Source organism: Tursiops truncatus, chromosome 8, assembly GCF_011762595.2.
Source record: "Tursiops truncatus isolate mTurTru1 chromosome 8, mTurTru1.mat.Y, whole genome shotgun sequence".
In the NCBI taxonomy this organism is placed as follows: domain Eukaryota; kingdom Metazoa; phylum Chordata; class Mammalia; order Artiodactyla; family Delphinidae; genus Tursiops; species Tursiops truncatus.
In genome coordinates, this window is record NC_047041.1 from 80710878 (window position 1) to 80769356 (window position 58479).

General features: G+C 41.3%; 1 long non-coding RNA gene across 4 annotated transcripts; it reads left to right on the forward strand.

Annotated features, from left to right (window-relative positions):
• The first annotated feature begins 13970 nt into the window (after window positions 1-13970).
• Window positions 13971-53190, forward strand: LOC109552263 (uncharacterized). Of its 4 annotated transcripts, XR_012333492.1 has the most exons (5): window positions 13971-39333; window positions 42855-42907; window positions 46012-46119; window positions 47215-47430; window positions 47721-53190. It is a non-coding gene; the product is annotated as an uncharacterized lncRNA (long non-coding RNA). The 4 variants fall into 4 exon arrangements; XR_002179073.3 differs by lacking the exon at window positions 46012-46119 and having other exon boundaries at window positions 13975-39333; XR_012333489.1 differs by lacking the exons at window positions 13971-39333; window positions 46012-46119 and adding an exon at window positions 39354-40387.
• Window positions 53191-58479: the final 5289 nt, after the last annotated feature.

The following is a 58479-nucleotide window of genomic DNA, read 5'->3' on the forward strand; positions in this document are numbered from 1 at the left end:
GAGGGGTAAATTTGCAGTATGGGATTAACAGATACACAGCACTATGTATAAAATAGGCAAACAAGAATAACACTGGGAGCTATATTCAATATCTTGTAATAACCTATAATGGAAAAGAATCTGAAAGAATATATATGTATAAATGAATCACTTTGCTGTACACCTGAAACTAATACAATATTGTAAGTCAACTAGTTCAATTAAAAAGTCACCCCAGACCATGCAAGGGAATTTTAAATTTTTATAATTCATAGTAATTCAATCACAAATTGTTTGTTGTTTTAAATGTCTTTTTTCCTATTGCCCACAATTCAGAATTCCCTTGCACAAAAAAAATAGATTGGCATAGAGGGCCACTCTGAAGTGATCTGGAGAAAACTATCACATGAGCTTTTTTTTTTTTCTTTTTGTTACATGAGATTTTTTAAAAATACCGATAAGCTTCTAATCACTTATGGCTTAGGAAATGAGACTATGGAAAGAGAATTTCTGCATAAGATACAGACCCTACAATCTGGTGCATGCAAATAAGATTCATTTTTTCCAAAATATTATGGCTCATGGCATTCCTAAATTAGGCCTCAAGAAGACTCCTATAGGAAATATTGAAAGGGAAACATTTCCAAAGTTTTTCAGTTAAAGTTTCCAACTCATCCTCAAAATGTATAGCTGAACAAATGTTTAATTTCTCTTTGATATCTTTTTGTGTCAAAGAACTACACATAGATTTTAGGGTCAGAGACCAACTAAACAGCCCTAACAGACCAAGCCTCCCACTGTGTGACATACCCACAACCCATGTTAGGGGGCTCAGACCTTTTAAGGGAAATGGCCTTAGGAGATTCTTAACATCCTGCGTTTTGTTTTCCCCTGCTCCCAACTATTGGGCTTGGAGAGAGACCTGACCCAAGGAAAGCCAGTCTTCATATTGGACAGCAGAGCTTTTAAATTGGGCAAATGTTAAGGAAACGCTGCCGAAATGGTGAAAGTGATTAACTGAGCCAATCATTCTCTCAGGAGTTTAAACAGAAGATAAAGTAGAAAAATTCGGTTTGTATAAGGAGAGGTGAAATGACAGAATAGCTAAGACACTATAATGGAACACAAGGGTTCTGTACCTACATACTATACCTTCAACAACTGGTGAAGCTGTCACTGAGTTACCAGAGCTGCTGTCAGATTAGTACATCTGTTGTATCTCGAAAATACCCAATCTCAGTGCAGCTTGGCCACACACAGTCAAGACCCCTCTTATTTTCATATGTATCCTTGCAACAAACACCACTACTTAAGAAATCCTTAATGAGGAGATAGCTCTTTCACCCAAAGAGTCTTACTAATTACGTCTGCCCTTCTAGTTAAGAGAGAGTAGAGGTATAATGTTATGCTCCTGCCTGTGTTAGCTTTGTATCGTTGGAGAACTCTAGACCAGTGGTGCTCAAATTTGAACATGCCTCAGAATCACTTGGAGGGCTTGTTAAACCACAGACTACAGGGCCAGGGTTAAACTCAGGGTTAATGATTGAGTAGGTCTGGAGTAGGGGCAGAGAATGCATTTCTAGCAAGTTTGCAGGTGAAGTTGAAGTCGCTAGTCTGGAAACCATGCTTGAAGAATGACTGCTCTATCAAAAAATACTTTTACCTCGGCCTCACCTGCAGATATTTGATTTAACTGGTCTGAGTTTGGCCTGAGCATTGGGAGTCCAACCCTTCTGGCTCAGTGTGAGAATCACTCAGAATTCAAGTAGGCTGATGTTATGTGTCAACTTGGCTAGGCGATGGTATCCACTTTTTGGTCAAATATTATATACTCTAGCTGTTGTTGTGCAGGTATTTCACAGTAGTTGAGGCACGCAGTCTCTAGAGCGCAGGCTCAGTAGTTGTGGCACACAGGCTTAGTTGCTCTGCAGCATGTGGGATCTTCCCAGACCAGGGATCGAACCCATGTCGCCTGCATTGGCAGGTGGATTCTTAACCACTGTGCCACCAGGGAAGTCCCGAGCCAGTTCCTTAAAATACATCTTTCTCTCTGTGTATGTATATGCACGTCCTCTTGCTTTCGTGTCTCTGGAGAAGCCTGGCCCCTGACTAATACAATAGCCTAATTAGTCTCCATTCCAAATTGGTACCCAGAAAGGTCCTGGCTCTAAATCAAAGAGTATAAACCTTTCACTAATTTTTTTTTTCTCTATCTCTCCTTAGAGGAGTCAACGAATATATAGCTCAGTCATTTTTGACTCCTTTCTTCTGTTCATATTATTAAATCCATTTGGTTCCCCCTCAGAACATTCTTGAATCTGCTTTGGGTTTTTTCTTTATTTTTATTTTGTCTCTACCACTCCCGTTAAAGCTCAAGTGTTTTGCATGCCCAATATCAATTCCCCCTTTCGGTGTTAGACTGAAATTTGCCTTTGAGGCATCACCCTTATACTCAGCCCATGTAGTTCAGGTGGAATAGACCTCACCTTCTGTTTCCAGGAGTGGGTACATCACCAGCTCCAGCCTTTGAGAGTGCAGCATCTCTGTAGACTTAGTATTTTAAGGGTGGATATGTGTTTAGCAAGGCCAGTCAAAGCCAATAAACACCAGCTTTGCTGGGACTAGAAAAAAAGAGGTTTTTCTATGAGGGCTGCTCAGCTTGTAGATTTAAGGCTGGACCTGTTGGTGGTTAATTGGGATACCACCTAAGAAGAATCTGCCTTAGAATGAAAACAACATGGGTAAAAGCAGAAACCAAAGATCAAAACACACAGACAGGATTTGAGTCCCTGGATCCAGTTAATGTCGGAAGTCAACGCAGGAATTTTCGATTACACGGGGCAATCATTTTGTCTTTTTTCCTATGACTGGACATTAAGTGAATACAAGGTGGTGACCAGATGGAGAGTTAGCTCTTTTCATCTGAGGATAAAGACCACCAGAGCTCAAGGGTAAAATGGCCTGTTTAAAATTCATGCCCTTGGAACATGTGTATATTTTTCTTTCTTTTTCTTTTTTTTTTTTTTTTTTTTGCGGTACGCAGGCCTCTCACTGTTGTGGCTCTCCCGTTGCAGAGCACAGGCTCCAGACACGCAGGCTCAGCAGCCATGGCTCAGGGGCCCAACCGCTCCGCGGCATGTGGGATCCTCCCGGACCGGGGCACGAACCCGCGTCCCCTGCATCGGCAGGCGGACTCTCAACCACTGCGCCACCAGGGAAGCCCAATGTGTATATATTTCAAGGAAGGAGAGCAAGCAGCTGTGACCTGCAGCCACATCTTTATTTCTACTCCAAGTTCTTGCAGAATCTTCTCACTCTATAGTTCTTATGGACTCAACCTCCTTTAAAAGACAAATGTAGCATAGACTGTGGTAATTTGCCACTAGGGTCTGAAATTCTATAATAAAAATAAGAGACCTATAACTAAGATATCAGTGTTTGGTATTCTTGTTGGTATTACTTGCTTTTAAGGCACTTAGAGTGTTTGAAAATTACACTGAAGCATTCTCTCTGTAATCCTGTGTTCCATAGTTGGAACTCAGTCCTAAGTTAAATGATCAAAAATTTTTAATAGCTGGGTCTGAATTAATTAACTTTTCAGGAAATTAAAGGTAGATCATTGCCTCAAATTTGTGATTTATAGTACACTGCTAGCAAAGTGAGATTTAAGTATTAACAGCTCCAGTTCTTCTTCCCTTCTGCCCTTAACAGGCCATTTAATTCTCCGTGGTTGAAGGCAGAATGTGAGGCAGTGGTTCCACCAGACAAAAGAGAACTAACTCGGGCTTCCCTGGTGGCGCAGTGGTTGAGAGTCCGCCTGCTGATGCAGAGGACGCGGGTTCGTGCCCCGGTCCGGGAAGATCCCACGTGCTGCGAAGCGGCTGGGCCCGTGAGCCATGGCCGCTGAGCCTGTGCGTCCGGAGCCTGTGTTCCGCAAAGGGAGAGGCCACAACAGTGAGAGGCCCGCGTACCGCAAAAAAAAAAAAAAAAAAAAAGAGAGAACTAACTCAGTATAGTTTAACATCATCTATATGTCACTTCCAATGATAATAGTGCCAGAAAATTAACTGTATAGTGACTTTCTGATATTTGATAGTATTTTAGATAGCTGGATATTCATGGTAGGAATATTTAGATGCTTTCCTCTTTTTTTACATTCTACTATTTTGATGTATTTTTTACTTTCTTTTTAGTTTTGAAATTAGGTAAAACAAAGTATAGATTATCTTTACCATGAATTTCATAGGTTCACATATTTCTGAGGTTTCTGTTCCAAAACATCTTTGTATGGATATCCTTGATTTCCTTGAAAAAGTATACAGCTCAGCTCTAAAATTCGGATAATTTAGAGAAATATTTGGTTTGTTAAATCTTTGCTGTTAGCCAAAGCTTTGGTAAAAATAAAGATACTTCAAAAGAAGAAACTGGTTTTATACTTCCACATTGTTGGCTTTTGTGCTTCAAAACTTAAAATAGCTGATTCTATACAATTAATAACTGGGGCAGACCTAATCATAAAATATGAGTTTATACGTAAGAGTCTAATTCTTAGCACTGAGCTACCTCTGTTAGGTATTATTTCATCTTTCCACCAGGCCTACTTAACTGCTTTTTTTTTCAACTATACAATACAGTGTTATTAACAATAGTCACCATGTTTTACATTAGATCCTCAGACCTTATTCATCTTATAGCTGAAAGTTTGTACCCTTTTACCAACCTCTCCCTATTTCCTTCCCCCCTGCCCCTCAGCCCCTGGCAACCACTTTTCCACTTTGTTTGATTTTTTTTTTTTTTAATTCCACATTTAAGTGATACCATGCAGTATTTGTTTTTCTCTATCTGGCTTATTTTAGTTAAGCTGCTACTTTTATGATTGTGATTTAACAGATGAAGAAACAGGCTTAAAGAATTTAATAACTTGCCTAAAGTCACATAGCTTATAAATGGAAGAGAGGGAATCAAATGCAGTCTATTTGACACCAAAGTGCAAATGCCAACCTATATTCACTATATTCTTTCTCCTTTCATCTTATGTATGTGAAGTTCTTCCTATTCAGGATGCGTTGGAGCTATTTGATTCTGATAGTTTAAGTATTATTATAGTTAGGTATTATTATAGGTTATTTAAAGTGTATACTGAAATTAAAGATTTTACCTACTTCTATCCCCAGCACTCAGCCACCTCCATAAAAAATGGATAGAAAATTATTGCCTGGTCAGTCCCAAAATGTCTTTCTGCTTCAATTCTGAGGAGTCACTTTGAAGAGTAAGATATACACCTGATAAGTGATAACAACAGCTTTTCATTGTGTAGTTGGGCACATAACTGAATTGTACTTTTGTTCCAACTTTTAAAAACCCTTTGTATCCATCTCCGTTATATGATGCCCGTATGTCCAGAAGAGGGCGATGTTTTACTACAAACTTACAGTGAAACGTCCACTTGCTTTGGATAAGGTCTACATTTAGAAACAATTTCTTAAAGTAGAGTTGAAGTGCCATTTGCTTAAGTGGTTTGGGAGAAAAAATGTTTCTTCTAAATATTACGTGGAGAGGAGAAAAATTTCCACCTCATCTTTATATAAATTGTTCTTTCAACTGGAAATCAAACATTCTATTGAAATACAGATTGCAGTGGAACATTCCAGACCTAGACAATATTTAACCTATAAGTATTTATAATCCAGAGAAAAGAACATGGGCTCTGGCGTCAGACAAACTTGTTTGAATGCTGTCTCTACTACTTCCTGGCTTTGTGACTTCAGACAGATTATTTGGTTTCTAGAGGCCTCAATTTCCTTGCATGTGAAATGTGAATAGTGGTAAGTACCTGATAGAGATGTTGTGAGGATTAAATGCTCCAGGTTAATACAGATGCATAATAAATGGCAATTTCTTATACAATAGAAGTGCCTGATAAAATGCAAGAGGCCCCAGTAATTTGAATTTTAGATAAGCAACAAATAATTTTTTTGTGTTATGCCTCATGCAATATTTGGAACATACTTACAGCTACTGCATAAAATATGCTAAAGGTATCTGTTTATCTGAAATTCAAATTTAACTGAGTGTCCTATGTTCTTATTTGTTAAATTTGGGAATCCGAAACAGGAGACTCTGGCACAAAGGGAAAAACGTAAAATAAAAATGGCTAGAGACTTTGGTCCAAGACTTTTAGAACTCTATTAGTAAGTCACTTGACATTTCTAGTATCTAGGAAAATTAATATAGGCAATATTCTAAATTTTTGAAGAAGTAGCCAATCTGAGCAAAGTTACATGAATTTTTTTAAGATGAGCCTTGGTCATTTCTCTTCTCCATTGCATTAAATATAGGCACGTACTACACATTCAATAAATCTTGTTGAGTAAAATAATTTAAAATATAAAAAAGTTAGACTTTAGGGAAGAAATCACAAAGCCAGAGGTAAAACTGGTAATGTAGTCTAAGAGCTGTGTTTCTACCTTCTTCCCTTCCTTTTCTTCTCCCTGCCCCCAGTGAAAGAAGTCAGCTCCCTCCTTTCTTCTCTGACTGAGGAAGTGAGTTTGGCCACTTAAGAATAGGTTTGGGGAATGAAGGAAGGGAAAAAGAAATAAAAGGAAGTGTTTTGTTCACTGTCCTCTGTTTTCTCTTTAATGGGTAGGAAGTCTGCTGCAGAAGAAGGAAGGCAAAGGCCTAGGGGTTGCAGGAAGTGCAGTGTCCAGAGCCTGGACCCCACCGGGTGATGTCCATGGGTGCCAAGGCAGGGCCAAGGTGAGCTGGCTCTGTGGCAGCCTGTAGTGAGCTCTCAGAGGGACAGGACAGCAACCCCAGGTGTGCTCTCCCTGCTCTTTCCACTCCGCTCCTCCCTGCTTCCCCTGGGAAATCCACACCAGGCTGAGACAAGAGCAGCACCAAAGGGGAGTAGTTGTAGGTCCAGCCACCTTGCCTGTTCTTGGCCTTTGGTCTGGGCCCTCACACCCCAGCACCCAGGAGGTACGATGTATCAGCTCCATTGACCTACGGAGGGCATCATGACTAAACAACCAGAAAATGTAAATGATGACACTTGTCAGAGGGAAATCACCTCTAAATGACAAACATGGCTGCCACTGGGGCCTAAAAATAGAGATTTTGTGCAAGGATCCTTGGCACATAACAGCAGAATTTGTGAACTAATTTTCCAATAAGGAGGAAACAGTTGAACAACTGATGGTATAATATTTATGTATCAATATAATGCAACCAAATAAGTTTTTTGCAGAATTTTTAATGATTTGGGGCAATACTCATAACATAGTGTTAATTATTTTTTTTTAAGGCAGGATACAAAACAAAATAAACAGTACAATTTCATATTTGTTAAAAAGCAGAAAAACAGAATGAAAGAGACTCCAAAATGTTAATAGAACTTATCTTTGATTTATGTCATTTTTAAATTTTTTCTATCATATGTTGTACAATTTTCAGATTTCCTATATTAAACACTATTACTCTTATAATAATGATAATGTAGCATTACAAAAAGGTAGTGGAAGTCGTTGAGGCTAATGATTTGTAACCCATCCTTGTTACACAGAAGATATAGCATCTAGCTCATGGCATTTATGGTCAAAGTTGAAGGACTTTGGGCAAGTCTCTTGACAACTCCGACCCTCAGTTTTGGCATCCTTAAAATGGAAATAATTGAATGGGGTAGGGGTGACTTTGTGCAGTTCCTGTGATGATTGAGTGAGATGATGTATGTAAAACTTTGCTTAGCTTAGCCCAGTCCTTGGTAAAGAGGAAGTTCCATCAACTATAATAATTATTATTAGGAAGTAGAATAGATGAGTAGTTACCTAATTCTAGCCCTAGCTTCTTTAAGCTTTCCTTCCTTCTTTCCTCCCTCCCTCCCTTCCTTCCTTCCTTGCTTCCTTCCTCCCTCCCTCCTTCACTCCCTCCCTTCTTTCCTTCCTTCTTTCTTTTCTTCTCCCTTCCTCTCCTCTTTTCTTGCTGCCTTCCTTTAGGCAAAAAAATAGTTGATATTGACTCTCTCATAAGATTTGACTTTGCTTCTTGTTTCACCCCATCTCAAAAATTTGGAGCAAGGAAATGGACCTCAGACCCTACTGGCAAATGGATTCCCAATGATAAAAAGACAAAGGAAGGAAAGTGTGATTCTTTGGTATTGGGAGAAAAGAACAGCCCACTTGACTGTCAGGGACAGAGTGATTCTGAGCCTGTGTCTGTGCACCAAGGAGGGATGGGCCAGCACATGGTCTTTTGGGTTCTGGTACATCACAGAGAGGCCCAAAGAAGAGCACAGGTACCAGATCTGGGCAGGAGTGAGGATCTCTTGGTTGGGCTGTCCAACTCAACCCTTGCCACTGAGACGTGCAGGGCAAGAGGAAAGGAAATGGAGCCACAGTGTCAGGGATTTAGGTAAATGTTTCATTTGAAACTTTTAAATTGTGTTCTAGGCAGACAGAAACTCCAGAGGCAAAATAACATTAGGAGAATCCCTTCAGAATAAAACTGGAAATGAAGAGCCCCTGTGAATATCTATGCAACGGCCACCTGAGCAAGTTCTGACCATGGCTGGGTTTACCAAGTGTACTTAACCCTCATGTTGCCCTCACAGTTTCCAACCATATGGCCCAAAGCTCTAACTTTTTTTTTTGGCTGCACCCTTCAGCTTGTGGGATCTTAGTTCCCTGACCAGGGAACGAACCCTGGGCCCTGGACAGTGAAAGTGCAGAGTCCTAACCACTGGACTGCCAGGGAATTCCTGGCCCAAAGCTCTAGAAATTATTTCTCTACGTTCCCCATTAAGGGAAATCCCTCAAGAATTTTCTGAAATGCAGGGTTTGGAGTGCTCAAAATAAAAACAAACAACCCCGAATGTTTTAAATATCTAAGATCAAGGTTAAAAATGTTTTATTATTTTTTTTATAGTGTAAGCCTGAGCCAGTCCCATGCTGAGTTGTCATCCTTAAACAACCTTGTGAGCTAGGTGCTTCAGTTGTTTCCATTTTGCAGACAAAGGGAAACTCCAACTCCATGAGACAGTTTTGTTCACTCCTTTGTCTCAGTACCTAGAACACTGGCTGGCATTTAATAAGTGCTCAGCAAGTATTTGTTGACTCAATGAATGAAGTTAATAAATTTGCATAAGCCACCCAGCTGGTAAGGGGCAGAGCTGGGGTCACACCCCGGCTGGCCTCACTGCAGAGACTGAGTTCTCAATTTCTGCCTTTGCTTATCTCTTTTTCATTGACTGCTTAAGTCTGGGGAAGAAGACAAGGGCCTGCTGGTGGAGGTACTTCCCTGTATGGCATTTAGAGCTGGCACGTCCTTGGGAATGGAGGTAGAGTGATTCCTCCAGGGTCAGTGTTTAGACGTTGCTAATGATCCAGGGCTCCTCTAGTCTGAGAGTATGTTTACATATCAGCTGTGAAAGCTGAAGGCTTCTATATAATATAGAAGGTTTTCTCCAGGCCTTCTGTAATGCAGAGAGATAAAATATAGGCTACTTACCAAAAATCTCTAGATACAAGCAAATGTATTTCTAGTATCACTTAGCAATTGCTTGAGAGCTTTGCAAGTCTCTTGAAGACAGGCAGTCGAAGGAGTTTCCCTGAAGAAATTATCAAGATTAGGGCTTGGAAGGTAAATGCAATTCCTATACCTTTTAGACTCTGTCTATTCTAAGGTGAATAGATTGAATTTGCTTTTCTCTGTGATTAACATCAAGCACCCTGTGTTGGTTGAAAAGGTTCATTATCTGGAGAAGAATTTAAAAGGCAGGATGGACAACTTCAATTTAGATAATTGCATGTGATGGAGTGCTTTTCAAATGGGTCTGCATGGGCAGACCGTGGGGAGGAGCCTCACCGCTAAGCACTGGAAAGGCTCTCAGAGCCCACAGGCAGCAAAGGCCTAAATGAAGGAAGCATGACAGATGGGATCAGAAGACTTGAGCTTCAGCTCTGGCTCCATCACTTACTAGCTGGGTGGCCTTAGGCAAAACCACTTTGTGTCTCTGAGGTCAGTTTTGTCATCTGTAAAAGTGGCACTGGCCATGCCTAGATTTTAGGCTGTTACAACTATCCAGCGAGATGGCTGAAAATGCCTTGTAAATGCTCTTTCTAAGACTTGGACCCATCATCACTATGATTATATGATGATCATCGTTACTAAACAAGATTTAAGAGAATTCAAAGATGAATAACACATTGTATTTCCATCCAGTTTTATAGAACCTGCAGTTAATACAATCTTCAGGGCCTCTTTAAGGAAAAGAATACCAAATTATAAATATAAATTAAGTACATTGCCTTGGAAAGGGATATGCTGGCTTCACGGTAAATGTGCCTCTGCCTCCAGAGAAGTGGTGTAACTGTCGTCAGGAGCATGGACTCAGGGAGGCACACTACCTGGGTTTGAATCCTGGCTTAGCTGTGTGACCTTGGGCAAGTTGCTAAACCTCTCTGTAAGAAGGGTTATTATGAGGCTTAAATAACATAAAATACATAGCGGTATCCACACGTAGTAAACAAATATATGTGTTTACCACCATTTTTTTTTTTATACCTCCTTTGAAGGATCTTTTCACCTGGGAAAATGGAACAAAACAAGGGCAAATATTACTTGAGACAGAGTGTGGTGAGTGCTGTAAGGAGGTACAATCCATGAGTTGTGGAGAAGAGAAGTCATATCTACTTGGGGTTACTGGGAAAGGCTTCATAAAGGACAAACAGGGAAGGTTTCAAAAGGCAGTGCATTCCAGGCAGAGGAAACAGCCCACACCTGGGCTTGGAGGTGAGACTCGGTTGGAGCAACCAAGGTCTATGTTTACAGACTGGAGTGGAAGTAGGAGATGAACCTGAAAGGGGGTTGGGGCCATAGCGTGGGGAGTCTTGGGTGCCCAGGTGCGGAGTGGCAGGCAGTGGAGGGGATTAGAGCAGGCGGGTTTGAGGAAGGTTACCCCGGCAGCGTTGGGCAGGAGGGATGGAGTGGGTTCAGTGCCTGCTACACATCCAGGCAATAGGTCATGGAGGGAACTGGAGTCCTTCTACACTTACACTCCAGTTTGAAATATGCCACCAACAACATTGGAAAGGACGATATTTTCTTTAAAGTCTGAAGAAAGAACTCCTAGGTTGTATTTTTTGCATTTTTCCCATTCACATGAGTTGCCGAGTTGAGTTTCTCATTCCATTCCATCAAAAAGAAAGGAGGAATGGGCTTCCCTGGTGGCGCAGTGGTTGGGAGTCCGCCTGCCGATGCAGGGGACGCGAGGTCGTGCCCCGGTCCGGGAAGATCCCACATGCCGCGGAGCGGCTAGGCCCGTGAGCCACGGCCTCTGAGCCTGCGCGTCCGGAGCCTGTGCTTCGCAACGGGAGAGGACACAATAGTGAGAGGCCCGCGTACCGCAAAAAAAAAAAAAGAAAGGAGGAGGGGTTTTTACCTTTGAGAGAATAGAATCGTCACGCATCCCAGTCCAGGGCCTTGCCCTCCTAAGCTCTGATCAAAGGGCTGAGAAGGGCTTCTCTGGCACAGGCAGAGCCTTTCTCCCAGTAAAAACTTTTCCCATCCCCTCTCATTAGGACTAATGTTTTGCAAGACTTCTTCTGCTGTCACATTTTGGGGTACACTTCCTTCAGAAATGAAGCGCTCTCATGCAGCTGCCTGGCATTTGGTTTTCTCCCCAGGCGCTGGGGCTACGACACAGGCTAAACTGCTCTGTGTGGCAGCCTAGCCACCTGGTCAGGGCCTTACTGCAGAGGACATTTGGAGAGCTACTCCCAGGTGTTTCCACCCGTCTGGGAAAGGAAGTTGCGATGTGTCCTCTGGGGATTTTGCCTCCCTGGCATCAGTTGGTCCAGGAATGGGCATCTGACGTCAGCCAAGACAGGCAGCATCCTTCCCTGGAGTGTTTAGAACTGAAACGAAGGAAAGGATCAGCCTCCTCTGGTGGGAGCGACAGGATTTGAATACTGGGAGCACCGACCCGTCAGGTTCCCAGGATACGGAAGAAGAGTCTACATAGTAGAGAAGGATTCTCTCCCAGGAAAAAATGAAGTCCTGGTTGAATTTGAGTCCATTTTCAAATTTTCCCTGAGGATCAGCTCCACCCTTCTTCTACTCTAGGTTAAGTGTGATGTCCTCTCAGAAAGTTCCTTTGTCTTTTCCCTAAACAATTTTGAGTTAGATTTCTTTCACTTTTGATCAAAGAGTCCTGATTCATATATCCATGCTCTCACCCTGTGCTCATCAATGCAAGCCTGCTCAACCTGTTTCTCTTCTTTTCGGTGTCCTGAGGGTTGGACAGACAACATCATTACTGCCAAGAGAACTATGTATTAACCCTTTTTTTAAAATTGGGGTATAATTGTTTTACAATGTTGTGTTAGTTTCTACTGTGTATTAACCCTTAATAATCACAGTCAGCACTGACGTACTGCTTTTCAGATTTCAACATGATTTTTCAATCAGTATTTCCCTTGATCCACATAACACATGCAGAAAGACAAGGCTTATATTTTCTTCCTCATTTTACAGAAGAGAAAACTTAGGCCCAGATCAATTCATTGACTTTCCCTAGTTCCCTCAGTTATTTTCTGCCAAAACCTAAATTTCAACATGTATTTTTTTCTTCCAAATGCTTTGTACTTTTCCCAATACCTTCTTGCCTTAGAAAGTGATCCAATGCTTAGACTTTGGGATATTGATGAAGGCCAGTGAGGAAGATGCTGAGGTCCAGGGGACCTCATAATATTCTTCTAACGCTTTGGTGAGGCAGCTTTCTGTTCTGCCTACAAGGAAGACGGTGGTGCTGTTGATTCTCTTTGATGGGACCAAAGGAAATGACACAGGGTCAGGACTAGGGTGAGGCAAGTCAGGTGCCAAGGAGGAACAATTTAAGGAGATACCTACTCTCAGGGTCATGCCAGGGCTTGCCCTCCTGTAACATCATTAAGGTCATAGCTGCAAAATTCAGACTCCAGGGGTATGTGAGACACCTCCTGAAATAAAAACACCTCTTCTAGGCTAAGTGATAGGAGGTAGGTTGGGTGGAAGAATCAGATGACCAGGGACTTCCCTGGTGATCCAGTGGCTAAGACTCCATGCTCCCAGTGAGAGGGCCTAGGTTCAATCCCTAGTCAGGGAATTAGATCCCACACGCCAGAACTAAGAGTTCGCATGCCGCAACGAAAGACCCCACATGCCGCAATGTGCAACTAAGACCCGGTGCAGCCAAATACATTAAATAAATATTAAAAAAAAAAGAATCAGATGACCAGGAACAGGAACTGGTAGTTGATTCTATCATGCCTGGCATCTAGACATCCTTGCCCTCATACTTTTTCTCAGTGCTTGTATGTATACTTGATTCACTTGGCTAAATGCTCTCAAGAAAGATTTTTTTTTCCACTCACCCTGATGTACAAATGTCCTTAAAAGTAGACTCTTAGGTGAAGGAAAATTACAATCATTTTCTGTTGGAAACCTAGTAAAAGCCAAACAAATACTAAAAATCAATCTCTTTAAGCCTAAATTAGATCTTAGAGATAATCCATTTCAAGTTGGATTTCTGTCACTTTTGACCAAAGAGTCTCAATACTATATCCATAGTCTTCGTCTGCTCTCATTGATCAAAACTTACTTATCTTGTGGAGCTTAAGTGGCTTTCTCAAAGTCTACAGCCAGTTAGTGAAAAAGCCTGGACTGGAATCCAGGTCTACTGACACACAGTGTTCAATCCACTACACCATGAATCCTACCCTGAGACACTGGACTGAGAGAGTTATTGTCCAAGCTACAAGAAACTTTTTTTTTCAACATCTTTATTGGAGTATAATTGCTTTACAATGGTGTGTTAGTTTCTGCTTTATAACAAAGTGAATCAGCTATACGTATACATAAGCCCCATATCTCCTCCCTCCTGCATCTCCCTCCCACCCTCCCTATCCCACCCCTCTAGGTGGTCACAAAACACCGAGCTGATCTCCCTGTGCTACGTGGCTGCTTCCCACTAGCTATCTATTTTACATTCGGTAGTGTCTAGTCATTTCATATATGTACACTTAGAACTTTTCTGAGTACTCCTGTATCCATTATTTCATTTCCAACTCACACAAATTTTGTGAATAATTTATACCTATGATAAAGATTTAAAAATCGCATTTAACAAACTATGTGGGAAGCCATACATATCTAAAATTATTTGTTTAATAACCATTCTCTCCTGCCCTGTATTACTTATCTATTGATACATAACAAATTACCCTGAAACTTAGCAGCTTAAAATAGCAAACATTTATTATCTCACAGCTTCTGTGGGTCGGGAATCCAATTACCACCCACCCAACTGGGTGCCTCTGACTTAAGGTCTCCCTGAGGTTGCAGTCAAGTTCCAGCTGGGGCTGCAGGCTCATCTGAAAGTTCAAGTGAGGGATGATTCACTTCCAAACTGTCGGCAGGATTTGGTTCTTCATGGGCTGTGGGTGAAGGCCTCAGTTCCTTGCTGGCTGTTGGCCAGAGACCACCTTCAGTTACCACATGGCCTCTCCATAGGGCAGGTCACAACATGGCAGCTGGCTTCCCTCAAAGTGAGCCCAGGAGCGAGCAAGACAGAGAAGCTCAAGGCATAAGCCACACTACTTTGTATAACCTAACCTTGGAATTGACATCCCATGACTTCTGCCATGTTTTATTCATTAGAAAAAAGTCAAGAGGTCCAGCCCACACTCGAAGGGGAGTGATTACAAAAGGGTGCGACTATCAGGAGACTGAAATCATCGGAGCCATTGTAGAGGCTGCCTAACAAATATCACATGCCCCAAATTAAAGTTACACCTTCAAGACACCCAAGGCAAAAGAACTCTAGAGTTGAGTTTATTATCCTTCTGTTTTTAAGAAAAAACATTTTTTCATTGTAAAGCAAAAGGGATTATTCATCCAAAAATTACAGCTGGCAGCTTGTTTGGTATTTTGAAGCCATTGTGCAAAGTGGACACATATCCCAGAGGGATAGCTCTGTCTCTCCCTGTCCTCAGAGCATGCTAATTTCATAGTTTGATTTTTATTTTTTTATTTTTTTTTGCATCTGAACCAAAAGTCTTGCCTTCCAGACACACAAGTGAATGACACTGCCTGCCTGTCAGAAATTGCTACTGACATTTCAATTTTGCTTAATTTTTTTTCTTTCTTTGATAGTATTATGGAGAAAATTTACATTTGAATAAAAAGCAAATAGTGCATGTCAGAGTAAGCATCAGGGAATGTCAAATTGTTTTTTTCCAATTACAACTCTATTTCAAATAGGGTAATGCAATTAAAGGATAATTACTAGAAGCACAAAGCCAAGGTTACGATCAGAAATGGTTACCCTTTCACTTTAAGTTGTGTCTTGCTAAATAGAATATTCCTGAGGGGCAAGTTACTGTTTGAAAATAGAATACACGCATCCAGGAACAACTAAACACTTGGCAGTGTTGACCAAAACATGTATTTGTGCATAAATACAAGTGTTGAAAAGAGATGAAAAGACACTAAAGGTGAGCCACATTTTCCTTGGCTTTATCACTCTGATTAATAATGTGACAAATTAGCTGTAGGATGCAATATTAATTAACAGTATATTAGTTGCATTTTATTGCCAATAACATAACAAGCTCTGAAATAGTAGTCAGACTAAACTGCTGACACGGGCTTTTCTGCAAACTGAGCTGTAGCTTGATTTCTCATTTGTCCAAGTGAAGCATCAGCAACCGAGTAAAACCAATTACCTCAAAACCCACCAAGCCCTCGGCAGCAACTTAGTGCATCTGAGCTTTGCCCAAATGTTATTACTTTCAAATTAAAGCCTGGCCTGAGATGGGGCACTGAAGAATTTCTACTGCTGAAAGTAATTCAATATGGCAGTCGAGTTGTGTAACACTTTGCAGAGCCAAATAGAAAGCAAAGGCTCCCTTCAACGTCTAGACATCTTGAATCCATAGCTGTCCACTTCCAGGAGGCAAGCTGGAGGTACAGAAGTCAGATACAAAAAGAGAGGCGTTCTCCTGACTCCCTCAAGTGAAGAGGTTGTAGGAACATTTTCAAAGTTTCATTTCTGAAAATGAAATTCAAAAGTGTTCATTTTTGAGGTGAAGTCCTGGTTTTGGGTGGGGGGCACTTGAGGTAAAAAGATGCAAAGCATAAGGAGGTAAGGGAGTTATTATTTAGTTTATTTAGTTACATATTGGGAGTTCCCTCACTATATAGTAAGAAACTCTAGCACAAGCTGCATAGCACAGGGAGATCAGCTCGGTGCTTTGTGACTACCTAGAGGGGTGGGATAGGGAGGGTGGGAGAGAGACGCAAGAGGGAGTAGATACGGGGATGTGTGTATATGGAGAGCTGATTCACTTTGTTATAAAGTAGAAGCTACTTTACTTGTAAAGTAAATATACCCCAATAAAGATGTTAAAAAAACAAAAATGAAAAAAAAAGACAACAAGGATGTGTTCTAATAAATTATGTTAATACACAATGCAAAAAAAAAAAAGAAAAGAAAAGAAACTCTAGCACAAAAATTTACCAGGTCAAGAGAGAAGTTACTGAGTTAACACAGGGTCAGAGGAATTAAAACAATCTGGGCAAGCTGCATGAGAGACACCTGAAGAAATCTCTGTCCATTTATTTAGTCACTTGTCTCCCCCAACATCCCTTCGCTGCTCTGTCTCTCTCTTTCACATACACTCTCACTCCCATACATGACAGTCATTTTCTATTCCCATATCTTGCTTAATTTCTTTCATAGCACTATCCTAAATTACATTTCAGATAACTTACTCATTCACTCATTCATTTACTTGTTTACTGCCCACATCCCTAGCAAACTGTAAACTCTATGAGGTCAGGGGGTGTGTCTGTTTGTGCACACATCACGTAGTAGACACAGAAATAGTTGGAGAATGAACCCATTCACTGAACTTACATTTACCAAATACCCAATGTCTAAGTGCAAAGGATTCAAAGGTGATGATAATCAAAACGACCATTCATTGACATTTACTATGTGCCCTCAATGAGCTAAAGACTTTATATACAATATCTCATTTAATCTCACAACAACCGTGCAAAGTATGTGTTTCTATTATCCTCTTTTTTTTTTTTTTCCCAGACAGGAATAGACAGCTCAAGGAGCTTGGCCTACTTAATGCCACTCATGTAGAAAGAGGTAAAGTCATGAATTAAATGGAGTTTGCCCCTCTGACTCCAGGCATTGTCAGATTCAAAGATGAGTAAGATACAAACATCCTCTCTGAGAATCTCACAGTCTCATGACTGGATGTCATTGATGACCCTTTGTCTTCAAAGGTCATCATTGCCTTGCATGGCCAGAGGAAGAATCTAGGAATGAGTCCTAGAGAATTGGAGATGGGACATTTGCCATCCTGGGAACTTCAGGAATGTCCTCTCTCCTGGCAGGATCTGGTATTCCATGCTGTTTTGCCTTTGGGTGAGGTCAGATTCTACTACATGTTCATGAGAGCAGCATGTATTCTCAAAGCCCTAGTTCCAGGTTATGTGAGCCCAGCAGCTGTCAGGGATCTTATTTACTTTTAATAAATCTAACAAATGAACAATAAATAAGTGATGAGTCTTCTGCCTCAGAGAATCCAGAGAGGGCAGGACCCAGCCAGGTGCATGAGGAAGCCAAACTGTTTCCTAGCATTCATAACTGAATTCTAAACAGCCAACACCAAACTCTGCAGTCAGTTCAGAACACAGAGTTTCTATGTATTTTACAGGTCACAAAACTATTCCTCTCTCTCGTCCTCTGGAATCAAAGAAAGTTCTTCGGCCTATTCATTCCATGAATTTAAAAAAAAAAAAAAAAAGATTAAAAAAGGTCTCCGTCAGTAACAATGCTGTTCATGTCCTTTGACCAGAAAGAGTTAGAGAAAAACTTCAGGATTGATCTGAGGGACCAGGTTCCATTAAAGTGTATTAATGCCAAGGTCTGTGCAATTAGTGAAAAGTCAATTCCCATTACTAGTTAACAGTATTGAATATCTGCTTTCTTTAATAAAAAGCCATGTCCAGTACAAAGAGAATAAATCAATAGGTTGGCTGCATTTAGATCTATTCTGCCTTCGTCTAAAATGCACAGAGAAACTCCCTGTCAAAGCTCCACTGTCTGTCTGCCAAGCTCAGCCTGTGAGCTGGCAGCTGGCCCCAATGTCTTTGCCTGGAATCTTTCATTAGCGCTCTCTCGCCTTAACTCTCATTTCTCTAATCAGAAAATTTGAATTTCACCCCGTGCCTAAAAATCCTCTCTTTGAGCTTGATCTTGATCTGTCTCTAAATTGGACCTGTTCAGAAAACAAGCCATGAAGCAGCCATGGACATACCTCTAAACACCAGCATTTTCTATAGCATCAGCCTGCCCTCTGGCTAGGAGAGTGTGGGATGGACACAGCCTCTTACAAGGGGCTGCAGAATCCCTAGGGCATGAAAGAGTTTGGCCCTTCAGATACCCCCTTTCTGTTATTCTACAGCTGGTTAATCTTTTTGCTGCCAATTTTGGAGGCAGCTGGAATGTTTCAGATTCGCAATTGTGAGGAGCAGAAAAGGATACATCTGTCAAAGTTTACAAGCCTTCTTGGTCCCTAGCACCTTCCCAGAGGAAGGACACTTTCACCTCCCTGCCTCTCTGTAGCTGAGCTGGGCTATTCATCTTCTCTCATGTGGCCCACAAGAAGGAGAAAGCTGTTTAGACACTACTCTCATTATAAAGCTTGGTTTATTCCAGATGAAAAGAATGCTTTGAAACCCTCTGTCTCTCAGGTACTTGCTGATTATAATTAAGTTACTCTTAAGTTGAAATACTGTACTTCTAGTAAAGTGAATTATGTTCCCCATATCATTTCATTTGATTCATCAGAATGCTTAGTCTTTGATTGAAAAAGGAGGATTGATATCATTTTGCTTTGGTTCACGTTCACTGTGCAGAATTATTTGATGTTCTTTTTTATCCTTTGGCCCTTATTTTTATCCATTGGTCCTTATTCACGGTTCAGTATTTCTGTACCGTCTCTCCCTTCCCAAGAGTGTACGTTTGGCAGACGGGTAGGTTTGGTGGTGATATCGGTTTGGGTCATGGTGTCAGTAGGAGAAGATATTTGAATTCCACTCTTTTCAGGATTCAGCAAATTAGTATAGATTGATCTGGGGTTTTCAGTTAGTTCGAGTCTAATATTCTCCACCCAAGAAGGTAGACATATCTGATGAAGCGGGAGCTGGCCAAAGGCATATATGTTTATTCCTGTTGGAGGGGTGCTTTCATGCCACTTGCCATGACCCTATTCCTGGTGCTAAGGTCTGGTCTGTCATTGCAGATGATTGCAAACCAGGCCCTACACCGTGAAGCCCAAGAATGATCCCACTACTCTTGTGGATGCTTCCTGAAGCCACTGAAATCATCCACGGTGGTCGGAGAACTCAGGGAGGAGATTTGCTGTGCCACTTCACAGAGCAGCTTGTGAAGTGATAACAGCTGAAGCAAACAGTGGGAATTTATACCATCCTAAAACAAGGGTGGGAAGTGTTCGATGGTGAGGAGGCATTTATGGCTACACAGACAGCCAGCTTTTCTTCACATTCAAGGCTATAGATTTTGAAAAGGCAGGTTCATTAGGTGACAAGGGAAGACTTAAAAGTCATCAGACAGGCTGGCCGAGTGCTCCAAACAGCTCAGATGCCTCTGCTGAAGGGACAGTAAGGAATAAGAGACTTAGTCAAGGGACCACACATCTTCATCACCCCAAGTGGATGAAGGATGCCCACTAGGCCAGAGGCATTGACTGAGTTCCCGTTTGGGGATGGAGATCACAAAGTGATGAGCTGGCATTGTCAAGAAATTAATCCAAGATGAAGTATGATAATGAGTGTTGGGAAATGAATAAGTGCAGTCCTAAGCAATCTGCCTGTGTGACGTTTATACAGGAAAACTGCCTTTTAAGGATCTGGCAGTTGTCTTGGGTCCTTTAGCAAATCCTGCTAAGTCTGAGATGAATAGCAGTAGGCAGAACTGGATTAAACAGTTTTAGTTTTACAAAACAGAGAGAGATGTTTTAGAAGTTTGAAATCCACAGAATTGCCTCAAATGCTGAAAACTTTACGAAATACCAAGCAGCCAACGCTTCCTGCCTTCGGGGGCAGGGGGTGGTCAGAGATACTCCCCATTCTGTAGGTAATCCTAACAACCAGCTTTTACAGGTGAGTCCAGTTGCCAAGGCAGCGCTGTCAGGACAGTTGCTCCATGAAATGAGAACAGAATGGAATGCACTCTCACCTTTGAGTTCAAGTGCGTGTTGAGATTTTTATCTGAAATGAATTCTTATTAACATCAACTTGGACTAAGGGAGAAAAAAAAACCATTCAAGCATGTGTTTATACTTGTTGACATGCTTAAAAGGAACACCTTACATTTGAGTCACAATACTGGAAGAGAAGACTGTTGAAAAATGCATGCCACTGGTACAGTCTTACCAAGAATCCAAGAGACAAGAATTCCAAATCCCCCACGAGACAGGGAAATTTGTTTCAATGATTTGTCCCGTCACTCTGCAGCCATAAGAACAAGTTATGGTTGAGTGCCTTCAACCCCCATCACACCACTTTGTTCTTTTAGTTATTGTCTCCTTTTCTCACTCTAATACTTCATTTTCCAATCATTTTAAGGAGAACGAGGAATGGACATACCTTCCATGAATGCTTTAAAATCCTCGTTGCTGGTACGGAGAGAGCAGAGAGAGTTGAGCTCCATGTTCTAAGGAGAGCATTGCATCCATGACAGTGCATGTCACACACACAAACAAGAGGATAAAATGAGCCCATCTCTTTGGAGGATGATGCCAAATTCCTGCAGTCAGCTCTCTTTATTAAGCCTGAACCTCTGCCTTCAGCCAAGTTAGGTCTTTCAGTGGAAATAAGATGGAATTCCCAAATTGGCAAGATTTGGAGCTTGGCTGTATAAGCCCTGTCAACAAGAAGAAGCCAGTTTTTCCCTTTCTCCATCCCCTGGATAGACATGCTTACATTACCTATTCCTTCTTCCATGGTTTCTTTTTTTTGTCTTCCATTGTTTCTTAGCAGAAATTATTTTAAAGAGTACAAAGCAACTATATCTGATGGCTTCCGATCTCCCTAAGAGTAAAAGCAAAACCTCTACAAGGCTCTCATCATCAAGCCACCACCCAACCACTCACCCACCATCTTCATTCCTTCTCCAACCTCCTCCAGGCACACTAGCCTATGTGTTCATCCTTGAACACACCAGGCATGTTCCTGCTTCAGTGCCTTCACACTTGCTGTTCACTCTGTCCAGATCGTGCTAACTACAGTGTACATATGGTGAAATCTAGTCTTAACTCCAATGTTGCCTTCTCAATAGAGAATTCCTGAGAAACCTTACCTAAAATTTTAACTTCCCCCACTTCCCAAACAATTCTTATCCCCTTCCTAACATATCATATAAATCACTTGTTCATTCTTATTTAATGTGTCTCCCCACTTGAATGTAAGCTCCAAGAGTACAGTTTTCTATTCACTGTTGAGTCCTCAGTGCCTAGAACAATGCCTGGTAGGTAGTAAGGGCTCAATAAATACCTGCTGAATGAATAAATGATGAATGAATGCATGAATGAATGTCAACGATTTATCAAAAGAGATAGCCACCTCTTCTACATTCACATATAAAGGCCAGGTCCTTTCATTGGGCACTAGAAGCATTAACACCATGATCTTCATTGTAAGTGGCTACTAGCTCTTACCATGTACAAAGCATTATGTGAAATGCCATACACGCATCAACCAACCCTCGTGCTGAGCGTGGTCATCCCGGGTTTACAATGAATAATAGATGATGAGCTAAGGAGATCTGCCCATGTTGGCATATTAGTGTGAGGTGGAGCTCAAATACAAGCTGAAGTGTGTCTAACACAGTAGGTCTCAACCAGAGAGTGATTTGGCCCCTCTGTCCCAGGGGAAATTTTACAACGTCCGCAAACACTTTTCACTCTCACAACTGGGGGTTGCCACTGGCATCTAGTGGGTAGATATCAGAGATGCTGCTAAACAGCCCACGGTGCACAGGATAGCAAGCCTCCCCCGTAAAGAATTATCCAGCCCGAAAGGTCAATTGTGCTGAGGTTGAGAAACTCTGATCTCACTCCATAAACAGTTTTTAAGTCACTTTGCAGTTTCTCTGGACTAGTTGCTAGCAGCAGTAAAAATACAGCATCAACACTTTTATAAAACATACATGATGATATTTCTCAAGAGTGCTGAATGTTTTCATACCGTTTGACCCTGCAATCCTATTTCCATAAATCTGGCCTCAGGAAATAATCTGAAATGTGGAAAATGTCCTCAAATATTTATCATGACATTATTTGTAATAGCAAAAAATTGGAAACCATCTAATGTCTGGTAATAAAGGAATCATTAAGTAAACTCTGGAACAGCCACTTGTTGGGACATTAAGCGGCCATGAACATGATATTTATTAAATATTTATAAAGGGATGGGAAAATGTTTACATAGAAATGATAACTTTTAAAAATTAGGTTTCAAAATTATGTGTATGACTCTTTAAAAACTGACCAAAATTACACATACAAAAGAGGTGAGGCAGGGCTTCCCTGGTGGTGCAGTGGTTGAGAGTCTGCCTGCCGATGCAGGGGACACGGGTTCGTGCCCTGGTCCAGGAAGATCCCACATGCCGCTTAGCGGCTGGGCCCGTGAGCCATGGCCGCTGAGCCTGCTCATCCGGAGCCTGTGCTCTGCAATGGGAGAGGCCACAACAGTGAGAGGCCTGCGTACTGCAAGAAAAAAAAAAAAAGAAAAGAAAAGAAAAAAAAAGAGGTGAAGCAGAAATACACTAAAATATTAATAGTGTTGTAGGACTTTGGCTGGTTAATTTTATCTTTCAGTACATCCAGAATGTGCTATAATAACAGTGTATTCATTTTATTATAATCAGGAAAAAATATTTTAAAAATAAGGCTTTTTTTCCTCTTGTGAAAAAAAAGAAAGGTAAATAAAGCAACTGTCCCTAAAGTGAACTTCAGACCCGTTGTGGTGGTTTTGTCTCTAACATGGATTTATTAACTGTGTTTAATTAGTGTTTATAATTATTCCTTTTAGGTAACTATCTTCGTTGTAGGAAGAAAGGCTTGGTTAGTTATGTAGTGGTAGCTGGAACTAGCTCCATTTTTGCCAGTTTATATCTACCAAACACATTTTACTCACTCATCTTAAATTTGTTTTCTGATGTTTTAAAAACATTTAGTTCCATCAGATCAAAGAATTCCTACTCTTAGAACCAGAACTACTGTCAAGGGAGTTGCTGTCTGGGGACACAGAGTGGGGATGTGCACAGTTGGGGTCAGAGACTAAGAGGGTAAGCTCTGAACTTCAACAGGTCTTGATTCAAATCCCAGCTCCACACTCACCAGTGTGTTCTTGAGTGAGATCTTAACCCCTCTGTGCCCTCTCTGTATCCCAAGCCTGTATTTAAAACCACTACAAAAATTCTGTTAGTGCCTGACAGACTCCATGCTCTTTGAATGCTATGACGTGGGACCATGCACTTGAGAAAATTTGACCCACAACCAGCCTAGTTCTTCATCCTCATCCGTCACACCACTTTCCAGATGTCTTTAATCTCAAGAAAACTTAAAGCTTAGCCTGTAAAAGTTATGACACAACCTCTGAAAGCCTCATCCAAGATGCCGTATCTTTAGACTTTGTCTTAAATTAAACCTGCCTTCATTCTATGGACTGATAGGGGTAAGGCTTGGCTTTCTGGTCAACCTTGGGCTGCAGCCTAGAATGAGTAAGGAGCAGATAAAGCAGATGCAGAGATAGCATCCTCACTCAGATGGTATTTGGCAAATGAAAGAACAGAGAAGTTGGTTATTTAATGAACCCTCAGAGTCTCTGAAATGTAAACATTTTCTTTGTAAAGCCCTGAGACCTCTCTTGTTTCCAACCAGAAGACCTTTATTTCTGCCTCTCCTTCTGTTCTCTCTGCTCTCGACCCCCCGTTAGATGTTAGATGACTTGTTTGCACAGAGGGACGGATTTTGTTTTTCCAAATTCTTGAGGCGTTAGAAATTTTCTCCCTTATCAATTTTCCACGGACTGGCCCTCTATTCCCCAATGGCACTGGATTGGTACACACTGCAAACACTGGCTCAGAAACAAAAGGAAAAGCAAGAAGATAGAGATACACACAGACAGCCTCCCTGGCTATTCCCTGTGTGTCCCACTGACAATGCTGTGTAGAAGGGAAATTGTTCTATCAGCGACTGTGTTAGATTCATGACCCCAGCACAACCTTGAATTGGCCTTTAGTTGTCGCTGATGGGAACTGAAGAACAGCGCCTGTCGACATGATTGCTACTCTCCAATGAATCAGAACGTACAGGGCGCGGAGCAGCATTTTAAACCAGCAACAGAAATGTATCACTGTACTTTTATATAGATGTATTGCTTTTGCCCAGGCATAGAAATGATTGGGCCAGCCACTTATTTGTTTTTTAAGGGCTATAAATTAAAAATAAGCTAAGGGTTTTTAAATTATGTTCTTTTTTAAAAATCAGGGTAGCTATTTTAAGGCAACAGTCAACTATTTAAGGATCATCTTATATGGATATTTCAGCCACTGTCACTGGGAGGAAAATCAGCCCTTGTTAAGTAACTCAGGTTACTTAATACATGGACACTAATTTATCATGTGTTGTCATTTGCTAATCGATATTTTTAAAAAGTAAATGTTTCCCATATTTACTTCCCTACCTGCTTTTTATTTTTAATTTAATTTTATTTATTTTTTTAAACAGCAGGTTCTAATTAGTTATCCATATTAGTGTATACATGTCAATCCCAATCTCCCAATTCATCCCACCACCACCACCACCGCCCCCCGCCAATTTCCCCCCTTGGTGTCCATACATTTGTTCTCTACATCTGTGTCTCAATTTCTGCCCTGCAAACCGATTCATCTGTACCATTTTTCTAGGTTCCACATATTGAAGAAAGTATATTTCACAAATTTAAGTTGTGATTTAAATAGACAACAAGCATATTCACCAGGGTAGAACAAGGTTCTGTAAGAGTCAAGGTATTCAGAGAAAACTAAGAGCGGGTATCAATGATTCTTAAATTTGGGGTTATAAATGTCCCATTGAGAATATGCTGAAGCCAATGGACCTTCTCTTCACACATGCATGAACAGAAGGAGCACACATGTATGCTTGCCCTTACAAGCAAAAATTTTCATTTTGGTTCAAGGACTCACAAACTCTCTGAAGCCCCTCCCTGGAGCCCAGGTTGAGATCTCCTGCCTTTGAGGTTTTCATATAAAGCTATAAAGCTGTGACATACTAGGATGCAGTGATCAGTTGTGAAGTGTGTCTCAAGTCAATGGTTATTAATAGGTAAAGTGTAGATGTTTGCAAATGATTTACTTTTTAGAAGTATATATAGTTGAGAAGATTCAATGGTTTTCCTATAAACAGCTTTGCTCTTATTGATCACCATAGCCAACAAGACCTATGTGATCTAGCACCTGTCTACCTCCCTGACATCAACTCTTACCACTTTTCTCCTCACCCCAAAAGCTCCAACCACAGGGCCTCCTTTCTAATTTCCAGCCTTGGGTCACTTCCATGTTCTAGGTATAGTTTGAATGAGGCCACTGCATCTGTCTTTTCTGGATCTTAAATTCTGTGGAGGGAAACAGACAATAGGCACATGAATACATTTATAAGTTTGATCGTTTCAAGTGTTATGAAGCAATTAAAATAGGATGATGATGATGGGATAGAGACTGACTGATGGGTGGCCAGGTAAGGCCTCTTTGGGGAGATTTTATCTGAGATGCGAGAAATGAGAAACAGCTGCAGGTCAAAGGAAACATTTTGTAGTAGCAAATGCAAATGCCCTGAGGTTGAAAAGAACTTGCTGGTTTGGAAGGTCAGAAAGGAGCCTGTGGGGCATCTGATATGCTATCTCAAGGAGAAACGTAAATGATCTCTGCTGCTGCCCAACTCATTGATAGGCCATAAGCAGTAATTACAAAATAAGTGCTTTATTTCCTGCAATCATTTTGAGTTTTTGTAAAAATCTAGGTATGAAAGTTGAGGCAATTCAAGATCTAATTTGAGATGGAGTAATATGAGGCCCAGAGAGGTTAAGTAATTTGCCCAAGGTCACACTGCTGGTTAATAAGTTAATTTAGTGGAAGAAACCAAAGGAAAGCCCTGGCTTCTGCATTTGCAGGGTGGTGTTCTTGACCCACACCACTCTGCCTCCCAGGGGTCTTCGCAGAATTTACCAAAGGTTACTTTTTCTTGAAAATTATTCTGGTGTCTGGTTCTATATGCAATTATGACCCAAAGACACACCATCACTATATGTCTTTTTAGCCTTTTTGACTTTTGTTAAAAATCTAGCTCAGGGTTCCTGATTTCTTGGGCTTGTCAGTAGCCAAAGGTGAGCGAAAAATCTCTCACCCCTAACAGGAACCAAACACCACTATCTCCTCTGGGCCAGGCATTGAGATGAGTGAGATTATTATAAGTTCTGGCTGGGCTGCAGATGGGACAGAATGGCCTGCCTCCCATTACTGGATATTCATGTCAAGGAGGATAACCGTATGCCCCCGCGCCCTCACCTTGTCCCTTTGGGTCCCCAACAGCAAATGAATTGACAGCAGTCTTTTTCTTTTTTTCTGTTTTGGGCTTGTCGCACGGCTTGTGGGATCTTAGCTCCCTGACCAGGGATTGAACCTGGGCCCTCGGCAATGAGAGCGTGGAGCCCTACCCACTGGACTGCCAGGAAATTCCTTTGACAGCAGTCTTGATTCTAAATAAGTGTGGGAATTCTCTGATATAATAGAATCAAATGATTTTAAAACAGTAGAATAAAAATGGAGGTGGACAAGTGAAATATTTTCGGTGATTATAAACTGGCAAACACTAAGCTAATTCCAGCCACTACTACATAACTAATCATCAGTATACTAGCACTGAAAAAATTCCTAGTCTAGCCCAGTCCAATAGTGAAATGCCCTTTTAGTAAGAAAGTTTAGAAAAGTGAACCTAGCCCCTTCTCCAGTACCTCTGGTGAAACTCAGGTTCACAATACTCTCCTTCAACATCTAAAATCTGTCTCCTCTTCAGCAAGTCTCTCTCTCCTTTCTCATACTGCTGGCGGGGGTGGGGGGGATGTAAACAAGTCATTTTTTCATGAACTCAATTTGGCTATTAGGTATCAAGAAACTCAAAAAACTATGTAGACTTTGACCCAACAATTGTAATTCTAAGATTTGATCATAGGGAAATCAGAAATACCTGCAAGACTATACGGCAACATTTATATCACAGGATAGTCACAGCAATGTTATTTATGATAGTGAAAGACTGAAAATAATTTAAAGGAGATTGGAATCTCTCAAAATGTTTTTTGTAGAAACTGGTCTCATAATATTCTCCACAAATCCACACATACACATACACACACACAGGATTCTGTGATTAAATAAGTTTGAGACACACACACTGTATCCCTCTTCTAAGGTGTCACAAAGCATATTAGCAAGAATCTTCTCGGAAAAATCCCTGCAATAAAGAAATCTATTTAACAATGTTTAACTCAGTGTTTCTCAAAATCTTTTGGCCATGGAACCCTTTATTGCATAACCTTCACATACTCCAGAACTAGGGCACTCCAATATATACTTCAGGAAATACTAGGTTAAATAAATTTACATAACCGTATTATGGAATGCTTTGCTGCTGTTTAAAACAATGATAAAGATTGATCCTACGGCGTAAGTGCTGATGATACATTGCTGAGTGAAAAGAAAAAAGCAGGTTACATAAAAAAGAATATTTTGTTATCCTAATTTTGGACAATTGTGTGTACAATTATACCAAAATAATGACAGATTTAATCTTTTGGTGATAGAATTATTGACGGTTTTACTTATTTCTTTGTACTTTTAAAATTTTTCCCACTTTTTATTAATAATAGACATTGATTTTTTTATGAGGAAAAAATATTTTAAACTTTTTATTTTTAAATAATTGTAGAGTTACTGCTATAGACTGATTTGTATCTTCCCCAAATGCATATGTTGAAATCTAATCCTCATGGCGATGGCACTAGGAGGTGGGGCCTTTGGGAGCTGATTGGGTCATGAGAGTGGAACCTTCATGAATGGGGTTAGCGCCTTATAAAAGAGACCCCACAGAGCTTCCTCAGCCTTTCTGCCATGTAAGGACACAGCAAAAACACAGCCATCTCTGAACCAGACAATGTCTTGCCAGACATTGAATTTGCTAGTGCCTTGATCTTGGAGTTGCCATCCTCCAGAATTGTGAGAAATAAATTTCTGTTGTTTATAAGCCATACAGTTTATGGTGTTTTGTTATACAGCCTGAACAGACTAAGACAGTTACAGAAAAGTTGCAAAAATTGTCATACACCCTTTATTCAGGTTCCCCTTGTATTGACATCTTATAAAAAAAAAAACACAGTGCAATGATGGAAACCAGGAAACTAACACTGATGCAGTATTCATTTGGATTTCACCAGTTTCCCCAACTAATATCCTCTTTCTGGTTCAGAATCCATCCCAGAATCCCACACTGAGCTTAGTCATCCTGTCTCCTTAGTCTCCTATGTTCTGTGACAGTTTCTCAGGCCTCCCTTGTCTTTAATGACCTTGACATTTTCAAAGAGTCCTGGCTAGTTATTTGTAGAGTGTTCTTCCACTTGAGTTTGTCTGATGTGTTCTCCGGTTAGATTCATGCACTTTTGATATTTTGGCAAAAATGTTCCAGAAGTTGTGTCATGCCCTCCTCAATGCATTATATCAGGAATTACATGATGTCAGTATATTTTATTACTGGTTTTGTTAACTTTGATCACTTAATAAGTACCTTGAGGAAAGATATTTTGAGACTATGCAAATCCTGTTTCTCATCACACTTTTACCTACTGATTTTAGTATCTGTTGGTGATTATTGTCTATAAAAGTTATCACTGTTGTGTTTTTCCTAATGATTTTCTCTTTCCATCATTCCACATTTATTACTTGGAAATCTACTATAAGAAAGATTTGTCCCTTTGCCTCCATTTATTTATATATCAATTATTTTTATATAAATTTGGACTAAAGATTATTTTATTCTTGGATTATCATTACTATAACTTTTATCCTCAAACCATCCCAGAGTCGGCCATTCAGACCCTCTTTAAGTTCATTCCTGTGTCCTTTTAACATGTTTCCATCCTTTTTTGAGCACTTCATTACTTTCTGGAACGCAGAGATATTCCAGAATCAACTCGTGCTTTCCTTTCCCCAGCCCTGGAATCAAATATTTCTCCAAGGTTCTTTTTATTGGAGACACCAAGATCTGTCACATGACGAGCTCACTTCTACCAGGGTATTATTGCTTCTAGGCCCTTTCAGTGGACAGAGCTTGGGAATCTACAAAGTGTGCTCCCGCATGCATACATACTCATTATGTAGACATCTATTTACCTACCACCATGATCTCATGCTGATACCTCTGATCCCAGCCAAGCTCTGCAAGTTCCTTCTAGTCTTCCTCCTTTTCTCATTTGTAACCCTTTTCTCCAACAGTGGGAAACCCAGCTCTCATGATCCACAATACATTTATTTTTGTTTGTTCAATCCTGGAATATATATAAACAGTTTCAGAATTGCTAGCCCGTACCCCTGTGAAAAAATTTAAATTTACCAACTGGAGTAGAATATTTGTATGGAATTCTTTTTGTCTTTAGGTGAATAATAACTAAGTACTGCTTACTAAGTACTGCTTTCCAAAGCTACTTAGGTTAGTTTTTTTTTTTTAAAGCTAAAAGCTGACACTGGGCTTCCCTGGTGGCGCAGTGGTTGAGAGTCCACCTGCCGATGCAGGGGACACGGGTTCGTGCCCCGGTCTGGGAAGATCCCACATGCCGCCGAGTGGCTGGGCCCGTGAGCCATGGCCACTGAGCCTGCGCGTCCGGAGCCTGTGCTCCGCAACGGGAGAGGGCACAACAGTGAGAGGCCCACGTACCACAGAAAAAAAAAAAAAAGCTGACACTAACTTTCATTTTATTTAGATATAATTGATATATAACATTTTGTAAGTTTAAGGTATACAACGTGTTGATTTGATACATTTACATATTGCGATATGATTATCACGGTAGCATTCGCTAACGTGTCACATAATTATCACTTCTTTGTGGCGGGAATTAAGATTTAGTCTCTTAGCAGCTTTGAAGTATATGATAATGATACAGTAGTGTTGTATTTAATCTTAGGTTAGTTCTTGTCCTCTCCTCCCCTTTTGGTGTAGTTACAGCTGCCATCCCTCGGTATCTGAGGAAGATTGGTTACAGGACCTGCTGTGGATTCCACAATCCAGCCAAGGCTCGAGTTCCATAGTTGGCTCTCTGTATCCATGGATTCAGAGCCCCACATTCGACCAACCACGGATAGTAAAGGTAGTATGTGATCTATGGTTGGTTGTATCCGCAGATGCAGAAGCCTTGGATACAGAGGGCCGACTGTATATGTATTGCTAATTTGTCACACAGTTAGGTTCATTTTTTTTAATTTGTATTCCATTGGGTATCTCCTGACATCCTGGTTGATTTTACCTTTTTAAATTTATTTTAATGGTTCGCTAAATATACCTGAGTCAGAGCTACATATTTAAAAAGATATACTCAGGGAAGTGTCACTCTGTCTCATCCCTGGTACCTGCCCCCTTCCATTCCTCATTCTTTCCATCCTGTTCCCAACCACCACCTCTCAGTAACGAATTCTATTAGTTTCTAGTTTATCTTTTCTGTATTTCTTTTGCACAAATGATCAGATACCTATATTTTTTCCTCTATCTCCTTTCTTACGTGAAGGGTAACATGCTGTAAATACACTATATACTTTGCTTTTTTTATTTAACAGCATATCTTAGAAATCACTCCAGCTTTTTTAAAACCAGTTACATAGTACTCTGTTGAGTACTGTGTGGTTCAGAATACCGAGTACTCTGCATTGTTTATTCAACCACTCCCCTACGTATCAGTATCTAAGTTCTCACTAATATTTTGCAGTTACAACCAATGCTGAAATGAATAACCTTGTGCATGTGTCTTTATATATTGTTGGACATATATCTTCAGGATAGATTCCAAGTAAAATTGCTGGATCAAAAATAAGTGCATGTGTAGTTTTGTTAGGCATTGCCAAATTACCCTCAAGAATGGTCGTACCAGTTTGCATTTCTGTCAGCAAGTGTATGAGAATGCTTGTTACTCCATAGTCTTGCCAACAGAAGGTGTTGTCTGCTGTTTAATTTTCCCCAATCTAATAGACAGGAAAAAGTATGTAAGTTGAGTGTTGGTTTAATTTTCATTTCTCTAATAAAGGTTGGTGGGTTTGAACATATTTTTTGTAAGTATAAGGTCCATTTTATAGCTGTTCTGTGAATTGTCTGTTTATGTCTTTTTTTCATTTTTCTATCATGCTTTTGGTCCTTTGTCACTTAATTTTTAAGAGTTCTTTATGTAGTAAGTCGATTTGCCCTTTGTGGTATATGTTGCAAATATTTCCTCCCAGTTTGTTAGTTTTTGTTTTGTTTTGGGTTTTTTTTTTTTTTTTTTTTTTTTTGAGCTCTTTAATAGGTGTTTCTTGCCCTGCAAAATTTTTATTTAATTTTATAAAACTTATCAAACCTTTTGCTTAACCTCTACATTTTATTATATATTTTTAAATGCGTTGCCTGTGCTATACCTGAAAGACTGAGATACGACCTCAGTGCAAAGAAAAGTAAGAACTTACTCTAGCATATTTTAAACCCAAGAGTAAGAAAGTAGAAACCTCAAGGCTCCTGTAGTCAGGGGGATTCTGTTCCTACCTAGTTCACGTTCATCCTTTTAGCTGTGAGACTTTTGGCAAAGTATAAAACCTCTTGGAGCCTAGTTTTTCCCATCTGTAAAATGGGTGGTAAAACCTACTGTGTGCTGTTGTGAGGATTTGAAATGCTTGTTTCAACGCTTGGAGACATTTTTTATTATTATATACATAATACATCTAATTCTAAATGATAATTTAATAAAATCTCAAGAGATGTACCTGACATTTTATTCTCAATGTTATCTCATCAAGACTCCACCACTTCTATAAGAGCAAAGAACCTGAGAGATTTTAAACGATTCACCTGTACATTCATCAAAATTGTTCTTCTCTTGGCTTTCTGAAGTACTTTATCTTCTGAAATACTATCATGTCTCCGTTCTAAATGAATTCACAGAAACATTATGAGAATGAAGGAGTTAACATCCATAAGGCGCACTGAGCTGGCAGATAAGAGCATCAAAATGAGTTCCAGAAAGGATTCTAATGAACCCAATTTATTATCACCTTATCTCTCCAAAGCCCTTTCCTGCCCCCAGCCCCAAGTTCAAAGTTTTGTGGCCATTCCCGAAGGACACATATTCTATAGAACCAGGAATCTTCAGCTGACACTGGTTATTGTCAGTACCATGAAGGTACTCATTGGAATCCCCCTTGCCAAATGTGCTTCTCCCTCAACAAGCAATTCCTTTTCAGTGTCCCTATGAAATGAAACAGATGCCCATAAAGAAGTCTGATGTCACTCTTGTTTTCAATACCATTCAAAGCAAACACAACCAAGATGAGTCCCCTAATCCTTTGGCAGCTGCACCCAAATTATTTGAACATGATGAAGTTCCCATCTACGAAGAAGTTAATTAGGTGGATGTGTGTCTTTATAGAGTACAGATGTCTAACAGGACAAAAGAAAAAAAATTAAAAAGTCTAAGCGCTCCATGGATGGGAATGGATTTTTATCTAGTTAACTGATGTTTGATTTTCTCATGACTTTATTCCCAAAAGGGTGATTTGGACATAGTTGTCCTTCCACCCTTTTACAATTCCTCAGTGCCTCAGGGTACATGCAGCTGATGGAGGGAAAAAAGAGTGGAAGTGACAAGTGAAAGGCAAATAACTTTGATTGCACCTCTACTATAATCCAGGCACTATCCTAGCTACTTAGAGATATATTACTTCAGTGGTTCTCAGTCAAGAGGGTACCACTCCCAAGTGGCATTTGAAAATTTGTGGAGCCACTTTTTGTTGTCATAATAATTGAAGAGTACTACTGATATTTATGGGGTGGTGTGGTATAATAAAAAATAAATATTTGTTCTTTGTTCATGTTTCCTGGCACAGAGCCACTAAAGCCCTTGGAATCTCCTAAGTGATGAGTGTCCTTTGAATTGTAGTCAGATGATTCTTAGTCAGGGAGTTTGGGGAAAGGTATGGGGGACTTAGATAGCTTCAGGATAGGGTGTGCTTGCCAGAAAGATCAGCCATGATTAGAGGGTTGGAACTTTCAGCCCCATTCCCGCTTCTGTGCAGGGAAGAGGGAGCTGGAGGTTGAGGTCAATCACCAATGGCCAATGATTAAATTAATTGGTGTCTACGTAATAAAACCTCCACAAAACTCCCTAAATAATGAGGTTTGGAGAGCTTCTGAGTTGGTGATCACATATCCATGCTAGAAGGGGGGCATGCGCAGGAAGGGCATGGAAGCTCGGCAGCTCCTGCAACTCCATACCTGGCCATATCTCTTCCATTTGGCTGTTCCTAAGTTGCGTCCTTTATAATAAATCTGTAGTAGTAAGTATAGCACTTTCCTGAGTTCCGTGAGTCAGTTATTGAACCTGGAGTAGGGAAATAGTGGTGACTTCCAAGTCTGTAGTCAGTGGGTAAGAAGGGTGGGTAGCTTGGACACTCCATTTGTGGCTACCGTCTGAAATGGGGACAGTCTTGTGGGTCTGAGCCCTTAACGTGTGGGATCTGCACTAACTCTGGATAGAGTCAGAATTGAACTGAAATTTTGGATACCCAGTTGGTGTTGGAGAATTTGTTGTTGGAGATGGAAAAAAACAACTCAGTTGGGGCACAAACATGCATCATGTTAGGCATCCTGCAATGCCTGGAATAGTTCTGCAGAAGGAAGAATTGTCCTGCATCTCACATGACATTCAAAGGGCTCACGGGTAAAAACCTGCTTATAACTATCTGAGTCTAAAACCTGGCTTTATCTTATTTAAAAAGTATGTTTTGCCTAGGTTGTTTTAATATACCTATAACTCTTCAGAAATGCAACTGTAAAGTTAAGTAAACTGAGGGAAGACTGCACTTTATTTTGTGCTATGTGGTACTTGAGTTGCTAGTACAACACACCTGTATTGGTCTGCATTTGACTGTCACATATTATGGTGAAAAATGTAGGTGCAAACATTGGACCATTTTGTTGTATTATCTAGTATAGTTGTACCTGAGCATTTACAAATTATTTTATTATAAATTACTTTCCTTTTATATCTTCTTTATATCACATATGGGAATTTATTGTTTTTTATGTATGTATATAGGTTACGTTATTTATGAATTTTATTTCAGGATAGTAAAGGAGGCATTACAAAATATTTCCAATAAAATTGCATCATTTGTTCTAAGAGGGTTGAGACTCACTGTATCATTTCATCTGCTCCTCACAATGATTTTGAGAGGATATCCTGTTAGCCACATTTTGTAGATGGAGGCATTGGAGATCAGAGTGGTTAAGTCTTTTGCCCAGACTCACACAGCCAGTAACTGGCAAAGCCAGGATTCAAACGGTTTCTGTCTGATCCTGAAGCCCCAAATTTAATGGAAATAAGAGGACAAAGGACAGAAGGATAGATTAAGAAAAAGGATAGAGAAGGCCAAAAAAAGAGAAGAAAAAGTATAGAGAATAAAAAAGATGCAAAGTCATTTTCATTTCAATTGTTAAACTCTGCTGAGTCATCTAAATACATGTAAAAGTTTCTCAATGAGAAATATTATCTGATGTCTCCTATATATAACATATGTTAAAAAATGCTGAGGATACAAAAGTAGTTTTTTAAGTAAAAGACACAACCCTATCCTTGAGAAACTCATAGATGGGAAGATAACATACATTTATTTAAAACAAATGAGCAAAAGAACAAGCAACACAGTCCAGTATACATACGTTAAGTACAAAAGGAGAGGAGCCGTGTCATCTCTTCATCGAAATGCAGGGCCGAGTTTCTAGATAGCCTTTCTCTTCTCACGCTGCATTCAAGGGATGGGAAACTAATTGGTTATATGCTCAATGAAAACTTCATATCGCAGGCACACACACTTTTCCCTCCTAAGTAAAGCTGATTCTGAGGTTTATCCTGGCTTTATGAGACACAACTTACTGCCATTTTTCTCTTTCCAGAGCTGATGCCTTGGGGTCACCCGGATTTTTACTGGAAGAAAATACCACAGCCCCCAAAGCAAGGATCAATCGAGTTGTCAGTAAACGCATCATGCTTTGTGCCATGTCCCAAAGCCACAGCCACCACGGCGTGGATGCGTGGCCCACTTCCTGATTCTGTCTGATGCCACTGTTTTTCTGCCATTCTCACTCCTCACTGGCCCTAGGACCAGTCTTAAGGGGAACTGCTCTCTTTTTATCCCAGGGAAGTTATTTCTTTTTCAGGACTCACAGGCAGAGGCAGGTTTCTGTGTTTGCTAAAGAAGCTTAAGATTCAGAGCCCCTCATTTGTACAGGCTCCACCTAAGATCCAGGGAGGGGGCCAATCATATGTTCCCATGGTCTCAAGTTTTAATAACATCTGCAAAAGTAAGGTATTGTAATTATAATTGGTTAAGGCCACTGTCTTCATGTGGGCTTCCCCTCCCTCCCAGGCCCCTTTGTCGGGCGGGTGTTGGAGTAGTGACCATAGTTTTAGTTCCAGCTAAGGAGAGCTTGAGATAGGAATACATTTAGTTTGGATGTAGTGGGATATACATTTGTGGTTCGCACTCATTTCTTTGTTGTGTGTTTCTTTTCCTTTATTTATTTATTTATTATTTACACATTTATATAAAATTTTAAAATTGGGATGTAATAAATATATAACATTACATTAGTTTCAGGTATATAACATAACGATTTTACATATGTATATGCTGTAAAATGATCACTCTTTTTTTTTTTTTTTTTTTTTTTTTTTCCGCGGTACGCGGGCCTCTCACTGCTGTGGCCTCTCCCGTTGCGGAGCACAGGCTCCGGACGCAAAGGCCCAGCGGCCATGGCCCACGGGCCCAGCCGCTCCGCGGCATGTGGGATCCGGGTCACGAACCCGTGTCCCCTGCATCGGCAGGCGGACTCCCAACCACTGCGCCACCAGGGAAGCCCCCACTCACTTCTATATACAGTTAAATATGGCTAGTTGTACTGGGATAACAATGGCTTCTCGGAATCTGCCTTTCACTGATTATACTGCTCACCTATCATCAAGTGTGTCATGAAGATACAGGCCGGCGGCTGTATGGCACTCCCAAAATGTCATACATACAGTGCCCGGCATCAGACGTTTATAGGTAAAGTAGAGAAACAAGGTGTGAAAGAGCCAGGAGTTGGTCCATGAAAAAGTCTTCCAAATCTTAGAGCTCATATACAAAAGAAACGTGTAGGGGCTTTCCCACATTTGACAACAACCCTAAAAGTGTACTCATGTCACCCATCACAACTGGTGTAGCTGAAAGAAACCTTTCCTAGTCTATCAAAAATGAAAGACAAATTTTGATGTGAGGAAAGATTGAATTATCTTTCTTTTCTTTCCCTTAGAAAGTGATATTGCAAAATTGTTGTCAAATAAAGAGTTATTCAGAATATTGATCCCCAAAATGCAAGGAACAAAGAAGTATCAGAGAGGTAAAAGTTCTGAGCACCCCAATTCCAGTGTGTTGTAGGGTTTTTCCAAGTAATCCTCAGATACCACCAGAGTGTCCTACAAGTCAACTCAATTCTGACACTGTCTACCTGGAGATAGCATCAGATCCCACAGGTTAACGGCTCAGTTCCACAAGACTGCCTCCCACTTCAGATGCCAGTTACAAGTCCAAGTTGTTACCTGGGCTTCTGACCCACTGGCTGTAGATTGGAGATTCCCACAACCTCATTCTTGGGTTTGATTAATCTGCTAGAGCAGCTCACAGAACTCAGAGAAAGGTTTTGCTGTCTAGATTCCTGGTCTAGATTCCTGAAAAGATGGAACTCCAAAACAGCCAGATGGAAGAGATACACAGGCAAGGCATGGAGAAGGCACAGAGCTTCCATGCCGTCTCAAGAGTGCACCATTCTCCCCAAATCTCTACACGTTCACCAACCTGGAAGCTCTTTGAGCCCTGTCTTTTTGAGTTTTTACGTAGGCTTCATTACATAGGCATTACTGATTAAATCATTGGCCATTGGCAATTGATTCGACTTCCACTCCCTCCCCTCTCCCCTCCCCAGAGGCAGGGGGGTGGGACTGAAAGTTCCAACCCTCTAATCATGTAGTTGGTTCTCCTGCCAACCAGCCCTCATCCTTAGGTGCATTCCAAAAGTCATCTCATAATATAATATAAAACACACCTTTATCTTTCTCATCACTTAGGAGATTCTGAGGTTTTTAGGAGCTCTGTGCCAGGAATGGGGATGTAGACCAAGTATATATTTCTTACTATAAATCACAATGTCACAGAGGTGTGTTGGGCAATTAATTAATACAATTATTATGCTCTTTTTCTGGCTTTGTGATGTTTGGATTATTATCAGCTTTTTAAAATGTGTAATTTCTTGAGATTTATTTTCTTATTCAAAATAAATATTTACTTTTGTACCTAACTTTGTATTAATAATTTTGTATCACTTTTATGAAAGAGGGCCTCTGAAATTGTATAAGCTCAGGTCTTACAAGACTTGGATTTATCCCGGCTGGCTTAGTTATTTTCAAAGTGTTGTTATGCAAAGATGATTTGTTTCATAGGGTACCAGAGGGCCAGAAATTTAATTGATGGTGGGAGTCGCAGGAGAACAGATTTCAGGTCAGTTTAAGAAGAATATTTTAATATTCAGAGCCTTCCAGAGATGAAGAGGGAAATCATGAGGAGTAGTGAGTTCCATGACAGTGGAGATAGTTAAGTAAAGGCTTCACCATCAGTTGACATGGCTATTGTCGTGTGGGCCCAAGCTTGCAAGGCCGTTTGGGCATAATGAATTTTCAGGTATACTTTGATGCCTAGAGTTTCTGCTTCTTCCTTTCTGATGTACCCACGGCCCCCTTCTTATGCCCTCACACTGCTTTCACAGTAGACTCTTACTTTCTGTCCAAGTAATGAGGACAGAAAACAAGGAAGCTGACAATCTTTTTATGAAGAGGAACTGAGGTTTCAGAAGGGAGATTAATGGCCTGGCATGTTCAGCCATCAAGAGGGAATCCACTGCAGACAGTTTCTAGAAACACCTTCTACAAGCTTCCCAAAGACCTAATCGCCTCCTAAAGGAAAGACCCAGCTTCTCACTAAAGGTGGAGGCAGTTGCTTTGCCATTAACCTTTTCAAGGGGTCACTTCCACACCATGCACCCAACACGCCATGCAGAAAATGTAACTGAATATCAGTTTTGCTTTTCTTCTTGCTTAACTGTTTTAAATGTCCTTGAACTGCATTTCTCCACCAGGCTTAATGTTATGGATTGTGGATTACATTTACTGCTCAGCACTTCTTACTCAATCCTGGACGATCGCAGACCTACTGAGTTGTTAACTCACATGGTCAGCATTACTGCCTGAGAGTAGTTATACCAAATGACTGAAGCAGAGAACAGTTAACACCTGGCCTTAGTGAGGCCCAGTGAAATCAGCACTTTGATTCTTCTTTTCCACCCAGCAAAAACCCAGGGGGGATGTATGCATAATGACTTGGGTTAACTGTCCTTATCTTCCAGAGTTCAGATTACTACTCCAGTCTTCCTAGCTGCCTTATCTTGGAAAATTATATTTGAAAGCTGCAGGATGTCCACTTCTCCCATCTTACAGGCAGTTTACAGTATTCCAGAGAAAGATGTGAGTTCTTCCCAGTCACAGAGAAAGTCAGGAGGTTGCTCCGTTTTTGTTTTTGTTTTCGTACTAGCACAAGTCACCTGGTTAGGAGATTTCCAAAAAGTTGTTGTGGAAGCTACAAAAAGCTTTAGAATCATAGACTCAAAGTTGAAAGGGACCTTAAAAGTTATTTAGTATTTGCGTCTCTACACTTTGAACATCTTCTCAAATAAAGATGACTAGAACCTGCCGCATGTATGACGTCCCACTGAAGCGACTTTATCTCCTGATCAGGATGAGAATTCCACTCCTGTCGGACAGATGAGCCCAGGAGAGTGGAGCACAGTGAGTATAACTGGCCTCTGAAGGCACTTGAAATCATTGCTAAAGGGTTCCCAGGTCAGTGTTAATAACTTCGTGAACTTTTCTGGGTCTTTCTCTCATTTGTCAGCCCTATGCAGTGTAGATTGCTCTGTACAAGTCTGACATGTGTTGGGATGCTCGGGTTCAGAATGTCAGCAGTTCTATTTAAGAGGAGGACAGCCTGCGGCTGCTGAGAGTAGGGGAAAAATTCCGAAATGTCCTCTCCTGATTCGCTCAACCGTCCCTCCCACCGCCCCCTTGAAGGGGAAGTTGACAACGTCCCGATATCAAAACCAGCTGTCAGAACAACATAGGGTAAAACTGTCCTCGTCCAAGGCACCAATTAATTCAGTGACTGTCAATGCTAGGATAATTGATAGACTCCACAATCTGGCTGAGTAATGAAAGTCGAAGGCACTGCTAAGTCCATGTCACCTCCTAACAGGTCTGGTAGTGGAACTAGGGTTGTCAGAGCTGGACAATATCAATAAGCCTCTGCAAACATTAAAGCTTGATTTTTAAAAGTCTGTGTGTAGGCAGAGGGAAGGGGGCTCCCTAATCAACTTGATCTTTTACTATGGGACAAGTTCCCAAGACTATTACCAGAAAATGCTAACACGGCAGATAGGTAAACATTCTACTGGTTTATTCTGAGGTTGGTTTGCAAGTAGGCAGCTCCCTGCTTGGGGATGCCATTTCAGACTGCAGTAGCCTGGATCTTTCTGCATTACTTACTCACTTTGTTAAAAGTACAAAATAGAAGTCTGGATCAACAGAAGTCCAGCCGAGAGATCTGGTAGGAAATATTCTTTATTCTTAAGACGGGATAATCCAGTGACTATTATGCAATGTGAATATTCTCATGACTAGAGATCTTTGCTGAACCTATGATGATGTAATATAGAACACTGTGGAATTCCAGGTGACAGTCACAATTAGATAGTTCTGGCAGGGGGAACCAGGGAAATTAAAGGTCTGAGAGACCCCCTAGGAAAGCAAGGGGTCATTTCCAAGGAGGTCAGCTAAGAAGGGGCAAGTAGGTACAATAGGTCTAAATAGGCAAGATGTCAACTATAAGGGTCATAAGATCTATACCTGTGAGCAAGGTTGACCTCTGATCTGTTCATTCTAACATTGCTGTATGTTTCTTATACTAATTTACACTCTTTGGTGAACATGGACCATACTTAGCCCAAAGGTAATAGTAATAACAATAATACAATTTACTGAGCACTTATTATGTTCAAATACTTTGTTTAGATTTTATTTTTTTATTTTTTAATATCTTTATTGGAGTATAATTGCTTTACAATGGTGTGTTAGTTTCTGCTTTATAACAAAGTGAGCTATACATATACATATATCCCCATATCTCCTCTCTCTTGCGTCTCCCTCCCATCCTCCCTATCCCACCCCTCTAGGTGGTCACAAGGCACCGAGCTGATCTCCCTGTGCTACACGGCTGCTTCCCACTAGCTATCTATTTTACATTTGGTAGTGTATGCCACTCTCTCACTTTGTCCCAGCTTACCCTTCCCCCTCCCAGTGTACTCAAGTCCATTCTCTATGTCTGCATCTTTATTCCTGTCCTGCCCTTAGGTTCATCAGAACATTTTTTTAAGATTCCATATATATGTGTTAGTATACAGTATTTGTTTTTCTCTTTCTGACTTACTTCACTCTGTATGACAGACTCTAGGTCCATCCACCTCACTACAAATAACTCAGTTGCGTTTCTTTTTATGGCTGAGTAATATTCCATTGTATATATGTGCCACATCTTGTTTATCCATTCATCTATCGATGGACACTTAGGTTGCTTCCATGTCCTGGCTATTGTAAATAGAACTGCAACAAACCTTGTGGTACATGACTCTTTTTTTTTTTTTGCGGTACGCGGGCCTCTCACTGTTGTAGCCTCTCCCGTTGCGGAGCACAGGCTCCGGACGCGCAGGCTCAGCGGCCATGGCTCACGGGCCCAGCCGCTCCGCGGCATGTGGGATCCTCCCGGACCGGGGCACGAACCCGTATCCCCTGCATCGGCAGGCGGACTCTCAACCACTGCGCCACCAGGGGAGCCCTTTAGGGCTGTTTTTGATGCTCCAGGTAAATGCAAATTGTTGCTCCTGGGAGCAGGAGAATCTTAAATCTTGCTCAGAAACACTCTAGGCATCTTTCTCACCTTGGCCTGTTTGCTTTCCAATTGTTTTGATGGCCACACCATTTAAATAATCTGTGTACTCAGAGGAGAGAAAATCGAGCAAAAGAGTGAGCAGTGACTCCCAGGCAGGCTGGGGCGCTAGGGATTAGCTTCCTCGGAGCAGCCTGATTGATAAGCTGGGATTTGTCTAGGCAGGCAGTGTTCAGCTTGGATTTGTCAGGATCACGAAGATTTGTTTTCTTCTGTAGTAATGGAGCCTCGGGATGAGTTCAGTGTAATGTTTGTTCACCTTGACTATGATCTTTAAAATCATGACCATGTTTCTCCAGCCACCCACCTAAGAAAACCCAGAGATAGATTTGTGTTGTGTCTTCCAGTGGAAATCGTTTCTCTTGAAATGTAAAACATTTTTCCTCCTTTCTATACTTCATCTTGAGTAAAGTTATTTAATGAAAAAAAAAAAAGATACAAAGTAAGAAAGGAAAAGGAAAGAAAGGAAGAAAGTCCTACCCTGATTTTTGCCCTGAGACCAAAGTCCTTGTATCAATGGAAAATAAATATTTGGTGCCCATATAACTGATTCACTTTGTTACAAAGCAGAAACTAACACACCATTGTAAAGCAATTATACTCCAATAAAGATGTTAAAAAAAAAAAACCTACAAATATTTGGTGCCCAGTAGAATTATCTCTCCTCTTCTCCCCCATCACCCCAATTCAAGAGACTTTCATTTCATTTCATTTCATTTTTACATTGACCAACTAAAGCTGTCATGTTCGGGAGCTAAATGTGTTATCCTGCGTGGGCATCACATCCATCAATTAATGTTTCTGCCTTCTGTGCTAAAGGAAGTATCTCCAAGTTCATCTTGGTGAATTTTTCTCTCTACCTCATTACCCAAGCTAGATACAGCACAGACTTTGCATGTTTAATGGCGACCATCTTACACACATTCTGGTTCTTTTGAATGCACACGTGCTTATTTATAGGGGCCCGTGAACATCCCATTGACTGTTTTTGCATTAAAAACACTTAAATTACAACAGCCATACAAGTCCCTTGTAAAATAAAATCAAACATCATAGAAGTGTTTTTAAAAAGTGAAAGCCCTCGAAGAGATTTTCTTTCCAATGCACAATCATAAGTCAAATCACACTATTCATATACTACTGCGGTTTGATTTTTTTACTTCCTTTTTTCAAATCTGAATACATAGTAATAAGATGCTCATTAATAACTGATAGTTTTCTTTATACCACTTATTACTAATAAAACTTACATTGTGAGAGTGCGTTTAACTTTTATAGCACATTCACATATAATTTCTTAATTGCTCCTTAGATGGACCTGTGAGGTTTTATTAGAGGAGACCCTGAATCACTAAGATTCCTAAGGTAAATTCCTTATGTATTTCTCTGTGTTTACTTGCTTATTTTCTGGCTCTCTCAGTTGAATGCAGATTTCATGAGGGCAAGAGACCCTGTCTGTCTATGTCATGCCTGATTCTCTCTGGTATATTTTAAGTTGTCAATAAATGTATGTGTAAAAACAAATAACAAATAATTTATTCTAAATATCTCTATCTTCTGGATAACTGACAGTTTGGATTTTTAAAAATCTAAATGAATTTTTGCTGAAATGTATAAACGCCTTTCTTGCCTTTATAAAGAGAGCCTTTATAAAGATTGTCCACAATCTAGCTATTTCTTGGGAGTACAAGATCATCATTGTATGGTTGACTACTACTTTGTTGTATATTTTACCACTGTGATTTTAAGGCTCAAGTTGTATCAGGCTCTCTGCCTCTACCCTAACTCACCTAGGCATTTATTTAATTCTGTTTGAATTCTTGAGTTTTCTGACCCCCCCAAAAATAGCTACAATTGATAGCATCCATTTTATTTCAGCAAACGTCTATATTCAGTGCCTGGTATATGCAAGATGTAATAATGATTACAAAAAACAGTGACACAGTCCCAGTACACAGTGATCATGGCATCCTATGTCCTTGATGACAGTACACAAGAGTCCTTCTCATTTTGAATCTACTTCTGCTCTGTAATGCTATGTCGTGAGTTTAGGAATCAGTAACCAAGTGTGTTAGCAATGTGTGTGAAGTATATGAAAGCAGGTATAGACAGGAGTCTCCTATTTGGACTGTCAGGAGATTTTGTACGTAGGTTAAGTGATATCTAGTCCGATGTTTATGGAGGATTTTTAAAATTACATCCGATTCTCAATTATGTTTAGGAGACCTAAATTTTGTTTGTTTGTTTGTTTGGAGAGGAAGTATTAATCTAGACCCATATGATAGAAATGAAACTGAGGCCCGAAAGAACAAATATCTTGTCTAAGTTTGTGTTGCTAGTTAGAAGCAGAGACAGAACCAAACTTTACCTTTCTTGACTGCTAATTCTATATATTTCCCACCAGACCACAGACTCACAAGAAATTGTAACAGAATGACAAAGCATACAAGTAAACCTTGTATGTGTCTCTGTGTAATATTCCCAGAGCTTTCCAAACTGAGGGATGAGGGCCACTTACCTTCTTCCCTATGAAGCAGCTGTCCTATGTGAGTCTCCTCATATCAAATCATAGGAGAACAAAGAGTTGAGGAAAGTTTTGCAATATGTGTGTAAGGGACAGGGACTTAGGAAAAACAGCCACAGACATGGTAGTCAATTCAAAAGATAATCAGATGTTATCGCTTGCTCTTCTCGAAATCTTAAACTTTTACAGTTGCCCTGGGTATTAATTTAAGTGGAGCAAAAGTCCCAGGCCTGTAGGAAATGCGATGTCAATATAGTTTAACTTCATATGAAGTTGTCCTCAGTACAGGCTTTTCTTGGGCTTCTTGTTGACGTGCGTTTCTAGATCTGGGTCTCTGTCAGCTCAGGCCTCCTCTTGTCCCGGCTTTCTGAATTCTTGTGATAGGCTGTGGCATCTGTGTTGACTGACGCTGTGAGGGCTTTTCATGCAAGTGCACTGACACTGAACACAGTAGCCAGAAGGACCTCCCCAACATACAAATTAAATCATGTAATTCGACTACTGAAAACCTTCCACTGTCTTCCTATGGCAATTAGAATGAAATCCTACATTGAAATTTGGTAAGAGAGTAGAACTTAAATGTTCTCACCTATATATATATATATATAACATATTATATATATATAGATGTGTTAATTAACGAGTTGGGAGGAATCCTTTCATAATGTAAATGTATCTCAAATCACAATATAGACACTTTAAATGTCTTACAATTTAATTTGTCAATTATACTTCAATAAAGCTGATAAGAAAAAGAAAGAATGAAATCCCAACCCCCGCGGGGCCTCCAAGGACTTTGATCATTCGGCACTTGTCACTTCCCCTCCCTTTGCTCCCCACCCACCTGCTCTGGCCACACTGGCCTTTTCTTTGGCATCTCTCTTGCTAGAAGCTCTGCGCTTGCTGTTCCCTCTGCCTGAGCACTTTTCTCCCAGATCTTCATGAGGCTGCCTCATTCTCATCGCTTAGGTCTTCACTCGACTGTCTTCTCCTCAGAGACTTGTCTATGGCCACCCTCCTCCAGGTCACTCACCCATCTCACCACACCCTGACAATCAGCTTCTAGTCCATCACTTGGTTATTTTCTTCGTAGGGCTTATCACAGTTTGAAATTCTTTTTCAAATGTACATTTTATTTTCTTTCTTCCCCAAAGAAATATGAGTTCCATAGAGGCAAGGACTTTTAAATTCTCATTTACTGCTGTTTTCCCAAAGCTTAGAACAGTGCCTAACGCATAGTAGGGGCTTAGAATTTGGTTGTCGAATGAATGAATAAGTGAATGAACAGAGCACAGATTAGATAAACTTTAGTCACTCTCATCACTGCTTAAGTACTTAGTCCTGCTCTCAAGCTCATTCACAACAGTCAGGCGCTTCTGACTGAGCGTGCTAGACGCACAGTCAGTCTCTTGCCCACATTCATACCAGTAGGATCATTACAGAAGCCATGGTAATGAATGTGTTTACAGGTCATACATAACGACAACAAATGCAATAATAATACCACATCATCATCATCACAGTGACACTTATTGAGCACATGCCAAATGCTGGACACTACACTTGTCTCACATTTATTTCTAACCCTCACAACAGTCCTGCAAAGAAAGTGATAGAATTCGTGTTTTGCAGAACTGGAAAACCAGGGCACACATTCCTTATGTCTCAAACTTATTCGCAGACTCCCTTATTCCTCTCAGCATGCTTATCAATGCTTATTAGTAAACTCCTCCTCTGAGCAGATATTCTGCCAGGGACCCAGGACGAAAGAAGCTCTCAGGGAGGGATAGGGAATGAGAGTAGTCCAGTGCCCCTGATCACAAGGGGCTGAAGAGACACCGTCCCCATGCTCGGCTCCAACCAGAAAAGGAACTGCGCAGTGGGACGGAGGAGGGTGTGGGAATGATCCACATTACAACAAAGGGTGAATTAATTTCCTGTTTAGGGGAAAATACTCAGAAGCTTGCTAAGCATGCCAGCTTCTTTGGGATTCCGAGGTGCACAGTCCCATCCGCTTTCCAGCAGAGCCCCGCGTGCAACAGAAATTTTCACGGTAACCCCCTTCTCCACAGCCCTCCACGCCATTGCACTCCACGGTCACCCCGTGCCAGTGATGCCCTAATAGCAGGCAAATGCCCAAGCTTGGCCCGTTCAGAGTTCAGAAGTGGGGACCAGCGGGGGAAGGGCGGTCATGTCGTGTCCTTGGCAGATGCCAGACATTGACGTGGGGGGAGGGCTTTGTGGGAGGAAGGTGGGAGCCTGGGTGTGCCCAGCTGGAAGCCGCCCATAATTTAACACTCGCAGATGGAGACTGAGGGTGATATGATACCCCCAGCTGTCTGCCACTGCCGCCTTCAAGGGCCCCCCTCGGCTGCCTGGGACTCGGGATGCTTTGGGAAGGGCCCGGCGCGGCTGGGGGCGGCCTAATAAAGCAGCTGGTCTATTAGAAGATAAGCTTTGTGGAGAATCACACAATCATTCCGAATCCCCCTAATCCCAAACTTTAGTGCCCTAGATAATAAGCTTTGGTGGCGACGCTCCATTGAAATATGGAATTGTCTGCAGGCTGGAGGCACCTGCTGTGTCACTCAGCTCCCGGCAGGCAACTGCCGAGCACAATTCAGAGGCAGGTGCACAGTGCCGCCTCCGCTCCCGCAGGGAAGGGGGACACCGAGGGGGCCGGCGCTGCTCCCATGGAGGACTCAAAATACCATGCCCAGAAGGCCTGGCTTAGGCCGGAGGATTTCTCTCTGAGGTTTGTGCATTGAGCTGCTTGGGGGACTTGGGAGAGAAGAAGCAGGAGGGAGCGTCTGTCTGCTGGGGATGCTGAGGCTTAGACGAGGGACTAGCTCCATCTGCAGACCTCGGTGGTCAGTGGCTGCGCAGTCTCTCCCTTCCTCCTGTCGCTTGTTCTTGCAGCTGCCTAAGCCCACCTTGGCACAGGCTGTTTCCTCCTGCCCCCTTACCTGCATGTCCACCAGGTGAGCATCCCTGAACCCTCCTCTGTGATGCCTTCTGCGCCCCCACCAAGGAGATTTATGCGTCTTCTGTGTGCCTCTGTAGTCCTGGATTCATGTCAGGAGTGTAGCCCAAACATTAATTAATCAAATCATCAATTAATTACTTCTACGCCTGTCTCCTCCACTAGATTGGGAGTCTTCAAGGGCAGGGACGAGATCCCCTGAAGATGCTCGAATCTTGAAGAAGCTCAAAAGATTTAACAAAAAAGAAACAAGAAGACTAGAAGCAACCTAAATGCACATAAAATGGAATCTTATGTGGCCACTGAAAACACTGAGGCAGATCTACACATACTCACAAAGAATGAAGTCCATACCGTATTGTTAAGAGAAAAGAATGCAAGGTACCAGTGCCAAGAATGTTATCTTACTTAAAAATAATAATGGTGGTAAGAACTGCCTCTGGGCAGAGTACTTGGAAAAGGGTTATGATGGGTGGAAAGGAGACTGATTTCACACTTTAAACTCCTTTGTAAAACTGAAAGTTTTAGCATGCATGAATATTACCTTTTTAAAAGGTAGAAACAAATACACTTGCACATGTAGAAAGGTATTTGTTGAATGCAGGAATAAGCAAGTAGCTCATGCTGAGGTTGGTCTTACTTCTCTTATTCATTGCCCAAACATGATCTAGAACAATGGGATGTGTCTACCGGAAGGTGTTTTTTGCAACAGATGAAGGAAATGTACCATGTGAGTTTCCTCCACACTTGTGGGCTGGAACAGGAATTTGTCAGCTGCCATCAATGAGCTGAGAAGCTATGGATGAGAAGTTTAGAGGATGCAATACAGGAATTCAGTGCCTGCTCCAGAATGTGCAACTGTGGGTGAGAAGAAACCAAGGGGGCATTTAATAAACCTCTGTCTGAGGAATAATAAATCTGGCAGGGGACATCTTTAAAGAAAACTGTCAGTTTTTCCTCATTGTCCTGATCAGGACAAAAGTGTTCAAATTCTCCTTGTTAACATATTCTTTTTTGTTTCTTCCTTCCTCCCATCCTCTCTTCCTCTCCCTCCCTCAACCACGGTTATAGATGCCCTTTCTACAAGGTCTGCCCTCCCTCAGGTGAACATGACCTAAATTATCTGGCTCCTTCTCTGATGGTGTATTGATTACTTCCCTATTCCCATAAACAACTCCTGGGCACTTCTCCAGGGGACTGGCTGTACTAGATTAAATTAAGAGCAATCTTGGCTTTTAGCAGGGCCTTTCCACCAAGCAGTTGCCTTGCAGGAGTGATTCATGAGTTTAGTTTATTATCCTAATGGCCTCCAGTAAGGCTGACCCCTTCCTCCAACATAGCCTTTAGGCTACATGGACTGGATTTGGAGACCCTTGATTAAGGTTGGGTATATTCCCAAATACCAGAGAGAGTGTGAGAAAAAACATGGTGTGTGGTCACTTGCAGAACCAAACTGAGAGCTGAGCTCCACTCAGGCAGAAGTGGCTAATCCTCATTTTCGAAAATGGCATCTGGGGCATTGCCGATTCTCTGTGGGTTAATGTGGCAGAAAGAGCGCTTTGTGGTCCCCCTGCTAAGCTGCTGTGCCAGTTTTGCTTCTATGTTTTCATAAAATGTGTGGCTGTGGTTATGATTCTGACAGTCAGAAATTCAGGAGCTCCCTGCTTCCTTTCCTCAGGAGGGATTTAGGCTTCAAATAATTCTCAATTAGCTAATGAAGGATTAAATTGTCCTTACTGGCTTCATCTTTGTACCCCATCATGCACTGTGTCCCCACAATCCTGCTTCTCTAGAAAACACTCCATTGCTTTTCTACGGCCTTTCTGCTGAATTTGGTTGCCTTGACCTGCCTTAAGAAGCCTCTGATTGGCTGAGCCACGTGATTGCCTTTTTGGTAACTAACTTGGGTAGATAGGGCACCCTTAGTTTTAGGAACTCCTCAATTAATCTTCTCCTGGGGCTTCCCCGGTGGCGCAGTGGTTAAAAATCCGCCTGCCAATGCAGGGGACATGGGTTCGAACGCTGGTCTGGGAAGATCCCACAGGCCACGGAGCAGTTAAGCCCGTGAGCCACAACTACTGAAGCCCATGCGCCTAGAGCCTGTACTCCTCAACAAGAGAAGCCACCACAATGAGAAGTCAGTGCACTGCAAGGAAGAGTAGCCCCTGCTCGCCGCAACTAGAGAAAGCCCGCGTGCAGCAAGGAAGACCCAATGCAGCTAAAAAAAAGAAAAAAAAACTTCTCCCCAAGGACAAGATAGTATAACTCAGCCAGAGTTTGGGGCATCAGGGTAGAACTTAAAGACCAAATACAGAGTTCTCAGGTCCATCGGCACACAAAATGCCCGAGATACTCAAGATTGTCAGGGGCCCCAGATCATATAACTTTTGGAAGAAACATCCTGTATCATTGATTCAAGCATAATGGTCCACATTAAGTGTATTTTATATGTAAGCGTTGAAATGTAGGCAACTACTTGGCAGATGATTACATTTACATTCAATGAAATATTAATTTTGATTTTGAGCTTTCTTTTAAAATATTGGTACAATATTTTTTCCAGATCTCAAATATTGTCAGTCTAGTAGTCCGGGTGCCCTGCCTGTGCTGCTCAAAGTATAAAAGAGGCCTGAAACCATACAGTGTTCTCTGGAGGAATTTATGGAAGTGGAGGCAGGCTTCTGGAGAGCATCATTTTCATTGATTACACAGTGGCAGCCTCTGAAGTGTTCCAGAGAAGAGTGTTAACCAAGGATACACGCTTACAGTGCTCTGAACTTCAAAGGAGCACTGTTTCAGTCAGTCTTTGCTGTGTAACAAACCACCCCCAAAAGTGGCTTAAAACAATGATTAGTTTTTCATGATTCTTTGAATTGGCTCCAAGGTTGCCCTGCCCGTTTTGCCAGGGTTCACTCAAGCAGCTGCCTTCAGCTGGAGGGTCAGCAGGGCTCAAGGTTAAGACAGTGGGCACCCCTGGCCTGTGTGGTCGTGGGTGCTGGCTGTTGGCTGGGGTGCCTCACTTCTCTCCCATTTGGCCTCTCATTATCCAGTCGGCTAGATCAGCTTCGTTGTATGGTGGCCTCAGGACAGCACTCAAAGAGGGTGGAAGCAGATGGGTTAGAGCAAGTCTTAACACCACCCAGGTTGAAGGGGGTGGAGAAATAGACTCTCCTCCAGGATGGGGAAGGGTGTGGAATTATAGTGCAAAGGGGCCTGGACACTGGAATGGAAGGAATTTGCAGTCATTAAACAGCATTCCACAGTGATGCCACAGAAGGATTGCAGGTCCTAGAAGCGAGGGAGAAGGGAATGTCTAGAGCCTTCAAAGAAGCTGGGGCATTGGGTCTGACCCACAGGCCTTGTGGCTTTTGGGCCCCACTCCCTTTATAGAGCAGCTTCCCCGTGGAGGGTAGCTTAGCAGCATTTTGGCCAAGCAGCTTGAGACACAAAGGCTAAAGAGGCAGCGGTTTCACATGTGGTCATTTTGCCCCTTCTCTCGCGGGGCTCATACACTCTGCAGTGAGGTTGCCAGTCAGCCCCTAGATTCCTCACGAGAAATCTGGGATGGGTGCTTAACTCTATCAGTCAGGGTAGGGGAAAAGGAAAACATATTGCCTGAATGAAACAGTAGGTAGGAGTAGATTCTCAAATCAAAATGCCTGGGTTTGAAACCTGGCTCTACCACATGCTGGCTGTGCTACATGAACAAGAGATGTAAACTCTCTAAGCCCCAGCGCCCTTCTCTGTAAAGTGGGATGATTATTAAATCTTCTTTTATTTTTAATTATGTGTGTATGTGTGCTGTGCGTAGATTTAATGAGATCGTGGCATTTGGCTTCAATATCTGGCATATGTTGTCCTAAATATTAGTTCTCATTATTTTCCAAAGACACAGAACTCAAAGGAAAAAGAGTTGTCTGAAATGAGTATCTTATGTATATTTGTAGAATCTAAAAGAACAAAGAAAAATTCAACCTGCCCAGTTACCCTGACATTCAAAGCCCTGTTGCTGTGCTTTAATGTGGGCCAGCAGGTAGTGAGAAAGGGTCCAGGTACTTAGTCAAACCAATCTGGGTTCTCATCTTGGCCTCTGCCAGTTACTGTGTAATCTTGAGCAAAATACCTAACTCTCTCAGTTTCCTCATCTGCAAAGTACGTGTAATAATAGCATATACAATTACATCATACACAATTACATCAAAGGAGTAGATGTGAGAATTAAGGTAAACTTATGTGAAGCAACTGGCAATATAGTAGGCGTTCGAAATATTCTCTTCCCTCCACTTTTTGAATTTCTAATTTCTCACTTAAGTTCAAATAACAAATTCAACAATATTTTGGGGGCACTGGTCTGTAGAGGATGGGACTTGACTCTAACCATTTTTTTGTTCATTTGATTTTGGGGCCTTTGCCAGAAGCCACAAAAAGAAGCCTCCCATCTCTTGAAATGTCAAGTGTGTTTCTGTCCTTGCTGACTGTTCTCACTGTTCTGTCCCTTTAAGGAAAAGACCCTGAACAAGCTGCTAAAGGCTTGAGTTAATACTAAAGGCTGTGAGTTTTGCAGTTCTACTGAACTCTGCATGACCCTCGCAGACAATAATTGCTTTAACATAGGGTTAGGCAACAGCAACAAACTTGTCTAAAAATAAACCAGGGCTTAAAATACAACTTAACCTGGGAGATTTAAGTAGGTAAAGAAGATGGCTTCTCTCCAGAATTGCTTCTTGATTAATCACCCCATCTGAGGCCGATGGAAAAATGACAGTTTTCAAACAGGGCTTTAAACGTCTCCCGCTCTACTTTTCCACACTGGCAGGAAGCCAGTCCCTGTAAGCCATTGGTTCTTAAAGGGGACGGGTTCCCTTGGATTTTCCTGAGCTGCAGCCCAGCAAGAGTGTGGGATAGTAATGGCTAATGGGAGGGAATTTTCATGGTCCCCACTTAAGGTTTGCTCATCTTCAAAGTGAACTCAAGGAGCAGCCACTGAGCCTTGGAAAAGAGAAGAAGCAATACTAAGGGATATTTTCAGCTTTGCTCCGGGCTTAAGGCAAACAGGCTTCAATATGTCCACTAGCTTCTTTCCAGTCACATTATCCACTATCTTGTCATCTATACTGGGTTTCTGGCTTTACTGACTTAGCCATAGTCTGCCCTCTGTCCCTCCTGCTGACCTCTGTCAACCCTAGGGTTCTTCCCAGGCTCTCCTTCTCTGAATACCCATGCCTAGAGTTTGGGAACCTTCATCTGCAGTCAATCTGGGGATCACCTCCCATCTACAGTCGTTTCTCTTTCTCAGGTTAATTATGAACCATCTGGGCTGCAGTCTTGACACTCCACCACACCTGTTGAGTACCCACAGCATCACTGAAAGATACTAGTGGTCAGTCTCCTCTCCTCTGTGTCTTTGCTAATGGACAAATGGATTTCTGCTCTCACCACATGCTGGACATAGTCTCTGTGGTCTTTAGGTGACTTTGGCTTTATCAGCTAGGCCTAAAGCATACCTCCAACTGACAGGAGTTCTATCTTTAACCTTGGATAAGAGATTTTTTTTTTACCCAAGATAGATTTCTTCTTGACCTCAAACCAAATAAGCTCTGTACAGGGATGGGTTGGCTTGGTGGTTGTCACATTGCGTTCCTCATCCAAACCCTAGTGTTCTGCAAAGGATTCTCTGGGAACCTCCCACCTGGTTTTAAGGAGAGTGGTTGGTTCTCCCCTGACCAGTCTTGTGTACTGGATTGGAGCTCCATCTAAGGTTGCTCCTTCTGTCTGCAACATTCATCCCAAGATATTTGCATAGCTTGCTCCTTCTCTTCGTGTCTGTGATTGAATTGTTCTCCACAACCACCACATATAAAATGGCAACACTACCGGCCCCAATTTCCTACTTCCCTTATCATAGTATTTATACCATCTGACATGCCATATAGTTATTACTTATGGTGATTCAAGCTCCCGTGAGTGTTCGTTATGTTTAGCACTTCATCTCCTGCACTAGAACACTGTAGACACATAGGAAGTGCTCAATAAACACTTTTCCAATAAATAAATAAACTATGCTCACAAAAAGAGTCTTAGAGTTCCTGGGTATTATATCTTATTTATCATAAGTCAGATTGACTTTTTTTTTTTTTTTTTTTTTTTGCAGTACATGGGCCTCTCACTGTTGTGGCCTCTCCCATTGGGGAGCACAGACTCTGGACGCGCAGGCTCAGCGGCCATGGCTCACGGGCCCAGCCGCTCCGCGGCATGTGGGATCCTCCCAGACCGGAGCACAAACCCACATCCTCTGCATCGTCAGGCAGACTCTCAACCACTGCGCCACCAGGGAAGCCCAAGATTGACTTCTTGATGGAATCATTTTTTCTTTTTATTTTATTGCATTTAAAAATACAGTCAATTTGACATCTTTGGCATGTAGTTCTGAGTTTTAACACATGTATCCATTTTTGTAACCACCACCATCATAGTCAGGGAACAAAACAATTACATCATCCCCCCAAAACTCCCCCATACTGCCCATTTGGAGTCGTATAGTCCTCTTGCCCTAATAACCCCTGGCAACCATTGATTACTATAGTTTTGTCTTTCTGAGAATATCACATAAATGGAATCATACAGAATGTAACCTTTTGAGACTGTCTTCTTTCACTCAGCATCATGCCCTTGAGATTCATCCATGTTGTCGTGTGTTTTAACAGTTTGTTCCTTTCTATTGCCTGATTTATTGCCAAGTAGTCTTCCGAGTAGTATTGCTAAGTGGTATGAATGTACCACAGTTTGTTTATCCATTCATTCACTGAAGGACATTTGAGTTGTTCCAAGTTCTGGTGCTTATGAAAAGAGATGCAATCAACATTTGTGTACAGGTTTTTGGGTGAATCTGAGTTGTCATTGCGCTAGGGTAAATACCCAGGAGTGGGATTGTTAGTCATATGGTAAATGTACGTTTAATTTCATAAGAAACTTACCAAACTGTTTTCCAGATAGCTGTACTATTTGGTAATCCTATCAGTAATGCATGAGAGCTCTAGTTGGTCTGCATCCTCATTAACACTGGTGTTATCAGGTTTTCATTTTTCACATTTTTTTGTCTGTTTTGTTTGTTTTAATTTATGGTTACCAGCTGGGAGGGGTGGAGAGGAAGGATACTTAGGGAATTTGGGATTGACATGTACACACTGCTATATTTAAAATGGAGGGGCTTCCCTGGTGGCGCAGTGGTTGGGAGTCCACCTGCCGATGCAGGGGACACGGGTTCATGTCCCGGTCCGGGAGGATCCCACATGCCCCGGAGCGGCTGGGCCTGTGAGCCATGGCCGCTTAGCCTGCACGTCCGGAGCCTGTGCTCCGCAAGGGGAGAGGCCACAACAGTGAGAGGCCCGCGTACCGGAAAAAAAAAAAAAAAAAAAAAAAAAAAGGATAACCAACAGGGACCTACTTTATAGTACAGGGAACTCTGCTCAATATTATGTAACAACCTAAAAGGGAAAAGAATTTGAAAAAGAATAGATACATGTATATGTATAACTGAACCACTTTGCTGTACACCTGAAACTAACACAACATTATTAATCAACTATACTCCAATATTAAATAAAAAGTTTAAAAAAAATGAACTGGTCATACTCGTTTGGGTTTATTTTGGACTTTCTATTCTATTCCTTTGAAGTATATATCTATCCCTTCCACAAATCACCCTGTCTTGATAAACGTATCTTTATAGTAATTGTCAAAATCAAATAGAATGAATCTTTCAACTTCGTTTTGGAATAATTTTCTAACCTCTGTCATCCTGTGCTACAAAAGAAGGAGAAAATAAAGAAAAAAAACTTTTACTGAGCACTGCCCATGTCATAGGCAGTGGACCATGGAAATTTAAAGTATTTAATTTTTAAAACAATGTATTCCAGGTAGGTATTTTTTTCCCATTTATGAAGATAAGAGAACTGAACCTCAGAGAATTTTAATAACATGCCCAAGGCTACAGAGTTAATATGAGACAGAGCTAGGACTTGAGCTAGGGCTTAACTCAGGTCAGACCGACCCTCAAGCTCATGCCCCTTCTACTACATAATAGTTCAACTCTTCTCGATCCTGTAGGTATGGAATATGCCTGAGAATACCTTGGATGCTCTGCTGGATTTAATTTTTAAGATATCATTTATGTTAAAAAAAAAACCCTCCATGATTTCCTAAAAGTCATTTTGTTCTCATGGTTGAGATGCAAACATATTCTTATTTATACAGTCTGAACAGGTTTAGTTTGACCTCTTGTAAAACAGTGCCCAGTTAATAATCTAAGAGTAGATTGTCACACTGGCTACAGGAAGATAAATAATCAAGGATTGTAAGTCTTTAATTTAATATAACTTATTCTCATTAATTAAACGCCAATTACCTGCTTGTCTTTCCTGGGAACTGGCCTTTGCAGTTAATCTTTTCAGAAACGTTGTACACACATGCTCACAGAGGTATTAATATCACTCTCAAGATTTACAGGCACTGGATTCTTTGGCTTAAACCATTCTCAAACACTGTACACTGTAACCGCAGATAATCGTCATAAATTTCCTGATCTTTGACCTAACTGGTTCTTAAATTTCCATTCCCTAAGGGGCTTGAGGAGTTCGTATTTATCATACTGAGTCACTTACTTCTAAGGATCAAGGCATTCCAGCAAGGCTGTGGATTTCAGATCTGTGACCCATCCTTCCTACTTTGGGTTTTTGCTAGTCACAACAGATGAGAATCCTTGGGGACTAAGAGAGTACTCTGTCCTCTGACTCCCCTGTACAAAATCATTCACTCACGGACAACATAATCTTGCAAAGTACCTGGAGCAACCTGATCCCGCAGAAGCTTTTGGAATGCCCCACCTGCACAGATTTAAGCATTCAATGGCAGTGCACATCCACTGCTGAAAATACTCCCGTTCCAGCCTTTAGCAGCTGGCTGTGTATATCTGCGATTTTTATTAAACTCCTTATCTTCTAGACTGCTTATTCCTTACGCAGGTACATAAGGATACATTTTATAGGTGCTATAAATTTAAGTCGTGTAAGCAGCTGGTGGTTTGCTGCCCAGAGCTGGCCTGGAATATGTGCCTTCCAATTCCATATTTCATCTCAACAAGACAAGGAGACAGAGGTGGAAACCACCTTTATTGAAGGAAATCCCAGGTTTACCCGCAAGCTCAGAGTCATACCTTCTTAACATCTGATGTGCTTCCACTCTTTCTTTGTTAACATTTTGATTTGAGGGTCCAGAACAGAATTATCTCCATCTCGATCATTAGTTGAAGATTCTTTGTTTACTTTTTTTGTTGTTGTTGTTGTTGCGGTACGCGGGCCTCTCACTGTTGTGGCCTCTCCCGTTGCGGAGCACAGGCTCCAGACGCGCAGGCTCAGTGGCCATGGCTCACGGGCCCAGCCGCTCCGCGACATGTGGGACCTTCCCGGACCAGGGCACGAACCCGTGTCCCCCGCATCGGCAGGCGGACTCTCAACCACTGCTCCACCAGGGAAGACCCTCTCTGTTTACTTTAAAAATTATATTTAGAGAGTATAAAAAACTACAAGGGAGATAAGTCATAAAACAAGAATTAACATGTATGAAAGGTCTACTTAAACGATTTGATAATGGTAGCGCACACGTACCGGGTACCATGCTAAGTTCTTTGCATCCTTCTTCTCACTGCTGTCAACAATCCTGTGAGATCAGTACTGTTATCACTCTCTTTTTAATGATGAAGGAACTGATGCTCAAAGAGATTAAGTCATTTGATCAAAATCTCACGGGAAGTGAGTGGTGGAATCCTGTCCCGAACCAGACCTGACTTCAAATCCCATGTTCCAAACATGATACCAAAAATAGGAGCTACTCACCACCATTACCATCTCAGATTCATCTCTTCAACCACACACTTGGTGAGGTTGCTTAACCGTGTAACTAAATCAGTCTATTATGAGTCTTTAATGTGGGCAGGGCCTAACATCTTGCAAGAGATGCTTCATGGCTTATCTTGGCTGGCCAATTCATTTCTCCAATATGTAGGTAAACATGGTACTACTGATTCCTATCAGTACATCAAGCGCTATGAATCTTTGCAGCTTTTTACCCCCTTCAGTAGTAGAGAGATTTGCCTCAGTTCACTTACGTACTTTCAAGCAATCTCCATGGTTAGGCTGATGAGTTACTAGTAAAGGTAGTAGGGGTGAAATTGTTTGGGGCCTTGAACAAGAATAATAAATACTTGTCTTCATGAACACACTGCTCTGACCTAAATTCAACCTATTCCACTCATTCTTCAAAGCGGGTAGCTCTAGGTCCTGCATAACCCTGGCTACTGATCAGGACAGACACATGACCTGGAGTAGACACACTGACCAGGAAGAAGCTGATCAGCTGAGTTTTTACTAAGCATCAGATAGAAGATCCATGAACAACTGCTACTGAGGTGCCTGGAGATTCTTGGTTCATTCCCTCCTTAGGCTTGTTTCTTGCTATTTATTATGTCTGTATCCTATAATAAACCCTTTTTTTGAGTGAGTTTTGGTTCCTTGCAATCAAACATCACCAAGACAAGAGAGATTTTTAAACTTTCTTTAATATCAGAAAGAACTCTTCGGAAGTATAAATGGGTAAAAGTCCATCAGCTAAACAGCATAAAATGGTATGTATCACACTTGAAAGAGTTAACTTGCCCACAAAGAACTAAAGGGTTGACTTCCTTCTCTTCAGTGGGGCCCAGATTAACTTTGGTGGGTTGTAAATGGTGTTTTTATTCAGGAGGCATGGGACATATGTGATAAATGTGAGGACTATCATACGTCTTATAAAGAGCTAATTGTTTGTGAAAGATGCTCTCCCAGTGACACTCACAAGTCTGATGTACACTGGCTGCTGGCTCTTCTATGACAGTTTCATTAAACCATCAACCCTTACACCAGAACATAATGTGACAAAGCAAAGATTGTCTTCTTTGACCTTGGCAGGATCTGGAAACATTAAAAAAAGATCAAATACTCTTTTTTTTAATAAACAACTTTATGAAGACCTAATCCCCCAGCATACCAAATTCAGGCACAGAACTTATAAGTCGACCGTTTTCTCATTAACACTATTGTTAATTTTTCATGCTGTATCCAATTTTCTCCATGTCTTAGACTAACCACTTGCTCTAATTTATTAGCTTAAGAATTTCAAAGGTAAGAAAAATTATATGTTTCGCCTTTCCTCCAGACTGAGACTCCCATCCTGGGGAACTAGAATTCTTCACTCAAGGAATCATTTCTTCCGATCCTTTAAATTGGTCTTCTGTCAAATCTCTGACCTCTGGAATGTTGGCAAGCACTACCCAAAGTAGAATGTAATGTACTGTTTCGTGTCTTTGTAAAAGTCATTTTACATTTATCTTCAGAATTA